Source organism: Magnolia sinica, chromosome 6 (genome assembly GCF_029962835.1).
Source record: "Magnolia sinica isolate HGM2019 chromosome 6, MsV1, whole genome shotgun sequence".
Lineage (NCBI taxonomy): Eukaryota > Viridiplantae > Streptophyta > Magnoliopsida > Magnoliales > Magnoliaceae > Magnolia > Magnolia sinica.
In genome coordinates this window covers 69,054,176-69,126,264 of record NC_080578.1, presented here as the reverse complement: position 1 = coordinate 69,126,264, position 72,089 = coordinate 69,054,176, and the positions used below count along the sequence as shown (strand labels likewise).

The following is a 72,089-nucleotide window of genomic DNA, read 5'->3' as shown; positions in this document are numbered from 1 at the left end:
TGCGCAAACGTCGATTACAAGTCATGGGTTGCCGGAATTCGACAGGGAGGATTGCGGAAGTCTACAGAATGGTAGGACTAGGATACGGACCTTACAGATTGATTATACATTATTATGTTCTTAAAACCAAGGTATAACTAAGGGAAAATATGCAATATTTCACACTCAACACACATGCACCATAACCCATATGGGTGAGAGAAGTTCTACCCATGTGCATGACCTCATCCCCCCATACCACCCCTCTTCTCATGTTAAGCAAAGTCAAAGCAACCACTCTCTTTTCATACCACACCCTACCCATGACCTCATCAGCCATATCTTCCATACTCCCCTTGATCATTTGTTAGGCCTTAATCATCAATTAGCTACCTCAATACTAACATAATCTCAACCACAGTTAAATTTGTAACCTTAACCTTAACCTAACTTACCCATTTATTCACCATTTTCACCGTAAGTATGAGAGAGACTGAGTGGTGATCTTGGTGGGCCACCATCAATCCCTTCTATCCCAACCATCCATCTAGGATATCAATGTGAGTACACCCCCTTCACATATTCTTTGTTTGTTTTCCTTATGTTTATAGATAATGAGGATGAATTATTGATGGTGGAGATGGTATAGATGATGAAGATAATGTTGAAAGGATGGTGACGATGAAGATGATGCTATTTATGGTGTGGATATTTGGGAAAACACAAAAATTAGCTTGATTTAGAGCTTGCATGGGACACGCTGACCGTGGGCTCCATCATGATGTTTATTACCCATCTAACTTGTTTATAGGTCACAAAGGCCTAGATGAAGAGACCGTACAAATATCATCTTAATCAGGCCTAACTAGACCATGATATATTTGTTTTAATAGAAACTATCCAGATCGTGGACCCCATTAGAGTGCTCAACCCTGCACACACTACACTACCATATAGGGCTGTACATGAGTCAAGCTAGCTCAAAAAGCTTGCTTGACTCGACTCGACTCAGCTCAGATTGACTCGGCTTGAAAGGCCGATTCAAGACGAGTCAAGCTTGTTTACTAAAGCTCGAGTTGAGTTCAGGCCAAGTTCGACCATGGTGTATTTCAACTCGACTCGACTCGAACTCGACTCGAAGCTCAAGCTTGAGCTCGACTCGGCTAGAGTAATATATTTTAATAATATATATTATATATATTATATTAATATTAAATATATATAATATATATATTTAAGTTTAAAAAAAAAAAAAAAAAGCTAAAACTTAAAAGTTTTTACTGAAAAACCCTACCCGACCATACCCGTCCCATTCCCTCGTTTTCTTTCCCTTACCCTACCGAGGTAAACTCGACTCGACTCGAACCACTAGCTCGACTCGAACTCGACTTAAAAGCTTTGGCAAACAAGCCAAGCTTCAATGTTGAGCTCAAGGGCGAGCTCGAGCTCGAGCTTGAACTCAAGTATAGCATGGACGAGTCAAGCCGAGCTTGGCCCACCTCGACTCGACTCGGCTCGATGTGCAGCCCTACTACCATATGTGTGTGTGCATGTAAATAATAAAAAAGGAGAGGGCCAGCTACTAACGTTGTTTCAGACATCATCCTCTAAACGTTGTTGCTCAGCGTCAGTAGCTGGGACTTTTAAGGGGCCACCAGGTGGGGCTTACTACTGGCCCCACCGTGATATTTGTGTTCTATCCAAGCCGTCCATTCATTTCTCCAAAACCATTTAGGGTGGATGCCAAAATTCAAAGGTCAATCCAAAGCTCAGATGGGCCACACCTTTTAAAACAGTAAGGGTAGTGACAACTGCCGTTGAAAACTTCATGGGGCCAACATACTCCCCCTTTTTGTTAACATTCATAGCATAAGAAGGAAACAAAAAACAAAAAGCACTCAAAAATTTTCCTTGTGGTGCGTTGAACTCAGGACTTGGTGTATGGGAGCTGAGTGTTGGATTCAAGGTACTATGAAAGTTGTCCATACCTGGATTTTGGGGGTGACCGAAGGGGTACGGACAACTTCCGCAATACCCTGAATCTGACACCACATATGCTGAGTCCCGGATTCTTTGTATTATGAAGTTGTCCGTACATGAATTTGGGGAGTGACAACTTGTATGTTACAATGATTAAATCATATTAAAGCAATTTATAGGTAATAGATCCCTACACATGGCTACAATTTTCGTTGTAAAGTACAAAATACTAGGCATATATTGCGTTTATAATATACAAGTCATCATACATGAGGTATGACTCATCTCATATCCTCATGACCTAGCTTTAATCAAGATAGAATGTTAATTGCAAAAAGATTAATGGAACGATTATATTATTTCGATTTTGATCGGTCTCATCTTCAGTCCTTTAGGGATGAAGACGAATACAATATATCATTACTCATTTCCTAGCCCTTTATTCTTCATAATAAAGGGCAGTTCACACCTCGATAGATTAATATCTTCCCAATTGTACCTCTTTCATACATTCAAGGTTAGTCTACCCATGCGAATGAGTAACTAACCAACTAATAAAGGTAGAGATACCATAAGATCTCAAATAAAATGCTGATGAACTACACGCCCAGCCAATAATAGTGTCCAATATTGAATAGTAATTCATCAATGAAAGATAAAAGATATATTATATAATCACATCAATCAAGTTGTACTCAATCCCACTTACTTGACATAAGCTTAAAATAGGTCTCTAGCAATAGTCTTAGTCATGAGATTCGCCAACATCTCTTTAGTAAGAATGTAGCTGAGGATGACTATTTTTATCTCTTAATCATAGACATAATGGTAATTGATCTCAATGTGCTTAGACTTTTAATGGTACTTGGCTCATTGCCAAATCAATGGTAGACATGTTGTTTATCCCCAATGATATAAGCTCACAGATGTCCGATACAATATCTAAACCATATAAGAATCTAAATCCATACACACTCCTGCACAGTAGCATAACATGCAATACTTAACCTCCATAAATGACAAGTATTATGAATGTCTATTTCTTTCTTAACCATGAGATAGCTCCCCCTTTGAGCAAAAATAAATAACTTAAAGTTGACTTTCCCTCTTCGGCATTCCTACCTCATGCAATATTAGAATATCATTTAAGCTTAAGATTTGTCATTCATAATACAACATCAAATACTTAATCCCTCTAAAATAACGGAATATGCATTTGAGGGCATACTAATAAGATTGTCTCGAGTTACTCTAGTAATGATTGATTCTACTAATTGCATAATAAACAAGCATGGTATACATTAAGATGCCTACTGCGCTTCTCAGCTTTAGTTTAAGGACATAACTTTGTGTTTAGCTTGGTGATTTTTTCCATAGGGGTTTTAATAGCTTTTGAATTTTCCATCGTAAACCACTTCAAGATTTTTTATTTTTTATTTAATATATATGTAGCTTGACACAAGCTCAAGAATCTCCTAGGACAATCCATGATGATCTTTAACCAAAAAATAAAGTTGGCTTCACTAAGATCTTACATCCCAAAGTTTTAAAAAAATAATTTTTAGTCATCATTAATAGGTGCATATCATTACTAGCTAGCGGGATATTGTCTATATATACAGAATATCAGAAAATATCTTCAAAATCACTTCATATGTATACAATGATCTTCTTGACTCACTCATTAACCTAAAGGTGGTGATGGCTAAATGGAACCTATCTACCACTGCCTTGAAAATTACTTCAGCCTATAGATAAATTTAATCAATTTGTAGACTTTCTTCAAGTTTTTTTTATCCACATATCCCATGGGCTATTACATGTATATTTCTTCATCTAGGTCACAATTTAAGATGCAGTCTTTATATCTATTTGAAACAACTTTAAGAGCCCATTTAGCATCTCTTATCTAATCTAATAAGAGCTAGAGAATTAATATATTTTTTGGTTCTAGCACGTATTTTACAATAAGCCCATTCTGTTTTACAATAAGCTCATTTGGTAAAATCACCTTTCACAACCCAAAAAAGCTCTTATTTGAAATAAGTACCACTCACCTTGGATGTAGATCATCCATCATATAGGACATTAGATGTGAATCATCCATCATGTGGAGCCCACCTTTGATGTGGATTGTTCATCACGTGTGTAAACCTTTAAAGTGAGCTATTATCATGCAGTGCTCACCTTAGTTGTGGAACATCAATCATTAGGGGCTAACCTTTTATGGATACCACATATTATATGGGGCCCAACTTGATGTAGGTTATCATCATGTGGGGTCCTTCAATGTCCTAGTACCCATCATGAGGAGCCCACATTTGATGTGTCCATCTATGGGCCCCACCTTCGAATTGGATTGTCCATCATACAGGAGCCTGAATTGGATGTGGGTCATTCATCATTAAGATGTGGGCCCATCTTAATGTGGACGATTCATCATGTGGGTCCCCACCAGTTAATGTGTCTTCATCATGTGAGTCCACCTTTGATATCAATTGTCCATCATGTGGGCCCACCTTGATATGGATGATTCATCATGTGGAGCCCCACCTTCAATATGGGTCGTTCATCGTGTGGGCTCACCTTTGATACCAATTGTTCATCATGTGAACCCACCTTCAATGTCCACCATCCATCATGTGAGTCCCACCTTTGATATGGATCATCCATCATGTGGTCTCACTTGATTGGGATAGTCCATCATTTGGGGTTACGCTTTGATGTGGGCCATCCATCATGTAGGGCCCACCTTTGAAGTGAACCATGCATATCATGAGCCTACCTTGACGTGGACCATTCATCATGTGGGGGCCCACCTTCAAGTGGAAAAGAGAGATTCCAAAGAAGTTTTATGAGGGCACTCTTGGTATTTAAAAAAATACTTAAAACCTTAAACCTCTACCCACTCAAGCCAATTCAGCTCTTTAAAAAGAAAAAAACATGCAATCTCTCAATTACTTAAAATTTAAGAGCTTATTTCTTAGTTTCTAAAAAAAGGTACAATTAGAGCTTTACCGAACAATTTATTTTCAAATTAAGATATTTTTATAAATAAGTAAATAAAGTCTTATTAGTAGAAATGTCAGTGTTGGGGATTGGACGGTAGAATCAATATAGGATAGCAATCCAAGAGCACCAAGAAAACACAAGAGAGTACAAAGATTTGACGTGGAAAACCCTTTCGGAAAAAAACCACGGCGCAAAACGACAGATCTTCACTATGAAAGCAGAAATTACAAAGAGAGAAGGCTTACCCGATTCGAACAACCTTGAATCTCAACTTTGCTCCACCCCTTTAAAACGCTAGAACCCTTTTAGAAACCCTTGGAATAGTTTTGAAAGCCTTAGAATTCCTCCCAATCCTGTTTACACCCCTTTATATAGCTTTAGAAAAAAACCAAAACGAATTAGGAAGCAAATTTCGCAAATCCCACGGATCTGCAAAAAATCTGGGTTTATCGTCCGATTTCATTGAACGACCTTTAATGACATCGAACACATGCCAAAAGAGTCCGGCGATGAAACATGGAATTTGCGGAAATTCTCGATTACTCGACCCAGATTCGATGGTATCGTACAAGTCTTCGATGTCATCGAAAGCTCTTCGATGTCATTGAAAATAGCAACAATATGTCCAGCAACCAATAGAGGAAATCCAGAAAATATTCGATGGATCAAGCACTGTTCGATGTCATCGAATGTGACATCGAACAGACAGTCGATGGCATCGACAGACCCTGTATCTGACTAGATTTAAGACATCAAATACAATAATCTCCACTATGTATTCAATCTTCAAAAGTGTAGCTTCTTGTCCTCTTCTCTTATCTTCACATCGCATAATAGCTTTAATCAATGCTTCTCGTGCACAATTTGTCTTCCTTTTACGTCATCGCCAAGCCCAAAGAAGTTGTACAAAACTTGAACTTCTCTGTAGGAACGACCTCGGTGAGGATGTCTGGTGGATTCACGCTGTTGTGAATCTTCTCCAGAGTTACACCTCCTTCTTCAAGCACCTGTCGGATAAAGTGGTGACGAACATCAATGTATTTAGTACGAGAGTGATAAACCGAATTTTTAGTCAAATTTATTACGATTTCACTGTCACAATTGACCGGCATGGCCTTCTGCTGAAATCTCAACTAATTTATCATGTCTTTTAACCAAACACCTTCCTTAAACACTTCCGTCACTACATTATACTTCGCTTATGTTGTGGAAAGAGCCACCACAGATTGAAGTTTCGACATCCAACTAATTGCTCCACCTGCTAATACAAACGAGTAAGTCGACTTTCTGAAATCCATACTGCCTGCATAGTCTGAATCCACATACCCTACCAACTTTATCTGTCTTCTCAAAAGTTAAGACGTAGTTTTCCGTACCTCGAATGTATCGAAGTAGTCATTTCACCGCTTTCCAATGTTGCTTACCAGGGTTTAACATGTATCTGCTCATAATACCGACTGCCTATGAAATATTTAGTCTCGTACAGACCATGGCATACATTAAACTGTCAATCACATTCGAATAAGGCACATGAGAGATAACCTTCTTTTCCTCGTTTGATTTAGGATATTGTTTTGAGGAAAGCTTGAAGTGAATCGGAACGCTCACCGGCTTTGTCTGGTTCATCCCATACTTGATCAGCACTTTTTCAAGGTATTCTGCCTGTGATAACCAATATCTGTTCATCTTCTTGTCTCTATAAATATCTATGCAGATAACCCTCTTTGCAGCCCCCGGATCTTTCATCTTGAATGTCCCTGATAACTGAGTCTTTAGTATGTTGATTACACATATCATGACAAGCGATCAACATATCATCAACATACAATACTAGGATGATGAATTTATCATCACTCAGTGTCTTGTAATAGACACAGTGATCGTATTCGCTCCGAGTAAATTTATGACTCAACATGAAAGAATCAAATTTTTTATACCACTATCTAGGCGATTGTTTCAAGCCGTACAATGACATCATTAATCTGTAAACTTTTTTCTCTGCCCCTTTAATTTCATAGCCTCTGGTTGCTTCATGTAGATTTGCTCTTCCAACTCTCCGTGCAGGAATGCAATTTTGACATCCATCTGTTCCAGCTCGAGATCGTATTGGGCAACCAGCGCCAACACGAATCTGATAGATGTTTGCTTAACCACTGGTGCAAATATCTTTGTAAAGTCGATTCCTTCTCTTTGAGCATACCCCTTCGTTACCAACCTAGCTTTGTATCTGTAATGTTTCCTTTTCAATAACCATTTGCATCCAATTGTTTTTCGGCCTAGTGGAAGCTCCACCAGCTCCCATGTGTGGTTTTTGTGCAACGACTTCATCTCATCGTCCATAGCCGCCTTCCACTTTTCTACATCAGGTGCATTAGGAGCCTCCTGAAAAATAGATGGGTCCCCCCTCATATGTAATAAGGGCATATGCAATATTAAAGTCATCTTTGTATCTTGCCGGTAACCTACGATCACGAGGTGGGTTTCTTCTCATGGGTGACTACTCCACCTGCTCTTGTACCTCTGTCCGTGCATCTGTCTCTACCTGAGTATCATCTGTGTCAATCTGAACGTATACGATCAACCTTTCAAGTTCATCTAGCTCTTCCTGATCATTCTTGTGGAATAGGGAGCTTTCATCGAATCTGACATCACGGCTAGTGATGACCTTGCATGTGACCTTGTCGAATAACCCGTAACCTTTCACACCAATGTCATAGCCAACAAAGATGTACTTTTTGGCTCTATGGTCTAATTTATCTCTCTCAACTGACAGTACATGAGAATAAGCCTCACAGCCAAATATGCACAAATCTAAGTAGTCCAGCTTATGACTACTCCATACTTCATCTGGAATTTTACATTCAATTATCGTAGACAGGGATCGGTTCACCAAGTAGGAAGTCGTGTTAACGGCCTCAGTCCATAAGTTTTTGCCCAATGCAGCATTAGTTAACATGTATCGGGCCCTCTCCAAGAGAGTTCGATTCATCCGCTCAGCCATACCATTTTATTCAGGCGTGTGGCGCAGTCTTGTGCCTAATGATTCATTTATCCTTGCAATATTCATTAAACTCAGTGGAAGTGAATTCTCCACCATTGTCAGTCCTCAAAACTTTTATTTTTTGTCCTGACTGTTTTTTCACCATTGCCTTCCATTATTTGAATATGGCAAAAACTTTGGATTTACGTTTCATGAAGTAAACCCAAACTTTCCTAGAGTAGTCGTCAATAAATGAAATAAACCGTGACCCCCCAATGGAAACTTCTAGCGATGGCCCCCATACATCAGAGTGCACATAATCAAGCACTCCCTTACATACATATTTTTCAAATTTAAAAGATAATCTAGATTGTTTACCATATATACAATGCCCGCATATATCTAAATCAGATTTTTTAAAAGCTAGAATCAAACAACGATCAGATAGTACCTTTATGCCCCGCTCGCTCATGTGGCCCAGACGAGCATGCCACATACGTACAAACGTAGAATCTACAACAGCCGCTGCCGCTCCACCTGCTGAAGTGTTCTTGATCAACCTGTAAAGGTTTCCATACCTTTGCGCTCTCATAACCATGAGTGCACCTTTTGAAACTTTAAGGACACTATCAATACCAGTGAACTTGCACCCTATAGCCTCGAGTGCACCGAGAGAAATTGAAATTTTTTTCATATCAGGAACGTGTCTGACATCAGTCAAGATACAATCCATCCCATCAAACATTTTGATGCTCACAGTACCAATAGCCACAACATTACAAGCATTATCATTGCCCACAAAGACCTGTCCACCATCGCATTCTCTGTAATTGGCAAACCAACTCCGATGAGAAGTCATGTGATACAACGCTCATGTGTCAAGGATCCACTCATCTCTAAGATTCTTGTGCAAGTTTCCGATCATAGACACGGACAGAACATCACCTACACTTGTTTCTTTATCAGATGTGACAACATTGGCCTCCCTGGAAGAAGCTTCTGAGTTTTCTTTCTTCGCTTTAGGATTTGTGCAATCCTTCTTCGTGTATCCATTCATTCCACAGTTCCACTTCCAACACTTTAGTTTTCTTTTGCCCTTACCTTTAGATTTGGATCTAAGTCTTAAAGATCTTGTACATCGCTCAGTATTTCTACTCCTTATAAACAGTGCATTAGAAGATGACCCCAAGCCACCGTTCATCTTTCCCATGACCTTCCCTTGAAGGGCTGAGATAATGGTGTCCACACTTAGGGTTTTATTTTCGGTGCACAATAAGTCCCTGAATGACTCATACGATAGCGGTACAGTATTCAACAATATACATGTCTGATCTTCATCTTTAATCACCACCTCCATGTCCAACAATTTGCAAATCAGTTTATTAAAATTACTAATGTGGGCCTCCACATCTCCACCCTCTGCCAATTTGAAGGTGAACAACTGTAGCTTCAATTGTATGCGATTCTCAGTGAATTTTTTAACATAAATATCATCTAACTTCGACCATAAACTAACTGCAGTTTTCTCCCTCAAAATATTATTGAGGACCTCATCCGTGAAACATAAACAGATCGACGATAAGACTTTCTTATTAAGAGTATTCCATTCTTCATCAATCATAGTAGACTTTCTCTCCTCAAGAGCATCATCCTCACCTTGCTTGGTTAAGAAACTTATCATCTTAAACTTCCATAACTCAAAGTTATTTTTCCCTGAGTACTTCTCAATATCATACATAGTACTTCCCATTGATGTTAATCCTGCAGATTCAAATATATGTCCCAACAATGCTCTGATACCACTTGTTGGGAATTGGATGGCGAAATCACACAGATATACATCTAGGATAACAATCTAAGAGCACTAAGCAAACACAAGAGAACACAAAGATTTAACGTGGAAAACCCTTTCGAAAAAAAATCATGGCACAAAGAGAGATTTTCACTATGAAAGTAGAAATTACAAAGAGAGAAGGCTTACTCGATTCGAACAACTTTAAATCTCAACCTTGCTCCACCCCTTTGAAACCCTAAAACCCTTTTAGAAACCCTTGAAATAGTTTTGGAAGCCTTAGAATTCCTCTCATTCTCGTTTATACCCCTCCATATAGCTTTAGAAATAAACCAAAACGAATTAGGAAGCAAATTTCGCAAATCCCACGGATCCGCAAAAAATCTACGTAAATCATTCGATGTCATCGAATGACCTTCGATGACATCGAACACACACCAAAAGAGTCCAGCGACGAAACATGGAACTTACGGAAATTCTCGATTGCTCGGCCCAGATTTAATAGTATCGAACAAGTCTTCGATGTCATCGAAAGCTCTTCAATGTCAACGAAAATAGCAACAATATGTCTAACAACCAACAAAGGAAATCTGGAAAATGTTCGATGGATCGAGCACTATTCGATGTCATCGAAGGTGACATTGAACAGAAAGTCGATGGCATCGACAAACCCTGTATCTGACTTGATTTAAGACATCAAATACAACAGTCAAATGGCCCCTACGTCTAAACTTGCAATAATGGATAAGATTATGCGAATTGAGGATAACTTTACAATATGTTAAAAAGTCTTCTTTTTGTATGAAAACCTTTAGCAACCAACCATGCTTTGTACTTATCCAATGTATCATCAACATCTTTTTCTTTTTTTTTTAAATCTTGAGTACCCACTTGTTGCTTATCACTTTGTGATTGGAAGATCAATCTACAAGTTCTCAAGTTTAGTTTTTTTTTTTTTTTGAGGTTATTTGGAAGTTATCTTGCGGCCATATGGAAAATTTCCTTTTCTTTATTCTTTGGCGGTTAATCGGCTAACCTCTTAAGTTTCGATCCCTAATCTAGATTTAAAGGTAATCAGGTTATAATTAAAAAAGAGGCTCATGAGATCATGGACATATTTGCCAAATAAAAAGCATGAATTAAAATACTAAATTTTGGAGAAAAAGGGCACTTATCTCTGTCATAAACATGGTTAATCGGATATCTGTCTATGTCACTCTGATACCACTGAAAGATGGGTTAATCAGATATCCAACTATGTCACTCTAATAGCACTGAAAGATGGGCCCAGTGGGTGGGCCCATAGGATTTGATGGTATCTATGCAATTTAGAACTTCATACGAAGTCAAAAATAAATGGTGCACATCCAGTGGTCTATCTAACCACTATAAGAGCAAAGAGATTCTGATCACTCTTATTATATGGTTGAAATGGCCCCCGAATTACATCAATGGTTTAGATCATCCAAAGAAAAGCCAAGTGAACATAAACTGGGTATGCGCTCTTTTACCTCTGTTCTGTTTCAGGGATCCCTCTTGGTTATTGTAGTTTTACATGAGAATACCTCTCCAAATTTATAAAGAGAATGATTGAGAGATTAGAGAGATGTTTGGATGAGGTAAGAGTTATTCCCATCGCATCCAATCTCTTTCCCGTATCTCTTACTCTTTCAAAATCAAATTTTAAATTTGGTTTTCAAATAGTCGAGTCCAAAAGGAAGTTAGAGGAAAACATGTAGGACCTATCTACTAGTAGTTGCCAACGAGTAAGCCCAACGCACCCATGTCCAACAAAACTTACACAGTAAGCAGCAATGGTTGTTTAAATTGACTTGGGAAAGTTAGGGTCACAAGGCCTACTTTTAAGAAGGGTGTCAACAGACCAAATGCACCCAATGGCTACTCAAACCTGGCCTGAAATGAGCTGGGTATGGGTATAGCCAAATGGGAATGGGTATCATTTTGAGCTCGATTAATAAATGAGCCAAATGTGGGTGTACCTAAACCCCGACTATATGTATTAAAATAGTAGACTTTCTAAATTAAACCTATTGACTATCTACTTTGAAGTAAACATATGGCTCACTGGAGGTGTGAAATAGCCTGTGGTTCAAGAATCAGCGTACAGGACCCACATATAACTTACATACCAAATCAAAAGTCTGAAAGTAGAATTTAAATACCAAATTAAGAGTAGTAATAAAATGGAGAATTATTTGACATTTGGACAGTGTATGACACTTAACCCACAGGCTCTTAGAAATTGTACACAATGTAAAGTATATCTCACATTAAACTGAGTTAATTGTGTAAATCACTATTGCTAAGTAATGGTCCTAAAATCAGATTGGTTCAAACAAAAAAAAAAAAAAACACTAACCTTCAATTCATATATACTTGTTTGCAGTTGAAATAGGATGATATTTTTCACTTTTAAACAGTCAATTCATATATACTTGTGGGGGTTTTTTTTTTTTTTTAATCTCAAATCGTAAATGGGTGTCTGATACCTAATGGGTATAAAAACACCCTAAACAGTATGGGGATGGGTGCCCAAGGGGTATTGCACCCATACCCGACTCGAACCTGAGCCATTGACACCCAAACATTTAAGACTAGGATGAATCCTGTGCATCTTGTCCAACTTGACTTGGACTTGATCGAACCCAAACACATTCAACACCATGAATCAGCACTCACTAGCTAAGCAGGCCGATTCACCTGACTTGAACGAGTCCAGACTCAAACTTAAACAGGATGGTCAGTCCGAGTCGCCGAGTCTTTTAACCATGCTATTTATGCAAGGCCACACAAATGAACTGGACATGGTTATTTTGATGATTAAAAACCTTTTGAGAAAGCATATGATAGTCTAGTATTGTAAAGTTTGATGGTTTGCAGACCATGGTTCCATATAACCTGAAGACTCAAACAAGTCCTTACTTTAGTTGACACAATATGTAATAATTAATTTAATAATTTTTATAATATTTTACATGATAAAGATAAAGTAATAAGAATTGAAGAAATACTAGACAGGTAGTGCATTTGGCATGCTAGTCAGAGGTGTTAGTACCTCTGAGAGAAATCTTGGTTCAACCCTTCCTTTTTTATTAAAAAGCTTTTCAAGTAGGCAACTCACTTCGAGTTGTGGCGGCTCTCATCGAGTCGACTCAACAAATCATGCCGAGTTGACACAATTGAGTTTCATGGCTGCTCGACTGAGTTCTGAGTCGAATCACTAAATTTAAGAACTATGTTGCAAATTAGCGGTGTAATGCCCTAGTTTATATATCCTTTCTAGCGTAGTTCAAAAACCAGAAAACTTGACACAATTTGATGTTTAGTCGGGTTGGGTTGACTCGAAAACTCGATCCAGCTTCACTCAATATTTCATTATTATAAATTGAAATTATTTTAACAAATTTATAAATTATCTCTCATAAGTAATATAGACATGAAATAAATTAATATGATTTTCCCTTCCTTGGTGGTTAAAGGTGTTGGTTAGCCTGGATGAGGTGTGGGGTTTGAATTTCACTGCTAACATATTATTTTTAAAATAGAATCCTGGTTTTCATAAACCGAGTGACTTGTTTTAAATCGACCGAGCCAAGCCTACGAGTCTCTGAGTCAGCAGCTCGGTACAAATTCCTGTCAAATCGAGTTGACTCAGCCAAGTCTCAAGTTGGGTCAACGAGTTTCAGAGCTATGCTAACTATGCTTTCTAATGGTGTGCTGTTTTATAAGCCTTCTTCATAAATCCTCTCAAGGATAGGATCTATTTATATAAGGATTCAGCGTTTATATAGAGTAACACCATATGATTGTCCTCACCTTGTGATCATGCCTATCAGTGTATCCAAATTAATCCAAATCCTTTTACTAACTGTGCTATCCATCCTTGGCCTAAAACCATATCAAAACACGAGGCATACCTCAAAAGGATTTAACCATTCAATACCCAACAAGTCCAAGCAAAGCACTCTAATGGTGAAATCAAAAGATGTAAAAATCTTTTCAAAATATTTGAGAGAGTTAGTCAGCTATAAAACACTTGATAGATGGTCCAATCAACTATGCACCACAACTAACTCATGGGAAGACTAGTGGATCCCATTTTGTATCATGTAAGGCTTCAATTGCATCCTAATGTGTGCCCTCAACAACCAACTCATGGGGAGACTAGCAGATCCCATGTAAGGCTTCAATTGCATCCTAATGTGTGCTTTCAGCAACACCCGAAAGTCGGCCACTAATGAAACCTCAAAAAAATGTATTAAGGCACACTGCATAAGGACCATAAAGTATTTCCATAATCTTAAGCTTAAGAATTAATTAAAGCTAGCACACAACAAGTCAATCCAATACGAGAATGATAGGCCTCGTAGTTAGGAGAGTTGATGTGATCCCACAACGTGAATGTCCAATCAAACCTTATACAAGTACTTGTGAACAAGTGAATTCACACTCCATGTGATGAAAGGCATAGAGAACAAGATGTTTGATGGTGGAGAATGGAGATCAATTCATCTCAACTCATCATCTTAACTATGGTGGTGTTGGGTAAATGTGCTCTGAAAAGCCAATTGTTCATATGTTGATGACGCTTGTTTATTGATGATAACCTAGTCGAATGGATTGTTCTTTCACTCTTCATCATTAATTGTGTGTGGAATTCTTAGATTAATACGTTTAGTGGTTACAAGGGTTCCTTACGGAATCTCTATTATGGGTCCATAGGGAAATAATGAAGTGGACATAACAGCTACTATGGCTAATGGAGAGTTGTGGTTCTACTATTCTCAACTACCATAAACTCCATATCCTTTTCATCAGGTTTGGGTAGCCAGAGATTAGTTCTCCTCTTTGTATAATCAATAATGAGTTGGCATCAATTAATCTCTATCATTGGGCATCCAGTTCACACGGCCCTTCTCCACACAAGAGTGTGATTGTTCACTCATTTTATGAGCATGTGGTTGTTCACTTATTTTATGAGAATCTGTGTTGGGTTCGATTGGACGGTTCGATCGGACAGTGTTCAATTGGACATTTGCAGTGATGGATCGCATCAAGTTTCCAAACAGAGATGGTCATCATCCTCGGCTTGGATTAACTTGATTGTGTGATAGTTTCCTAATCCTTAGACTTGAGGTCATAGAAAGACTTCATTGTCGTAATGATGTGTTCTTGACACACTTTTTAAGGTTACATGGGTGACTAACACATAGGTGTTGTTGGGTGCACATATTAGGATATGGTAGAAGCCTACATGCACCAAAATGGGATCCACTATTCTTCTCGAGACTTGGTAGTGGATAGATCTTGCGGATCGGACTATCCATTAAGTGTTTTAAAGCTAGTTAGCATTCTCAAATATTTTCAAAATATAAAATTCAGATGTTTTTAACAATTAGATATTTTGATTTAACTGTTGAAGTGTTTTGACCAAACTTGATGAATATCCAACTGTTAGATCTTTTATTTCAGTCCACCACTAGAGGTTGCATGGGATCTAGGCCAAGTATGGACACGACAAATATAGAAGGCACATGGATAGGTAGGATCACAGACTTTTGCTAATAAGGGCATACAGAGGAAGCCCTAAGAGGGTTGGATGTCCACCCATGCTTGGACGTTTTTTAGAGAGAATGAGAGGGAAAAAAAATGAGAAAAGAGGAGAGAATTATCTCCATACCCTTTTCCACTCTACCATCACACGTGGTCCATCCCATGGATAGTTCTCACCATTCCCATGCCCAAGCCCTACAGTGTGGGCATGTGGAAGCTTCAAGGCATACAGTTCTTGGAGATAAATCAAGAAGAGACCTTTTACATTGAAGAATCTAAATTGGGCTTGTACACACTCACAAAGGATACAATCATATGTATGATCTCGTCCATTGGTTTGTATATTTTGGAAATTCGATATTATCTAGATGGGATAGAGGTCCTAATCACATAAAATTTGATTTTGAAAAAGTTTTATGCTATCCCCTTCATAAAACCTTAATAGGTGGTCATTGTGTCCACTTCATTCATTTCCCATGGACCATGAGAAATTCTGTGAACTCCAGTAACCTTCTAAACACAATTCATGAGTTCCACACACAACAATGAAAAGAAAACATATTCTCTTTAGCTTAAGTGGACTCAATTGACTTTTCAAGGCAGCTACATTCAGTGTTAACATTATCGATATTACCATCCAATAATATAGGCATCACGTGGCCCGATACAAAACACTAACCCAAAAGTCCAATGATTTCTGGGCATCCCATAAATTTTGGCAAAATATCCCATTGCATTGCTACAATGCGATATTTAACTCTAATTCTATAAGCAACATCTTCACTTCATCCACCTAACTCTAATTCTATAAGCAACATCCTTCGCAATCTTTCTGCTCTTCTTAATTATGTATTCTCACTTCACTAGTTGGATATCATGATTTAATGTTGCTTGCCAAAGGAAATGCTTTTGCAACTTTTCAACCTCTTGAGAACAATGACTGTCAGTTAGAACACCAGCATAAAATAGATCAGCATGTTCACCAAGGTTGCTTTAGCAGGTGTAATTCAACATCCGAGAGATAGGTGTTAGCTTTTCCAAGCCAATGTAGTTTGCTCTCTGCACTTCCCAACATCTCCTAGCTGCTATGCACAACAAAGGCCAAAATAGTTATATGACATCTTTCGTGCTTTACACCCAAAAATCTCTGCCATCCTCCAAGCTCCTCTCCTAGCTGAACCCTTAAAATTTCACTATCTTACAACTTGATTTTTGGCCCAACACTTCTTCAAAGCATCACATAACATAAGAGTACCATTTCAGACTATAAATTAGACAAATGGAGACTTGCCCTTTCAACCTTGAAACTACTTACAGGTCCCTCCTCAGCTCACTTCTCAAGCATTTTAGAAAGTCTTGAGATAGGTGAGAGTGCTAGGAGCTGTAATTGCTATTGGTTGATTCCGAGCAAAATCAGGTTGGTGGATACCCATCCGCCAAATCTGATCAGACCCAGATCAAGGATGTTTATGGAGATGCTCAGAGCATCTTCTCCTCCTATGATTGAGAAGATAAAAAATCCAATATGTGTTGTGGAATTCATGAATAAAGTTCTGGAGGTGGTTTTCTTGAGGAGGTGATTAGATCTGCCAACCCCTTGGAGACTCGCATTGGCTGCAACTTATATGACTGTCAACCCCAGTCTTTCATGCTCACAACATACCAAGGTTACATGGACTACAGATCACTTTGGTACATGGTATTCAAATGGGTACATGGTACACTACTTCCTCCAATACATGGTACGCTGGGGGTAGGATCATGTGGGTTGCTCCAATACATGCACTAAGTATATGCAATATAATTTTATATATGAATTAATATGGAACTTTATATATGATATAAATGTTTTTATTATAGACCCCACATGCATAGTAGTATATTGCATGCATGATGCTGAATAAAACAAACCACATATATCTCTGCTGTAAATTTAAATTTGAATTACAACTTAATCAACAGTAAGTGCAGAGAACATTAGAACCACAATTTCAGGTCACTAAAAATAGCGATCCAGATCACAAATGAGCCATTGTGCTATTCGGAACCAGAAACGTGGGGATTTTGTGATTTAGGTAACATTGCACCAAACAATATTTAAATAGACTCACTTTGTGAACAGGAAGTCTCCATGGGCAGAATCAAAGCTCCCAATCTCACCACCAAACAACTGGTTGATTATTCTCACTGGGTCAAGAGCAAGTTGACTGTCGCCTCTCCTAAGACCATAATTGCAAGCATTATTACCAAAGCTTGGAGTGCACCCATTATTACAGACTAAAGACATCACCGAGTAAATGTTAACCAATGCTATTTCCTATTAAGGAAATGGAACATTGGATATCATGAGCTGGTAAGGTTGCTTAGTGACAATAGATGCCTATATACCAGCTTAACAAAGAGCTTTGTTGGTGCATATTGTGTAAACTGGGACCAGCATCGTAATGGGTGGATTAGGATTTATGCACGATTAATTAGTCTTGAAGGGCATTGAAGTCATTCTGGTTTAACAAGACCGGTGTGAGTTCACTACACCATAAGCAAACATTAGCAACACTAACAGACACCCTCAGTAAAGAAAAAGAAAGAAAAGAAAAACATGTACCTCACCCAAAAAGCAACTGGAGTTGGATTTTGAGACCCCTTTTTTGCCTTATAGAATCACTAATTCTTCATTGCAGTGTGTCGCAAGCCCATGTCAAGCTTGAGTCTTTCTGCAATAAATATTTTAGAAAATAAATTGCACTTCCCCAACCCCTCCTACAACATAACTGAGGTGAAGATGTGATGCGGACACAAGCGCATTCAAGGTGTACTAACGAAGAAAGCGCCAATGATTTTTGATGGTGTGGTGCGTCTCCATGGGTTACCTAAAACCATAGTGTCTGATCGTGATGTTCGATTTACTAGCTATTTTTGGAAGACACTGTGGTACATTATGGGAACTCGTTTGCAATTTTCTACTGCTTACCACCCACAAACAGATGGTCAAACTGAAGTAGTAAACCGTAGCCTTGGAAATCTTCTACATTGTCTAGTGGGTGAACATATTAAGACTTGGGACCTAATTTTACCAACTGCTGAACTTGCTTATAATGGGTCAGTTAATAGATCTACAGGGTTGAGTCCTTTTGAAATTGTAAGTGGTTATAAACCTAGAATGCCCATAGATCTCTTACCTATGTCTGTTACCCAAAGGTCTTTTGAGTCAGCCGATGCATTCGCACGCCATATTCTTGATTTGCATACACATATTAGACAGCGGTTAAATAAGAGCAATGATGATTATAAAGTTTCAGCTGATTCTCATCGTAGAGTGCAAGAATTTCAAGAAGGAGACTATGTAATGGTGCGAATAAGGCCAGAGCGATTCTCTCAAGGATCTGCAAAGAAATTACAAGCGCGTAGTGCTGGACCATTCAAGATATTACAAAAGGTTGGGTCCAACGCGTATCGGGTTGACCTTCCACCCTGTACACGGGCTCATACTCTCTTGGATGAAACCCTTTTGCAGAAGCTCATCAACTTGCTTCTTCAACTCTGCATGCGCTGCAGGGTTCATCCTGTAGTGAGGAAGGTTCGGTAGAGTAGACCCTGGGACAAGATCAATGGCATGCTGTATGTCCCTCATAGGTGGCAACTCATTCGGTAAGTCTTCAGGAAATACATCACTGTATTCCTTCAGGACCGAGGTCACCTCACAGGGCAACTCTGATGGAACCTCAGGTGTAATTTCTCTAGCCACAAGGGCATACACCATAGAATCCTCCTTAGCCTCTTTTTCAAACTCTCTTGCGCTGATTATATGTAAAGACTTAGGTTTGGATTTCCCCATTTCTCTAGGCTCACTTGCCTTCTCATCCTTCTTCTTCCTTAGTGTATTCTCAGGTGGCATGGGATTAAGTTTGATCTTTTTACCATTATACATAAAAGTACACACATTCGAACGGCCAAAGATCGGTGCGAATAAGGCCAGAGCGATTCTCTCAAGGATCTACAAAGAAATTACAAGCGCGTAGTGCTGGACCATTCAAGATATTACAAAAGGTTGGGTCCAACGCGTATCGGGTTGACCTTCCACCTGAAATGAGCATTAATCCAACTTTTAATGTGGAAGATCTAGTCCGTGCCCATACTCCCATTGTTGATACATCGTCCCTTTCATGGCCTTTTTCTGAGTTTGCTACCCAACCCATTCCACCCCCTCCTCCACCCATTACCAATAACGAAGCAATTGAGGAAATCTTGGATGACGAGATAGTATCCACGAGAGATGGGGGTTTCCAAAGATATCTTGTCAAGTGGAAGAACAAACCATCGTCTGAATCTACGTGGCTGTCGGGCGACGCATTGCAGGGTATTGATCCAGATCTACTCGAGCGCTACAAAAGTTTCAACTCGTCGGAGTCGAGTTTTTCTCACCCGAGGGGAATTGATGCGGACACAAGCGCATTCAAGGTGTACCAACGAAGAAAGTGACAACCACAAGTGCCGTCCTTGTGGATAGGCGACTATTGAGGAGCTGAAGACCTTTCACATGTGATGGGACATATAGAAGACCCCACTCAGGGAAGACACGTGTGAAGGAAGATTGCAGAAAGAAGACCAAGCGTCCAAACTTTCCCGTACTTATGTTATTTGCACGTTTTTGACTTAGTTAGGGGTCTTTTAGTAATTTTATATCTTTATTTGCTTATTCTAGGGGTATTTTAGTAATTTTATGTCTTTATTTGCTTATTTAAGTGGATTAAAGCCCTAAACTCGAATTTTTAACTATTGATTAATGAAAAGCAAACCCTTTGGTTGCCTCCTTCCTCTCTTCTCTCTAATGGTACTTCTTCTCTCCCCTTGATCTTCTTCTTCTAATTTCTTCTTGTGCCCCTCCAACTTCTTCAAGGTAATAATTTTCTTCCTTTTATTTTCCAGTTTTGGCTAATCCTTCTTCGATCAAAATCTTGAGAACCGATCTAAACCCTAAATCCCCAAATTCTCAAATCCCTAATTCGAGAAACTTCTTGGTTCTTCGGACTAGTGATCTTCATTGATCGAATGGGTGTGACCATGCAAGATCGGGAGGTCTCATCCCTCGCCGGATCCAACCTAAGTAGTAATTGAATTCCATAATCCATGGTTGTAGTGATGGCCCGCTCCATTGCATGTTTCCTTTATGATTTTCTCAGTTATGATGATTACTGTTACAATTTTAAATCATTTATTCCTTTTATTTCCGCTGTTTAATTATCTCCATGAGCATGCATCATAATTAGGGTTGTCCTGCGTCAAGATGTTTGCTTTGTATGGTACTAGAGCAAGAATCTTAGACCCAAGCAGCCACTCCCATTCCAGCAATCCACTCCTGCTTTGAAACCACCCCTTGTCCCAACCCAGGTACTTTCTTTTGAGGCATTATACTATGCATGAGCCTTGAGGCTATACAGTGCCATTTGGGTTTTCAATTTGTAATGTGTGGTCCATCGTTTTGGGGTCCAAACCATCAATATCACAATCTCCACTATGAGAGGTCCATGCACAGATTATAAACCTGATGGAAAAATCATAAGCAAGGAAGACAAATAAACAGTTCCCAGTCAACCAATAAAGGGACAAGTGCTCTATGACTACGATCTTCCAATCCACGTATCAACATTTAGATCACCGAATCATGGGCCCCACTCGTATAAAACTAAAGTTCCAAACAAATTGTACAACCTCTCAATTTGAGCAGTCTTCTCTTTTGGATTGACCTTTTGTCTTAAAAATGACAACCAAACGTTGACCCCACTTCATGGACAATATACATGATTATACCTCTATTATAATCAATGTGGACCATTTGTTTTTCTGGCTATTGGTCGAATGGCTAAAATCATCCAAACGGAAGAGATGGGCAACCAAAGGGGGGACCCACCATCAATGCAGGTAGTCCATCATGCAGGATCCACCTTCGATGCCTTTGATGCGAGCTATCCATCATGCGGGGCCCGCTTTGGATGTAGACCGGCCATCACACCTTCAATGTGATATGTCCACTATGTAGGGGCTAGCCTTTGATGTGGACCATCCAATGTTGTCAAATCGCTTAAGCAGTTGTATGCGACCACCACTGTGCGATCACTTATGCAATCATACAACATTTTTTTTTTTTTTTGAATTTTTTTTTAGAATTTTTTTTATTTAAAAACAAATCATTAAAAAAAACGAAAAAAGTGGATATTTCTGGGAAAAATCTGTTCCCCCCACAAAGGCTTCACTACTCCCATCAATTTTCAAACTAATTTGTGAATGTTAGTATTTAGTAAGTACATTACCTATACTATCTAAGCTATTAATAACTAAAAATTAACAACTAATTAATAAAAAGTAAAAACTTAATACTTTTATTGATAAATAAAATCTACAATGTACGAACTACTAATCTACTAACTATAATGCTATATACATTGTTCCTTGTCCTATTGTGACACATCACCATCATCATCATTATCGTCAGAGTCATCTCCTTCCTCAACGTATACTTCATCTTCCTCGGTTTCTTCATCATCTGTCCGCACTAGTTACTCATCCACGTCTAATGGTCGAGCATCTTCTTCTACGACTTCTTCAATCTCAATATCATCATCATCTTCTCCTTGACTGCTATGCGCAGCCACAGGCCTTGTGCTACTACTCACCCCTCCAGCTCCTCTTCTCCGTCATTAAGATTGAGAACCTTCGACAAGTGCTAATCCATAAGTGGTGTCATTGACTTGGGCCCATGTAAGGGACTCGTCGGCAAAGACTAAATCCTCTGTCTCCACAAGCCACTCACTATCTGCCTCCAAATCATCTTGGCTTATAGGATCATAGAATCCAGGCTTTTCTTGCCTAGTCTGGAATCTTCCTCGTAACTTCTAGTTATACGAACGAGGAACAGGTCGTTAAGTTTCTCTTGTTCGAGGTGATTTCTTTTTTTCTTTTTTGTGAATTTGCATGCCATTAACATTTAGAATATGTATTATTAGCAATTTAGCATTGAAATTTGAAACTAAAAGTAAATTATAAAACTTTAAGTTGTAATTTGTAATACTTACCGACTCAAATGTACTCCAGTTGCACTCACAACTGCTCGAAGAACATGTAAGGCCAAGAATTCTCATGGCCAGCTTCTGTAGTGTCGGATCCATCCTAGTCAGGTCAACTCCATATGTAGACCACCAGTCAGTTGTGCAAATAAGTTTAAGTTAGACACTTTCTCACTTACACTTCTTACATTTTAAGTTGTAGAACTTCATAGAATTGCATACTTGGCAACTTCATACTTCTATGCCTGATAACAATCTCTCTTGACCAAATCCATACACTCTTCAGGTAGAAGTCTAGCTCCCGATAAATTTTATCATGTTCTTCTTTGTCTGGAACCATTCTTTCTAAAGTGTCTAAAAATCCGACCATATGACAATTCGATCAGCGGACACAAAGAATACGGCTAGATTAAGGATTTAGGCAGCCGAATACAAAGGGGATAACATTTAGATGCCCTATCTAGCATCTATAATATTTAGGATGGGCTAGTATTAGTAATCACATTCTTTATAGTTGAAGTGTTCCATTACTTTATTTCAAGCCCTTCTCGCATCATAGATATAACCCATGGGTGGTTTTTCATTCTATCCATCAATCGCAACACACTTACTAAGGATTCAGATGATTTTAAGGTTTTTACCACTTGAGCCCAAATTTGAGTGGAAAGAATGGTTTGTTGGACTTTCCTTTAGCCTTCTTTGACGATGGTCCATTATTCCAATCGGCTGACACTACCAATGACCTAAGTTCAGCTTTCTTTTAATGTGATCTTTGTAGTGTTAAGAAAGTTGTTGCGAATCCAGTGACGGCTAGATGAAGCAAGTTGCACCCAATGTGGTTTCTCATGTGATTGAGAAGAAGGGCATGCTTGTACATAAAAACAGTGATTCTCCAAGCCTTAACAATTACTTTAAGATATAACCTACTTATATCTTCTAACATTAAATCGACACAAGGTGTCGCACATGGTGTCCAAAATAAATGTCGCCTCTTCTCTGAGTTGGCGACTAGTAGCTGCATAATTAATTGCATTGTCCGTGATAATTTGAACAACATATTCCTCTCCTACCTCTTCAACTGTATTATCTAACAATTTAAATAAATAATCGGCCGTATGGGAATGGGCCAATGCATCCGCGGACTTTAAAAACATTGTCTCAGTTGGACAATTTACAAGAAAGTTTATTAATGTCTGACTGGATCTATCCGTCCATCCATCGGCCATTAACGAACAGCCATATATTTTCCAACTTTCTTTATATTTGGAGATAAAGTTTCTAGTAAACTCCACCTTTTTTAGGCAACTCTCCCTCAATTCATGATAGGAAGGGGGTTTCAAGCCAGGTCCAAATTGACCTATAGCTTCAACCATAATTTTAAAACTCTTCATTTTGACAATGTTAAAAGCTACACTAGCTTGGTACAACCACTTCGCAATGTACTGAATCGTGGTTTTTTTATCATACTTCTTATACCGATTTTCTAAAGTGGTTTCGGCGGGTCCTATACCCCTTTGATCAAACACATCTTCCGGATGTGGTTTACACCACCTATCCATTGGCTCATGCCCACGAGCTCTTTTGGTAGGCGGTCTAGATCACCATGTGGACGTAGGTGGTGCAGTTTCATCTAAATCTACTACATTGATGTCCTCATAAGCTTCTCTCTCCATAAATTATTCCTGCATAGCCGTTGTGTCATGTCTTTTCTGAGCATGCTTATCCATGTTTCCCTACGGATCTCCGAAGTAACATTGAGACATGCTCTTGCATTTGCTCCCAATGTGTGCACAAGGTGTTGTTCATGCTAGGCCAATACCACTAGAACTTACGAATCCGCATAGGTCACACACTACTTGGGACTTTTTATTGGCACTTCGATAGTGCCCGTACTTCTAACCCAAGTCATTTGACTTTAGCTTCAAAGTAGAAGATTGGGAAGAAGATGTGATGACACTATGTAGCAGCCTAGTACGGTAGAGTAGTTGACCGTAGTGTGTGTATGAGACTGAATGTGTAGTAGAATTAAGAGTCTATTGGTCTAAGTAGTAAGTACTAAAATAAATGAGTAGCAAGTAGCACATACTACTAAATAAGTATTATTTAGTATAATAAGCAAGTGCTAACTACTAAGTAATAAGTAAATACCACTTTCTAACTACTAAGTAATAAGTAAATACCACTAAGTACTATATAAAGTAAATAGTTTAAAATACTAAAAGAGAGAGAGGGAGGGAGAGTGTCACTAGTATGGTTGTGGAGTTACAAATACAATTGTAACAAAGAGAAAGAGAGAGTCTTGACTCTTGAGTCCTTGGAAGTTGGAAATTGGAAGTTGAAACTTGTTGTTGAAACTTGAAAATCTTGAAAATGAGTCTTGAATTGATTCTTCAAAGTTGAAAACCTTGTCTCATGAATTGATTCTTGAAAGTAGAAAGTCTTTAAGTCTTGAATATAGATTCTAGATTCTTGAAAGTTGTAAATGATCGCACTTCTTAAATCTTTCTTGAATCCTAGAAACTACAAACTAAAAATAAACAAGATTACAAGAAACTAGAAACTTCAAACTTGAAATAAACTAGAAAGTTGAAATAAAGTAGAACTAGAAGTCTAAAATCTAAAAACTAGAAACTACAAAGTACAAAGTAGAAACTAGAAACTGGAAACTACAAGTCAACAAATTACAATGAAAAGTATGAAACAAAATAGAAAAATTTGTTCACTTTGTTGGGACTTGAGTGTGTGATTGCCACTTGAGAGTTGAGACTTGACCCTTGACTCTTGAGTCTTGAGTTGTTAAGACTTGAGAGTCTCTTGAGTTGAGTCTTAGCACTTGATAAATGAGAATTCTAAAAATAAATCAAGATTAGATCACACAAACACAAGTCAGAAAATAGAAACTTAGAATAGAGATTAGAAAGGAAAAAGTTACAAACTTAGAATAAGATATTAGAATGGAGATTAAAAATTACAATAATAAGAGAATAGAATTATAGAAGAGATAAGAGAGAGAGAGAGAGAGAGAGAGAGAGAGAGAGCGAGAGAAAATCGGATGGAGTGATTAAATCCTTGATTCTTCTTCTTGCTTATTTTCTTGACTAGATCTTGACTTTGATTCTTGCTTCTTGATAGAGTGAATAGTATGAAAGAGATTAAGACTAAGAGAGAGAATGAGAGCTTTAGAATGATGTATGAGAGAGCAAGAGTGTTTTAGGATGTATATGTTGCAAATAGAGGGGGAAGTGCTTTTTTATACGCAAAACTTCCACAAAAATAATAATAATAATATATAATGCTCCAACGGTCAAATTTCTGACCATTGGAGGGTATGCGATCACATATGCCATTATGCGATCGCATAATCGCATATGTGATCACTTTATGTGATATGCAATCGCATACCATCCATATGACATATGCAACCATCACATTTGCCATATTATGTGATTATGTGATCGCTTTTGACAACATTGGGGTTTTAGTAGTGTTAATTTGCAATCCAACTTGTTGATAATGTAAAAAAGATCTAGATGAAGGGAAACTACAAAGATCAAATTAATCCAAAACTTTTGTGGCCTTCAAAAGGTTTTTAATGGTTATTCATCACTGTTATGATTGGTATGGTTATTCAAAAGACACTGAGATTTTGACAAAAATTTAACATTTTGAAAAAGAAAATTAATAAGTTTAAAAAAAAATTGTGAGTTTGAAAGACAAGAAAAAAGTTCAGAAGTATGGAAAAAAATGACAACGTTTGAGAAAATTTGAGATTTTGAAAATTTTTGAATGAAAAAAAAAAAATTATATATATATATATGAGATTTTGAAAGGAATCTAAAAAGTTTTAAAAATTTTGTGATTTTGAAAAACAAAGTTACAAAGTTTGGAAGAAAAAAAAAAAAAAAACAATGTTTGAGAAAAATTGAGATTTTGAAAAGAATTGAGATTTTAAAAAAAGAAAACTAAGATGTTGAAAAACAGATATTATAGCCCAAGTACAATAGAAGTGTAATTATAAGAATAACTTATAATGATGAGATTGATCAAAATTTATGATCAAGCCATCCTAAAGTTGATTTGAATGGCCGAATATGTTTGGAATGTGCTAATTAGGATAGAGAACAAAATTGAGCCCAATCTAACATGAAACCAATCTGATCCATCCAAAACACTTTTTAAATGGGTATGATTAGTTTGTCTAAATATAAATGGATTTTAGGAACAGATAAACGGGATTGATATACAACCATTGATGTGGTCCGTCCATCCTGTGGGGCACGCCACTCATGCAGACCATCATTATGTTGGACCCATCTTGGATGTGTACCATCCATCAAGTGGGGCCCACCTGCCCAAATGGGGCCACCCACCTTGATGTTAATCATCCATCATGCGGTCCCACCATCAATATGTTATCATTTGGGTCCAAATGGACCCACCTTGATGTTGATCATCTAACATGGGCCCACCTTTGATGTCCACCATCCATCATGGAGGGCCCATCTTGATGCTCTGTCCTCATGTTTTTCCCACATTTGCCGTGGGCCGTCCATCATGTGGGGCCCACCTTTGATGTGGGTTGTCCATTACGCAGTGCCCACCTATTATGTGGGTCGTCCATCATGCAGTGCCCACCTTTGATATCCCTAGTCCATGTGGCGTTCAAATTTTTTTCTAAAAAATAACCCCCCTATTGTTTTTCTCCCTCAACTGAATTTAAGGCTTTTTTTAAGCTTTGAAGAATGCATTTAGTATGAAAAGTGTCTACCAAACATGTCTCTCGAATACTCAGTTGGCGAGAGCCCCAAGTGTTTCTTAAGACAATTGGAAAATGAGTTAGTTTTCCATATTTTGTTAGATGGACAGTTTTTAAACATTTCACATCAGTCTATACAGATGCTTCCATCCGTGATGCCCCTGCTTCCAATTTTTTGGAACACTTTGTAGGCCCTCTATGCATATTTAGTGGAAAAGAAATATTCAAATGAAATTTCAGTAACACGTTATACTGCAAGAGACTTTACTAAGGAACTGCAAAAGCCTTGCAAAGAACCAGTAACATTTATGAAATCAAATCCTAGCTTCCACAGCTGCAGTGATATTTACAAATATGTATAATATTTTACATTCAATACAGTTATATAGTTTCAGTTGGAGATTAAAAGGAGAAACAACACCTGAACATCATGGACACCAACTATGCGCGCCTCTTATGGAACATGTGGACGATGGTGGATGGGTTTCCCTTTTAATGCACAGCCCAAACAGGTTACATGCTTCTAAATATTCCTTCTTCCAACCCTCCCTCAGCTCAGCAGAGTCTCTGTACCACTGCCTGTGAAGTGTCTTTGAAAAATTTTAATGCATGAATTCTTGAATAAAAAGGCTCTCAAAGAATATTCTCAGATGAAAGATAATGGAGATCAGAAATTGACTCCTAGAACAAGCAAATTTACTAGTTTATATTTCCAAACATTCTACTTGAGCAAACGATATTGTAGATTGCATAGGTCCTAATAACCAAGTCACTATCTTTATTATCACATTTTGCAATTTGCAGAAAATCATCCATGGCATAAACCCACAACTTTAAGTGCCCATGCATAAGCATTTCTAAATATTAACGGCTGATAAAATAAAACAGTGCAAACCAGTGTAGTCAAAGGCATTCTGGGCAACTTGCTTGGGCCCTACGCAAGGCGCTATCCCCAGGCGTAGGTGTGCCCAGCTGTCACCCGCATAATGTTATCACTTATCACATTTTACCTTGTGGATACCTCAAAAAAAAAAAAAAAAAAAATGTTATTTTTGGTATGTTGACACCCATTAAGAGTGGAAGGACGTCTTATTTGGAGCATATTTTCCCAATGTTTATTATATAAAATATTTGATTTAAGAAAAATGCCTCCTTTCCCAAATTTCTTAGATTTTTTTATGAGCTCATAAGATATTCTTGACTTCTTTCTTCTATTGGTGTTTCAAGCACTACATGTCTCTTGCTCGTCAAATGAGCTGGTAGAGACAGTGGTGTGTGTCCTTGGTAGTGTTACCATTAAATTATTTATTTATAATAATAATAATAATAATAATAATAATAATAAGCACTACATTTGGCTTCTTAAAAGCAATATGAGTTTCCTTTTGTGCCATACAAGTGATCGACAAAGGATTGAATTTTAGGGGAATTGAAAGTTTTAGGTTACAAGATTTGAGGATAATGAAAGTTTGGGATTTTAGGTTTCAAAAATTTAGGAATTTGAGCAAAATTATGATATTGGGTTCGGTAATTTGGGGGGAGTAGAGGAAATAAGGAAATTTAGGACTAGGATTTAGGGAAATTGGAACATTATGGTTTAAAATTAGGAGAACTAATGAAAAATTGCGGTATGGAGTTTTGAGCTAAGAGGAATAGGGATTTTTCTAGGTTTGGGAAATTGGGAATTCGAAAATTTAGGGTTTTCTAGATCCATTTGAATATTTGATTAGATATAAGTTTTTAGAGGTGGGGTCCAACTGATGCAGCAAATGGTATAACCTAAGATGAAGCAATAAAATCAAATAGCGGATTAATTAAAGAAATCAAAGCACAAAATAAAACTAATCTATCACAAATTTAAAGAATTCAAGTATTAATTATGCTCGAGTTCAAACCAAACAACGATCCCATAATGAAAGATTAGTTTGGGCCTCAAGAGCCACAAGATAGTTACTCATAGCATTGATGACCTCGATAAGTTGTTCTAAACTCATTAAGGGGAATAGATCAAAACTACGCCCAGTGCAAGTGGACATAAACTAAGAATCTAATGGGGAACCTAAAAATGAAAAACTCTAGATGCAATGTGATTAGAATGGGAGAGACTGCTAACCCTAGATGTAAGACCCTATCCCGAGTATCCATTTCATTCCCCTAAGTCCCGCGGTCCTACCGGTCAAATTCCGGAGACCCGCGACCTATGGATAGCGTTTGCGGTCATCCTTAAGTCGCGTTATGTAGACCCAACCCGGATCGACTCGAAACATATGTCATTGCGACCGCATCGGCGTCGCGGTTCCAACGCCGCGTCTCATGTACAAATCCGGCGTGTGCATCTTGACTTATCAATCTGAGCATTTCTTAGCCATGCATCATGTAGTGGGACCCACTTGCTAGCTTGCACGTTTTTCAAGGTGGGCCCCACCTAGCAACATTTTCCTAGAAAGCCTATGCCTAGCCTACTCTACCTAGTTACTAACCGATCATAGCCTAGCCTAGGCTACCTTTCCTAGAGAGGCAATCATGTGCCTTGGGCTTTACCCCCAATGCACCATCATTTGGTTGTTCTTCCCTATCTTAGAGAGAAATGATTAACTAGATATACGCCTCTCTCTCTCTCTCTCTCTCTCTCTCTCTCTCTCTCTTTCTCTCATTCTTCCATTCCTCCTTTCCTCCATAGCCAAAAGGTCCAAGCTTCCCTCTCTACTCTAGCCCCTTCTTCCTCATTTTCCCCTCCATCCGCCCTCTAAGCTTTCTATAAGCTTATGCACAATTGATGCGTGCAGGTGATTCTAGGCAGCCGCAGTAGCTGAGGAGCTTTCAGAGCGTGCCGAGGACTTGTTGGAGTTTCCCTTATTCTGCTAATGTATTTCCCCTTTGAGCCATATACCTGTATAAAGTTTTAATTCCTAGTGGATTTGTGATATGTTCCTATGGTTTCTATCTGTGGTTACTATGTTATGATCTTAGGGATGCTCTTATTGGATTCAGACTTATGTTATAAATCCTCATTGTAGGATCCCAGGATCGGAACATGGTGAATGGGTGCTAGGAGCCGAGAATGGGGCACCACGGAGGCTGTCACGGCCGGTACCGGCTATCGGGTTCCTTGTGAGTCCGGTCATCGAGTCTGGGGCGTGACACTAGATACGACAATATGAAAACCTACCCTAAAAGTGATATGAAAACCTTATGCTAATTTGAGGACCACACTAACCATATGCTAAATCCTAGGCTCTGATAGCAAAATTTGATAGCGAACAATCGACCAATGCACCAAAAGCTTCAGAGCTTATGAAGGATTAGTTTATTCCTATAGGCAAGCCCTCCCTAGCAAACCCAGGTGAGACCTCCCCATGGCCAACCCCCGCTTCGCGCGGGTCTGAATCGCATGGTCCCACAATAGGTCCCACAATAGGCCCCACCTCGTGGCCATTCTACGTCTCATTGGCACCACCTCATGGGCCACCCCACCCCAGTGTGGAGATACGGTGCATCCTTGGAATCACACCAAGATACCCCCACATCATCCACAGTTAATGAGGACATCCGAGCACCTTTTAGAATTTATAAGAGGAGAAGGAGAGTTACCCCAGTTTCTTTATGGCTGGGTGATCATTACATGGAGCCTAGCGGGCCCAATTCAAGTTCATAACCACGTTGAAGACCCCACATACATGATTATGCATCTTTGAAGACCCCACATTGAGAAGATGCATATGGCCTGCTTTGTTGAGAGTACTGGACCGTTGGATTGATTGGATACATTTATCGAACCATTGGATTTCGCATGATGGGCCATCTTGACCATTGGACCATTTTGATCGTTGGGTTGTCTTGATCGTGGACTCATATTGGACACTAGTTTTAGTTATTTTGTTCAATAAGTTTGATTATTTTGGTTTATTTTATGATTTGGTTGATATTATGAGTGTTTTGGACATTTTATAGTATTAAGGGTGTTTTTGTAAAAACTCCCCAATACTCCAATGGAGCATGTAAGGCTTGGATGTGTGAAGCCTAGAGCATTATTGGCTATTGAATGAAATTGTTTTCTTGCTTTGTTTTGGAGCAAAATTCCTCTTGTGATTGGAGTGTGGTGTGAAGCCGTGGAGTGATTCCAACGATTTTCTCTTCAAGATATTCTTTTCATCTTTCTCCTTCCTTCCCTCTATTTTCTTTCTTTTTCTGTTGTTTCCTCTCAAATCTCATCCTCATCATCCCCAAAACCCTATAGGCCTAAACCCTACCCAGCCATACAACCGTACGAACCACCCCTTATATCCATATGACCGTCCGTACGGCCAGCCCCATCCCCCTTCTTTCCCTATTTTTGTCTTTGATCCATCCCCTTTAAAACCCCATAACCCAAAACATAAAGCCTAAAAACCCTAATCCTAAAGCCTAGATTTTCAAACCCTAATCTCCCAAATTCCGTAAACCTTAAATCTCCAAACCCTAATTCTTTCAAACCCTAACAAAGTGCAAGTGAATCCTCAGATTTAGATCGAATCCTATGCTAGGTGGAAGTTCTATCTTCCATTGGGTCATTTCCGATCGATAATCTTAAGATCCATCCACGGAATTGTGATGTGGCCTTGAATTTGAGCATAATTAACTACTTAATTTCTTTATATTTGCCATAAATTGGCAATATTTTATATTTTGATTTACTCTAATAATCCGTTTATTAATTCATTCGCATCATTAGAGCTTAGGATATCCGTCCTACATCAAATTTTGGTATCAGAGCCTAGGGTTTAGCACATAGGGTTTTCATATCGCATGTAGGGTAGGTTTTCATATTGTCGTGTTTAAGGTTAGCAGTCTATCCATTCTCATCACATTGCATCTGGAGTCTTTAGTTCTTAGTGTCACGCCCCAAACTCAGTGAACAGGCTCACAGAATTCTCGAACTCCAAATCCGGTGGTGACAAACTCCGCAGTACCCCATTATCAGTTCCCAGCTCCCATATGCTAGGTTCCGATCCTGTGATCCTAGAAGGAAGATTTTCAGGGTGAATTTTTTTTGTACATAAGCATAACCACGAGTGTACCCAAGTCACAAAATATCACCACATATCTACTAATATAATCTTTGAATACAATGTTGAAAGGGAAATACATGATATAACAAAACTTCAAAAGATCAGGCACATGCTCCTGCCTCAATGTTGTTGCGGTTTAGCATAACCCGCGTGTAAACAACGTGCGTAAGCTTACTACGAAGCTTAGAGAGTGCTTGCGTGTGTGCACAATACATGTGTCAAGCATACAAATATCAGAGTAAACAGAAATGATGGAGGGCTAAACTGGCAAGTCCATAAATGCTATCAGCCATACCCAAGCTATGCGATGCGAAGGCCTACATGGCCAAATGTCATATGTTAAAGATGTAATGCAACGTGCCAATCCTCCACTAGTCCACATGTTAAAATAGTTCACAATTGGATCATCACCGGGGTTCAGTACATTTCCAACACTGGTTGCCGCCCATTGCGCAGAAGACCAAGCAAGTGCAAAAGACCTCACTATCCGCCTCAGTAGTGGTACACAGAAAACCACCCAGCCCATCGATAGCGAAGCCATTTCACAAGCTGGTCAAACTCAACCTAGCATATAGCCCTCTGCACCCAGGTGGGTAAGGTTAAACCTCCATCCAACCGACCCCAACACAGTGGGAGACACGGCTTACTGGTATACAGCCATCGTGCACTCATGAATCTACTCTGTCTATACGTTGGAGCATCCTACTGTTACCACGGGGTTTAGGGACCTTTCACCCAGGGATGTCTGTGATGCCTTATAACCTCAATAGTTTCTGGTGTCCATAAAATCATCCGCCAACCACAACAAGGCTATAGGACCACCTCAATGGTGTCGCTAGGTTTTAGATGTAACGTGTTATACATAGTGCACAATGCATGAATCACACTATCCAAGACATGCATCAAACATGTGTGTACCATACGAATTATGCGGGGCGACCCTATCTCAAATAGAGTCCCCTAAGTGCCTCAAGCCGAAGGGTATACGCTATGAGCAATCGTCATCCACAACAGGCATACAAATGATGCGTATAGGCATATAACGGGCATGATATCCATTACACTAAGCATGTTATTAGTGTGTCCTATCAAGCCAAGCACACTAGCATGTTATCAAACATATCATGATATAATTGCCCCTAATTGGCACATCATACACAAAGAGTAGGAACTGAATGACAGGCCCCGCTAGAAATATAAAGGTCTATGTGGTGTGGCCCATGTTAGACTATCATTGGCTCCTCATGTAGCCTGTACATAAAAATCAAGTAACTGGATGTAAGGCATGGATAATATACATATGCCAAGGCAGAGTCCACTAGGAATGACCCGGATGGACACCCACATGTGCAACATGCATGATGGGGACATCATGCGCACACGCACGCCCCCCTACGCACGTACGCAAGGAGGGCCCCACCATCGATCTGGATCGATGACGACGTATAGGGAGGGCCTCCTAGTTAGAAGATTGCGTTTTGGTTCATTGGAGTGGACCCGATAGTCATGTGAATGCCACCATGGGTTCTCATGATCATGGCCCACTATTCTAATTAATCTAGTACTTTAGGTTTTGCTTATTATTGTTATTAGTAATATCATAAACGGTTTAGATTGTTTTGATTAGTTGTTATTTTTTATTACTTCGTCTTCAAGTAATAGGTTGCGCACATGGCGCGAGTTTTGGAGTATAGGGTTTTATTATAAATAGGCACCCCTTATAGTCTTTTTTTCTCAATGAAGATTAATAAAATTTCTACGTTTTTTTGCTCCTCTAAATTTCTGAGTTGTGGAGATTTAATTGAGTGTGAAACCCTCCCTTCCTCAAAGGGCTGACTACCGTGGTGCGAAGCCACACCTATCCCGATTCGCTCCCACCTTCTTTTATCCATATTTCTCCTCCCACAAGCATTCCATTTGAAAATCCATCAATATTTGCAGGCGTTTTTCTCTTTACAGCAAATTTCTAGAATCTGACCCTGCAGGAGGGCTGAAACTTCGGCGGAACACCACGCACAAACCGTGCATCAGATCGAGCTGAGATTTGGGGGTTTTTGAGTCAATCCCTGGCCGACCAGGGTCATTTTTCTGAATAGTGGGCCCCACACACGTGCGGCCGGGATTACACGCACATGCGTCCGGGCCATTGTTGTTGTCCACACATGCGGTACTTTTCTGGTTTGTCTCTCCTCTCTTTCACCCCAAATCCCTAACCCTAACCCGAAATTACTCAAATCCCCAATTTTATGCCCTTTCTTCAACCTTGGGGTTTCCTGAATTGAAATTTGTGAACCCCTTGGATTGGGGAATTATTATTGTGCATGTGTGGATGAATTTACCCTCTTTTGATTCTTGTTTGGTCTATAATTTTAATTGATCCGACCCTAACATGTGTAGGCCTAGATCCAAATAAGATTCCCCTTGATTTGAGTGTTTGAACTTTTATGTGGGATATGGAATTTTGTGTAATTGTTTCTGAACTAGTGTGATCTAAAGCTTGAAAATCTTGCACATCACACTTGAATTTCATGTCCTGTATCAATGTGTGTCACTAGGCTATCAATCTATTAGGCAACTGATCCTCTGATGATATCCTAAAACAATCAGATTATTATTGGCATCACTATAATTACTCTAATAGGATAATCAGCACCGTTAGAACATTGCCAATGTAATTGACGATTATAAATCGTTGGTTAGTCACTAGGATGTGTTCCTGTGCTTGTAGCCCATCTGAGTATTGGAATTTCATCATTTCAAGCAAAGTACATGCCTCAACGGATTTAATATAACCATAGTCTCAACATTACATACACACTAATTTTAAATTGATTTAATAATTAATTTCAAATCTTGTAAATACACCTAACTTTTAACTTGGGATCATAGGGATTCTGACTCCAGGGTGTCAAACATATCCAAGGGATTCCAGAAATCTAGGAATCCCAAGTCCAAGAGAGCCCCAAATCCAAGGAATCCCGAATTCAGGGAATCCCAAGTCCATGGGATTCCAAATCTAGGAAATCCTAAGTCCAATGGATTCCAAAGTCAGGATTTCCAAGTATAAGGGGTTTCCACCCCCACACTTCCTTGTGGTGCGGCCCACCAAAGATCTAGATCAGCCTGAAATTTGGGCACCTAGCCCAACATGGCCAGAATGAAATGATGGACGGCTTGGATGGCACATAAACATCAAGGTGGCTCCCACGAGTGGGACCCAAGTCTTCGAAAAAGGGGCAGCCACCCCTTGCCCATGTTTCCCTAAGTGCGATCCACCTAATATTTGGATCTACCTTATATTTGGGCTTCTAGCCAAAATGATGAATGGAGCAGATGGCACATAAACACCACAGTGTATCCCACATGCGGGCCCCACTTCCATGCCCCACGGTGGGCATCCGCCCGCCCGCTGGGTACTAGTAGCAGCGCCAACTAGAGGTGGGCACGAGACGACTTGATCCGACTAACTCAACTCGTTCAACTCGTTCCAATCTGATTCGACCCGAACCGAATGGGTGAATCAGTCCGAACCGAGTAAGCTTATCCCAATCCGAACTCAAATCGAGTCGAGTTCGAGTTACCCAGTAACTCGACCCGACTCGATCCGAAACTCGACTCGACCCGACTCTCTAACCCTACCCCAACCCAATCCCAACCTCTCTCCCCCTCCCTCATCTTCCTCCTCTTCCAAGCCCGGCAACCACCCACCACCGTCACCCTCCTCCTCTCTTTTCCCTCCCTCCCTCCCTCCCTCTTCCAAGCCCGGCAACCACCCACCACCATCACCCTCCTCCTCTCTCCTCTCCACTCCCTCCCTCATCTCTCAATCCGACTCAATGCCGACTCGACCCGACTTGATACTTCTGACCGGATTGGACTCGGTCCGGATCAGTGGAGGCCAGACCGAGCTCGGATCGAGTCAAGCATGCTGGACTCGGTATTGAGTCGGATCGAGTTCGGGTCAGGCCTATTTCAAAACCGGATTGAGTCGAGTCAGCCTTAACTCGGTCCGACTCGACTCTATGCCCAACTCTAGCGTCAGCTGTTAGGCTTAATGTTGTAATTTTTGTGTTTTTTTATACACTATCAGTGCGGGCCCCACATGGATGATCTACTCTGTTCACCGCGTAGGACAACTCGAGTGAGTCTAAGGGACCCAGATTTGGACTGGTTTGGACGAATAGGGACTCCACAGCAAGCCTATGAAGGTTTCAACAGATGGGCATTGTTTCCCTTAGTGCGGTCCACTCAAGACTCAAATCTGCCTCATATTTTGGCCCATAGCTTAAAATGATTTTGAGAAACAAGCGGACGGCGTGGATCCACCGAATACATGCAGGTGCTTCCCACGAGTGGGGGACACCCCGGCCACATCCTTGCATGGATGTTGACGTGAGGGTGGCGGCCAGCCCACCGTTCCCTATAGCTTGGTCCATTTGATGGTTGGATCAGCTTGGTTTCTGGGCTCAACGCCTACAATGAGCCAAGAAAATAGATGGGCGATGTGGATCCAAGAAATACATCACGTTGGGTCCCACGAGTGGGAACTCACTCCAACGCTGCTAGTGCATGAACAACATCAGAGACGTTAAGGATGTTGGGGCTTTCCAGCCCCTTGCACCTTACAGTGTGGCCCACTCGAGAGCTGGATCAGCTTCAGTTTTGGGCCCAATGCCTAAAATGATATGTCAAAGTAGATGGGCGGAATGGATGAAACATATACATCATGATGGACCCCACGAATTTGGGCACTTGTCACGCCCAAAAAGGCTTCCGCCTTTGGTCGCTGGACAATCAGCGTCCATACGCTGGTGACCATTTTTTGTTCTCCTCTTTTCTCCATTTTTTCCATCCAAGTGGGCCCACGAGTAGACAATCCACTCCATCCATCTACTAGGCCATCTCGGGGTGGGCCCAAGGAGTTTGGATCAAGTTAATCTCTATATTTTTCCTTCATTTAGATCTAAGTGATCTAATCATTAGGTTAGATCGAAAACAAACATCACGATGGGCCACATAAGGTGGTCCATGTTGTGATAGCGTACAGGACACTCTCAAATAGCGTGGCCTACTTGTGGGCCCCACAAAACCATAAACTTAAAAGAAAATAAGGAGAAATGAAGGAGAAAAGAAAGGAAAAGAAAGAAAAGCAAGGGAAGAGATCTAACCATCAAGGTGCGCCCCCGCCACTATAGGGTTCACCATACACTCTATACATGATCAAAGTGGGTCCCACCCTTATGGGCTCACCAAAATTAGAATAACACAAAGAAAGTGAGGGTTTTGACCCTCCCATGCACTCACAATGAAGGATGAACAGTTGGATCGGCGATCGAACGGTCCACCAAGCTCCTCTCCACTCTTAATCTCCTCTAATCTCTCTTTTCTCTACTCTCTTCCCCTTAAACTCTTAATCCCTCCTAGTTCTCTCTGAAGCTCCCTCTTTTCTCTTAAACTATCTCCTAATCTTTCTTTCTTTCCTCCCTCTCTCTTAATCTCTCCATAATTCTTTCCAATCTTTTCCTTTCTCTCAATCTCTTTCTACTCTCTTGCTAGCAAATGGTAGATATGAGAGGGAGTTAGGGAATTTGTTGGTAGAACTTTTAGGATAGGGAGGGAATTATAAGAAGATGGAGGGCTAGAATGGGGAGAGAGAAGGAGAGAGGGATGGCTAGGCATGGGTTGCTTTGACTAATGGGGAGAGAGAAGTGATGGCTTGATTGATGGGTTGATTGATGGATTGATTGATTGATTGATTGGACAACCTTCGAATTTGTGCAAGTGGAGTCTGCGTGCATTGTGCAGCCCACCTTGGATTGTGCCAAAACTGCAACTTCTAATCCAGGGATCGCAATGGGGTGTGTCGCGCGGCGTTAGAATCTTAGCGCCCACGCGGTTGCTAGGGTACAAGTCTCGGGGTGTTGCGGTACTGAAATAGGGTCGCGATCAAAACTCGTCGATCTGGTCTGCCGAGAATGTGCCGACACTGAAAACGAAGCATACGATAGGCCTCATAGGGTTACGGGTCTTACACTTAGGTTCCTCATTAGATCCCCAATTTATGCCCACTTGTATTGGTCGTGGTTTTGATCTACAACCCCACAATGAGTTTTAAAAAACTTACAAAGGCTATTGATGCCATGAATAACCATCTTGCAGCCCTTAAGGCCCAAGGTAGGACCACCAACAACCCATTGTCAACGACTAACACTCGAATAACCCAGTTGGAAGTTTCCCTCCAAGCAAACCCCGGCAATGGGGAAGATGACCAAATCTCGAGCGGGAGTTGAAGTTGGTGTGGGAGAGGTCATGGCCGAGGTAATGGTCATGGTGGGGTGTGTACCCAACCATCCCCTGGAGAATATCAAGACCACAATGATCCTGATGAGCGAGTAATGAAAAGCGTGAAATTTGAGGCTCCAAGTTATAACGGTTGCTTAGACCCTAAGGCCTTCCACAATTGGCTTGCGAACACAGACCATTATTTTAAGTGGTACGATACGTCCAATCGCCGTCAGGTGAGGTTCGCCAAAATGAAGTTGGTGGGCCAAGCAAAGTTGTTTTTGAAATATGTCGAGCGGAAGATGGAGAGGTCTGGAGATGACCCAGTCTCACTATGGGCCGAGATGAAAGAGATATTAAAGGAAAAGTACATTCCTCTCTCTTACTGCCAGAAGCTTTTAGATCAATGACAATCCTTTCATCAAGGATCAATGCCCATGACTGATTACATTGCTAAGTTTGATGAATATATAATGTGCGGTAGCATCGAGGAGGACCCGTTAATGACCCTTTTCCCATTTCAAGATGGGCCTCCGACCTGAGCTTCAGCGTGAGCTCATTCCCCATGACATCAGCACTCTAGAGCATGCCTACCAAGTGGTGCAAGACCTTGAGTTGTATCTGAAACCACGATTCGTGCGTTGATTTGACTCTTATGAATCCAATGTCAGGGCCACTCCCCAAGGAGCTAAGCCTAATTTTGAGAATCAATCCAAAGTCATTGCTAGTATTCAATCCAACAATAGAGATGTGAAGGACAAAGGTCTAGCTAGTACCAGCGCGAGGGTAGGTAAGCAAACACGGTGTTGTAACTACCAAGGATATGGTCATTTCGCACACTAGTGCCCCATGAAAGAGCGAAATAAGGCCTCATGATTGGCGAGTTTGATGAAAATGCGGATGACCAAGGCAATTGTGAAGAAGAATATCAGCCCAAAATTGGTGCTAGTGATGAAGAAATTGAAGGAGTTAAGGTCGTGCCACTTGCAGTTGTCAAATGTGCCGTAGTCCAGGCTAAAGAGAGAGAGATGATTGGCGCGGGCAGTGTTCGCATTGTCGACGAAATGTCGATAATATCGCCGATAATATCGGTGTCGCTAGACTAGCGACTTCGAAACCCCCATTTTTCGTTTCTCTCTGGATTATCGGCGAAATATTGGCGATATCTTCGATAATATTGGATTTTTTCCGACAAAATAGGTCAAAGGCGAAAAAAATCGAAAAAAATCCTTTGATTTCGGTAATACCTAGTTGATGGTTGATCGGAACTCGGAAGAAAAGAATCTCGTCGGCAGCAATCGACAACACTCGTCTCGTGTGACTCACAAATACATGATTTCGGCAAAAAATCAGAGATTTCGGGAGATTCTTCGAAACCCTCGGTCGAAAATCGCCCGTCCTCGCCGAAAAGCCCTCTTCACAGACGAAAACCCTTTTTTGTTTTGTTTTGTTTTTTTTTTTTTTTAATGCTTCAGAACTACAGAAGCCAACCAGCGCATGGTGCGCTTCAGCGTACTGAGTAAAGTTTCTGGGCCCACCGTGAATGTATGTGATTTATCCACGCCGTCAATTCATTTTTCTAGTTTATTTTAGGGGTAAATCCCAAAATTAAATCATATCCACAGCTCCAGTGGACCACACCACAAGAAACAATAAGAATAATGACTTTCACCGTTGAAACCTTCTTAGGCCCCACAATGATGTTTATTTGTCATCAAACCTTTTGTAAATATAAAAAGGCATGGATGGAGGGTTAAAATAAATATCAGCTTGATTCAAAATTTATGTGGCCACCAGGAAGTTTTTAATGATATGCGTTCAATTCACACAGTTCCTGTGATGTGGTCCAATGAAGATTTGAATGTGGTTCAATTTTCGGATCACGTACTAAAATAAACCTTCATATATGATGGACGGTGCAGATATAAGGTACATACTTTATAATGGGTCCCACAGTTAGGGATCCACCAGAAGCGGATTGGCTGCTGTACCTCACATCAGCTATATGGCTGCTGTGGGTACGTGTCGTGCGAAGGTGAGCACTGACACTCCACGAGCTCCGAGTTGTACAAATGGTTAAAAGGAGATCAAAGTTACATTGGCCCCACAGTGATGTATTTATTATATCTACACCGTTCATCTGTATTTAGAGTTCATTTTAGAGCATTAACCAAAAAATGAATCATATCCAAAGATTATATGGACCACACCATAGATAGCAGTGGAAATGATGATTTTCACTGTTAAACAATTTGTAGGGCCCACCATAATGTTCATTTTGCATCCAATCTGTTCATAAAAACACAAATATCTAAATGCAGAGGAAAATCAATTTTCATATTAATCCAAAACTTCCCTGACCCCAAAAAGGGTTTCAATGGTAAACCTTCAATCCCCCACTGGTTTTTGCAGTGTGGTCCAGTTGATAGTTATATCTGTCTTATTTTTCGTCTAAAGGCTTAAGACGAGCTCTTCAAATGGATGAACAGTTTGGATATAACACATACCTCAGGATTAGACCCACATAACTTGATGACGTCTACACCAACCAATCCGCTTCCGGACTGCACCAGAACGGAAGTGAACTGCGTACTGAGTTAAACTCAGTGGGCCCATTGTAATTGCGTATTTTATCTACTCAGGCCATCCATTTCATTAGATGATTTTAAGGCATAAGCCAAAAATTGAAGCATATCCAAAGCTTAGGTGGACCACACCACATAAAACTATGTGAATTGAATGTTTACCATTGAAAAATTCTTGGGGCCACAAAAGTTTTGTATCAACTGATATTTTTGTTTTTTATTCATCCATATCTCTATGATCTTATGAACAGTTTGGATGACAAATAAACATCATTGGCCCTGTGAAGATTTCAATGGTGGAAATTATTATTACCATCGTTTCATATGGTGTGGTCAACATGAAACCGAGATAAATTTATTTTGGTTATTATTAGAGTAATTTTTTATGGAAATGTATATTTTTTTGGCCCCATTAAATGAAAACTTATTATTTAATGCATTTTTTTACAAATTTTTAATTTCTAAATATGCAGATATGTGTATTTAGGCATGTCTTAAAGTTTCATTAAAAAATTTCACCGTTATCTCCATGTTTTCGCATTTTTCTCCGAATTTCGGGTTATCGGCGATATTATCAGCGATAACGATATTATATCTTTATCTCTGGCCAGCGAAACTTTTAGCGATACCGACAACTCGAACACTGGGCGCGGGAATTTAATTTTTCACACTTAAGTCAAGTGTGGTAATAAAAATAGCAAAGTGATAATTGATAGTGGTAGTTGCACCAATGCAGTCTCTACTAGCACTATATCTCATTTGGATTTGAAACTTGTCCCTCACCCTCTGCCCGATTGAGATTCTTGGCAGATGCATCCTCGATACCAGTTTCTCAACGGTGTCTTATTCCCATTGAGTTTGCTTCCTACAAAGACACGTTGTGGTACGATGTTTTGCCTATGTACATAGGCCACATCATTTTGGGCAGACCTTGGTTGTATAATCGTGATGTGAGGATAAAGTTAAATCCTCTTCTATCCAAAAGCACCCCGAAGAAGAAATAGGACATCAAGAAGGGTGATCCAAAAGAAGTGAGGAAGTCGTCTCTCCATATAATAAAAGCCAAAGAGTTTGAAAGGGAGACTAAAGCTAACTCGATGATGGCGGCCAATGCTCTTCTTTTTCCCTTAGCCATCAAAATGGGGAAGTAGAAGAACAATTAGGCTCGTTGATGTTGAGGGAACTTTTTAATGACTTTGTTGTTCCACGGACGGCGCTAGACTCCATGAACTACCGAGGTGCTAGGGAAGATGAGCCGAGTAAGAACACTCAATAACCGAGCTGAATCAATCAACCCGGCCCCGAGATAAGGTTCATCGATGGACCTCGACCACGAATGCCAACCTCAATCACCTCGACCACGGATGCCGACCTCGACCTCGGATATCAACTTCGAGCTCGGGATGGAGATACCCGGAGAGAATCTCGCGCCATATATGAGCAGGACTACCCAACGAGATCCTAGCCGAAGATCACATCAATCGAGGCATAATCGGAGACATATTCGAGAGTAGATTCCAACTCCAATACGGGCCCATCCAGTGTATCTCACAGATCTACTCAAATATGCAAGCTGACTGGCAAACCTATAAATACATCACCCCGCTTAAGGGGAAAGGTATGCAAAAAGATCCCGACTCTAGCCATACCTACTTTGAGTTCATGTACCTAACTTGGCATCGAAGGGTCCCCGGTCACAACCAATGCCCCCAACGTCATCCTTTTTTCCATTAAAGTGCAAGTACCCATCAGCTCACAGGAGGTGTTACGAAATCGACCAGATTCGAGCGATAACAAGTATTGTCTCAAAACATATACATTCATGCAAGTAATCAGTCGGATGGTTTTATCTCATTTCTCTTTTATAAGGGATCGTTTGACAGGTGTGAATTGGTGTGAATTGGAAAAAGTAAGGTTGTTTGGTTGGTGTGAATTGGGGATAACTGGAATCAGTGGTAAATGGAAAGTTGCTTTTTGGTGTCTTGAAATCACTCTATCTTGCCGCGAATTAGTGTGAATCGGTGATAAATGGAAGGATGGCTTCCTTTTTAAAAGCAGGAATCGCACAAGTAACAAAGGTATTACTAGTCTACTAATCTGCCGTACACATGGCATGTTGATGGCACCCCCAAACACTAAAATCATATCATAAATTTTCCAATAGAATGATCCAAGTTGTCTGATCTAACTATTGGCCATATCACTAAAATCACACCAATAGAATGATCCAAACTGTCCAGACATCAGTTGGCCATGTAATGAACGGTTAAAAACATTGACGAGTCACATTGTCTGAGATCCTTATGTTTGTGGCCCCCTAAGGCTCGAAATTTCCTCATTTTTGGCCAAAGAATACATTTCAATGGGCTTATTACAATTATTCCATCAAATGTCACATTATGTACACTAATTTAGGGTATTAAAGCTGATTTCCTCAATTAAATTCAGGTTTGTGTGAATATACAACAAAATTCCAATGGATTCCAATTACATGCTGCCAAATACAATTTTTGGATTCCAAATACAAGCTGCCAAACACAACCGAGGACTCCAATTCACATAGATTCCATGTTAATTGTGATTTGGATTCCAATTCACACCTGCCAAATGACCCCTATGAGTATTTTGTAACAGGAAAACTAGACATTATGCTTTCAGTATTTGTGTAGTATAACCATCAAGAATAGACAAAACAAATGATATCCCAAGTCTTTCTAGAAGAGCTGGAGAGGTATATGGTAAGGTGAACCTTTGTCACCGTTCCCTATTTCATTGGTCACTGAAGAACTGAGCATGCTCCTTACCACAGCCTTGAACGCTAAATTTCAAGTGTTTCCAGGTGGATCCATCATATTTGCATTTCTGATTTGCAATTCGCAGATGATACTTTCATTTATTTATTTTTTTTAAATGCTTAACAAGCTTGGTTATTGATGTCTGAGGCAGTGACTGGACTTCGGTAAATTTAAACAAAAGTGCCAATAGACTATTTCATCACTAACAAAGGTTTGATGAACTCAGTAGACAAAGGTTTGTCTGGGTGCCTTGAAAAAAAACCATTCCATAGAGTATTGTCTCACTTTGGAATTCAGTGGTGGAGAAATGAAAGAAGAAACTTTCCGCGTGGAATTGGGAATGCCTCTCCCTAGGTGAGAGGACGATCCGTCCAAGTCGCCCATCCATCAGACGGGTCCCAAATGGTCATCAAGGCCATCCAAGGTTCCTAATCAAAGATCTAACTAATCCAGCAGTCCAAATTCCAGAGTTAAGATCTGGAAAAAGGCCCAAACTGATCCAATCAAGGTTTTAGATGAGATCCACAGTTCGTTGATAGAGCTAGACCAACTCTATGGTCCAAGCAGGCTGTCGGACATGCAGATCCAATTGGGTGGCCTATCCAATAGTCCAATTGACACAGGGCCCATAGAGTCAACCAGATTGCTAGATATACTAACTACCAAGTGGCTCATGTTTTCAGCCCTCTAATATCAACAATGGCCTTTTACTACTATATACATGCAACCGTTAAACAAAGATACAACGCTACCGATGTGTATAAACTTCATATGACTGATATAAAAGTAAACCTAGTTGGGTTTGGGATTCAGTTGCTATAAAAGGGCTATGCACATCCACATAGTTGTAAAAAGGGGCCATACACATTTTATTTTGGGAGAGAGAAAGTTAGTGTGCTCTCTTTTATTCATTTCCTTTTTAGAGCATTCATTTAATAGCAAGATATGTTTCCCAAAATGATCACTTCTGATATCTTGGCTCAATAATACATGAGAGTGGAGAGATTAAGAAGGATGTTGCCCCATAAAATTCAAGCAGGATGGAAGAAATGGAGATGTGCCTCAAGAGTTCTATGTGATTGTCGTGCAGAACTCAAACTAAAGGGGAAATTTTATAGGATAGCTATAGGACCAGCCGTGCTTTATGGGACAGAATGTTGGGCAGTTAAGGAACAAATGCTCATCGGATGAGTGTAGCCAAAATGAGGACATTTAGATGGAAAATTAAAATTAGAAATGAATCCATCCAAGGAAACTTAGAAATAACATCAATAGATAATAAGATGAGGGAAAGTAAACTTAGATGGTTTGATCATGTGCAACAAAGATAAAAAAATGCACTGGTTACGAGTGACTTGGTACAAGTTGAAGGCTCTAAAAGGGCTAGGGGAAGCAAGGTATTATGTATCGGTAACGTTGGCTGTAACGGTCACCACCATTACCAATACGGGTATTGGCCGATACAAAGGCGTAGCGGTTGAAATTTTTCTTTTGCCCAAAAAAATCTGGAAAAAAAAAAATTTTATATATATCTAGAAAATCCAGAATAATATAAATATTCTAAATATATATTCAGTTTTTGTTTTAAACATGTTTATGGTAGTGTAACAGTCCACTCTTTGGTGAGAGTGATGTATTAAGTTGTCTGGTGAATTTATGAACATGATTATATATCTCTAATGTTTACACATCGCAATCAAGCATTAAAACTAGAAATCATAAAAAAGGCATAAATACTACTTTTTCAATTTTTTGAAAAAAAAAAAGGCCCTTATAAGCTTCTATTTGCTCAATTCACTTCAATCTACATTTTTAATCTTAAAAACTATAGTAAGAGTGGTCAAAATCTATTATAAAATTATCTAAGAGAGTTTTTGAAATGAGAAAAGTGAAAAAAAAAAAAAGAAGAGGGGAAAATGGAGTTAAATAGGAAAAAAAAAAAAAAAGAGTTGTTTTTCTACTGTTATAGAGGTAACGGCCATCATGCCCCGTAACGGCTGATATGGTCCAAAAAAACCAACCGCCCTGTTTCACTCCCGTATCCTGTAACAGTCATGGCCGTTACCTATATGTATTGGCCTTTACAGGTGTATCATAACGGATACAAAACACCTTAAGGGGAAGCCCCAAAAGGACGTGGGAGGAGCTAAGAAAAGACTTGATGACCTATGGTCTAACTTTAGTTATGGCCCCTGATAGAATGGAATGGCAGAACAAGATTCATGTAGTTGACCCCGATTAATTGGGATAAGGCTTAGAAGATGATGATTTAATAGCAAGATATATAGTTTAGAAAGATTTGCGTGCTGCCAATTGGCATCAACCCAGGCATTTTCACACTTACATTGGAGAATCTGAAACTTTTTCAAAGGCTATGTATACATACTTACATAGCAATGGTGACATGCATGAGCAATGGATGATTATTTTATGAATATATATATATATATATATATATATAGAGAGAGAGAGAGAGAGAGAGAGAGAGAAATGCTCACACACAACTAGTTGGACCATTTAAATTGGTCCAACTAGCTATGCATTAAATGTCAAAATTCTTATTTTCATCCACATGTGAGGATATGTGACACTGAGTTTTATATTAGTATGTTGGGAATTATGTGTCATAGATCCAACCCATTTATCAAATAGAGCACGTTAATGAAATTTTATGTACTGAAAGTTAGTAAATTGTCATCACCACTAAAGCCACACATGTAACCTGAATCTGGACTGTTGGAGTAGATTTCTAACAGTTCACTTTTCTTGTACATGATATCATGCTATCGATATATATATATATATATATATATATATTCCCATATACTTACAATGGACCCTACCCAATTAACGGACCGGATTTGCAAGATACGTTGCGCATCACCCAAATATATCATGTGTGTACACCTTCTTTAGTGGTCCCATTATTTTCTTTGTAAACATCCCCCCTCCTCCTTTCTCTCTCCACATTTAAACTCTTTTTTCCTTATTTAATGCTCTCTATTCCCTATACGTTTGGAAACGAGTCATAAGCTAAGTGACATGTTGAGTCACTACTCAAATGACGTCACTAAGTTATGTGGGGCCCACCATGATATGTGTTGTATCCATACCGCACATCCATTTGGAGAGATCATTTTAGGGCATGAACAAAAGAATGAGGCAAATCCAAAACTGGAGTGGACCCAACCACAGAAAATAGTGAGGAGAGTGACGCCTACCATTGAAACCTTCCTAAGGTCCACCATGATATTTATTAGTGATCCAACCTGTTCACAATATAACATAAACATTAAAGAAGGGAAAACACAAACAATGGAGAGGGTGACGCCCACCATCACAAGTAGATCACTAAGGGCCACAAAAGTTCTTGATCGAGCTGATATTTGTGTTTTCCCTTCTTTAATGTCTATGTTATATTGTGAACAGGTTAGATCTCAAATAAATATCATGGTGGACTTAGGAAAGTTTCAACGGTAGGCATCACTCTCCCCATTGTTTTCTGTGGTGGGGTCCACTCCAGTTTTGGATCTGCCTCATTCTTTTGATCATGCCCTAAAATGATCTCTCCAAATGGATGTGCGGTATGGATACAACACATATATCATGGTGGGGCCCACATAACTTAGTGACATCATTTGAGTAGCAACTCAACATGTCACTCCGCTTATGACCCGTTTCCAAACGTAGAGGGAATGGAGAGCATTAAATAAGGAAAAAAGAGTAAATGAGGAGAGAGAAAGGAGGGGGAATGTTTACAAAGAAAATAATGGGACCACTAAAGAAGGTGTACACACATGATATATTTGGGTGATGCGCAACGTATCTTGCAAATCCGGTCCGTTAATTGAGTAGGGTCCATTGTAAGTATATAGGAAAAAATATTTTTTTTATCGATAGCATGATATCATCTACAAGAAAAGTGAACTGTTAGAAATCTACTCCAACAGTCCAGATTCAAGTTACATGTGTGGCTCTAGTGGTGATGACAATTTACTAACTTTCAGTACATAAAATTTCATTAGTGTGCTCTATTTGATGAATGGGTTGGATCTATGACACATAATTCCCAACATACTAATGTAAAACTCAGTGTCACATATCCTCACATGTGGTGCATTACATGTGGATGAAAATAAGAATATTGACATTTAATGCACAGCTTGTTGGACCAATTTAAATGGTCCAACTAGTTGTGTGTGAGCATTTCTCATATATATATATATATATATATATATCATAATGTGTTCCTAGACTATTTAGTTCACACTAAGAGTCCCCTAACTTGATTCAATGTCAATCATGTGATAGGTTATGAATGTTTCGACTCAAAACTGGCATTTATAGTTACAGATTTGTGTTGTTTATGAACTGCTCAGTTTGGTATCAAAGCAATTTGTTTTCAAGAAACTTCTCTTTTCTAATTTTTCCTTTTACCCATTCCCAAAATGTGTCCAGTCCTCAAATCTGAAACACAGCCATACCAACTCACCATCCTATCCCTTATATAAGCCCCAAAACCCAAAGCATAACCCATGTATTTGCCCCAATTAAAAACCCTAATCCTATCCAAGCCCCAACTGACAGTCTTTACTCCATATAAATTCCAATCGCAGCCACATAAAATCCCCAAATCATCAACTGTAGATATTCTAACCCCTGTACACCAACCATGGCCCTATAAAAAAACGTTACCCTAGCTAAATTTCTAATCTCTAACTCTTATATAGCCCCTATGAAACAACATGGAGCTTGCTACAGTCCCTATTTCCAGCCCAAAACCCATAAGCAATCTGCAATAAATACCAGAATCTTACCCCAATATGTCCCTTAAGTTTCAACACAATAACCCCAAACCCTACATGTCCAGCTTAATTACCCAGCAATCCCAGACTTACAAACAGCTCCTAAACCAGTCCACAATCTCTATCCCATTCCCACACTAACCTAAACAGTCATCCAAACTTTCCCATTCATCTCATCCTTAAATTGCTCACAAATCTGTCCCCAAATTGTTTTTAGCAGTCCCTGTGATCTACCTATAAACCAACCTCAATGCCAACAGGTCTGAGACATGCGGTGTCCAATCTACAGATCTGAGCATGGATCTTTTACTTTTTAATTGCTTTAAACACGCATTTCCAGAAGAAAGGGCCAGACAATCGACTTTGGGGAGTGACTGAGCTTAGAGTTGAACCATAAGTTAAAGAGGGTGAATGGTCAACATCTAAGGCATGGTTTAGGTTTTAATCCCGTGGATCTACGGATAGGAGAGTAGAATGCTGAGATTTAGTGAGGATGAATGGACTTTCAATTGGGAGTGGATAAGGATTATTGAGATTGAAGTGATCACAAGGGCTGGATTTTGGGTTTCGTCCAGGATCTCAGATCTACTACTCATGCAGTTGAGTCTTAAGTGGGTGACCGGGGCATAATTTTGCCTTGGGGTTCTACATGTAGAAGTTTTGGTGCATAAGGTGATGATGTAGGCAAGATCTAGGGTTTAGGATATGAATCAGAAGCTTTTAGACCGTAAACGGCTAGGAGATAGCCTAGATCTAAGGGTTTACATGCTTGGATTGAAGTTGGAGAGGTAGAAGGTTTGGTGATGAGAAGAGAAGAAAAGGAAAACACAGAGGATGAGGATGAAGAGAGAAGGAGAAAATCAGTAGGTAGTAGTGGGACACCCCAATCCAAGAGCAAACTTGCTCTAGTACCAGCTTTTGGCAAACTGGAAACACTGATTTCTGATTGGCTTCAAATTAAATTCTCTAATCCAATAAGTGAAAAAAAAAAAAAAATAATAATAATAATAATAATAATAATAATAATAAAATTTTTTAAAAAAAAAAATAGTAGGTAGTCGGACACCCCAATCGCAAGAGTGAACCTGCTATGGTACCAACTTTTGGCGAACCGGAAACACTGATTTCTGATTGGCTTCAAATCAAAATTTCTCTGATCCAATTCTCAATCTTGAAACCAAAGACTATATTACAATCAAAACTAGAAATAACAAAAAAGACCGAAATTAGAAGAAAAATTGGTTGTGGTAGAACCCAACAACCCTCTAGTCAAGAACTCAAGACCACTTACATGAGTTGAATATGCCTCTCTTTCTTCTACCAAACAATAGGCACAAAGCTCAAAATTGAATAATTTTTCTCCAATATGTAATAGGTTCATCATCTAATAAAGACCTTATAAAGACTTTAACAAAAAGAAAAACCCTTTAAACTAGTGGAAAGGACTAAAATACCCTTACTGGTCATTCCAATTCTAAAGAGGTGTAACACAAGTTTATATTAAAAACCTAAAATTATCATGGGTAAACATCAGGTCTCACACGAGTTATAGGGCCCACGTGCGTGACATGTATGTCCAGGTGAGTCCACCTGAAACTCTTTCAATTCCCTCTTGCAAAAAGACCTGCTTGCATCTGTGAGATGCTTCTAGGTTCTCTTTGAGATTAGGTGCCACATACATCCCTTATTTCTCTATTTTCAGTTATTTACCATTGCAATTGGAGTAATCAAGGAGTAGAAAGTAGAGGCTTCAAAGATTTAAATTCTTCTTCAAATTGGTAGATATATTATTACTCATAAAAGAACTTTGAGTTCCATCAGGATTGCATCTTCAGTAATCCATCTTGCAGTTGATTTTCTGCATCATCCGGCCAGATCATCATCGTTCTTCAGATTTGCCTTTGGTCACCCAATTCTGTTCCTATCCTTAGTTTGTCCATACTTCTTGTGACACCACCTTAGCATGATCAAATTGAGCTACTTGTCAGTCTGTCTATTAGACCTTTCATCTATCCAGTTATCAGGTCATCTTGAGAGGTGCACAAGCGAAGTGTCACCCTCCACAAAGTAACTTTTCCACCTTTGACTCATCCACCAGCTGAATACACACAATCAGCTAAGCCAACTTTTTTAAATGTTGGATTTAAGGTTTGGAAGCTCCATTCCCTACATCCAATCTTCCACCACTCGCATGCTGATTCCAATGTTGAAAACCACTCGCAAGACGCTTGACTCTAGTCTCAATTTCCTTCCATAGGTTATCCAATTTCCCACTCACACTGATTTTTTACCACATTCTTCCATAACCATACCCCCTTTTTTTGAAGGATAACCATAACCCTTTTTTGCACTCCATTTTTTCTCGCTTATGACCACAGTAAAGGACCTAGGCCCTATCAATTGTCCAAAACCATTTGATGCAGGACATGAAAATTAGATACGATGCGCAAGATTTCAGGCTTTAGATTATAATAATTTAGAAACAATCACAATAATTCCACATCCCACATAAAGTCAAGTATTTAACAAGGGAAATCTACAAGGGTCCAAGCCTACACATGTTAGGGCTGGATCAATTAAAAATTATAGACCAAACAATGCTCAAAGGATAGTAGCTTCATCCACACATGCAAAGGATTATTTCTCAATCCAAGGGATTCTCACGTTTCAATTCTGGAAAACTTAGGGTTTCAAAAGTGGAATAGAACTTGGGGATTTGAGATGATCTAGGGTTAGGGTTATGGAAACAAGATGAAAGAGTAGTGAAATAAAGACGAGAGAGAACCTGTGATCAGCCTGCACATATGGACAGCAAACCGGCCTGACGCACTTGCGTGGATGGCGGTCCGCACATGTGTGAGGCCCACAAATCTAGAATCAGCCAGCTAGGGCCTGGTCGGCCAAGGATGGGCCATTTTCCCTCCAAATTTCAGGTCAAATGGATGATCGGTTTAAACACAGTGTTCTGTAGAAGTTTCAACCCTCCTGCAGGGCCAGATTCTGGAAATCTTTTGTAGGGGAAAGATTAGCTGCAAACATAGGTGGATTTGATGAGGGGATGGCTATAGGAGGTGAGGAATATGGAGGGTAGGAGATGGGGGCAATTTGGGATGGGTGTGACTTCGCACCACAGTAGTTAGCCCTTCGAAGAAGGGAGGGTTTCGCACCCAATTAGGTTTCCACAACTCAAAGAATTAGAGAAGCAGGAAAACGCAGAATTTTATTAATCATCTTCGATAAAATAAAATATAAAAAAAATGGGGGGGTTGCCTATTTATAAGAAAAACCTATACCCCAAAAGGCGCGCCATGTGCGTATACTATTACTTAAAGACGAAGAAATAAAAAATAACAACTAATCAATGCAATCTAAACCGTTCATGATGTTCCTAATAACGGTAATAAGTAAAACTCAAAGTCCTAGGTCACCTAGGGTAGTGGGCCACGATCATGAGATCCGATGATGGGATCCACATGATGATCAGGTCTACCCCAAGGAACCAAAACACAGTCCTCTAACTAGGAGGCCCTCCATGGAAGTCATCATCGATCCAGATCGAAGGTAGAGCCCTCCTTGCGTACGTGCGTAAGGAGGGCGTGCATGTGCGCGAGATGTCCCCATCACCATTTCCTAAGGCTTCTCCAGATCCTAGCATTCTATGCCAAGGTAAATTAGTAATGGTAATTGCCGGTGTAATTGATGTAAGATGATGGAAACTATCCTATGATATAAGATGAGAGATCAATTACACATTAATTTCAGCAATTAACATGTAAAATCAAGCATATCCACATACTTGATTCAGAAATTCATATTTATAACACGCAGATCCTAAGTTATCACATACGCGATGCACGAAAATATAAAATAATTTAAGAGTGGCCAACTTGGAAGTAGGGACTTCCGATTTAGCGTGGGTAGTGCAACAACCACGTGAATAGACAATGATGCAGGAAAAATTCTGGTTTGAGGAAAGTTTCACCAAAAAAAAAAAAAACATATTTTCATTAGGGTTTTGTATTCATGGATGGAGATTTGGGAATAGGGTTTTTAGGGATTCAAATGATCTAGGGTTTAGGGAGTTTTGAAGGGATATCAAAAAGGGAAAACACCAAACGAGGGCCCACACGTGACTGCCTGTATGAACACATGTGCGAGTCCACACATGACTAGGAAAAGGGGAAGAAAGGGAGGGAGGATTGAGTCAAGTTTTGATGGATTTAGAAGGTTATAATGGAAGGGGAATGAGGAAGACAAGAGAATAAGAAGAATATATTTGAAGAAAAGAAAGAGAAAGGATACACCTTGGGTAATCCACCACCAAACAAGGTTCTACCCTTCCACAATTCAATTGGAATGGATGGTTTCTCACAAACCCTAAAACACAAGGATGAAAATTCCTTCACACAAGAGAGTCTCTCTTTTTTCTTATTCTCAATAACTACACTCGAGTTGGACGTCCACCCCCCCTGTGCTTTTATAATTAAAATTTTAGAATAATTGCAACTATGTCACTCACTTAAGTGAAATGGTCCATCATCCAAAATTAGAAACTAAAACACTTATTATCAATCTCATCCATCAAGTAAATCCTATATATATATAGGAATCAAGATCAGTGTCATCCAATAGTCGGATCGACACGAAATAAAAATCCTATGACTAAAATGGTCTTTTAAGGAGCCCACATGCATCATCCCAAAGTGGGGTCTCCCCGATGCACGTCCAATGCATGTGGGGTCTTCAAAATGGCTTGGCGAGCCCCATCTGCAACTCATCTCCCATCCACAAAGAAAGTTGCGCTGATGTGGGTGGTCATCTCCATCTCTAGTATACCCAAGTAGGTCCTCTAATGTCCCCATCAATAATGGTCAGCCATGTGACCATTACAATATGGCCATAACAATCATTATGGCCCTCGTAATAGCCCTTATGGCCATGGAACTGTCAAAATTTTTTTGAAGTAAAAAAAATATATGTATAAAAAGAGATTGGAAAATTTTTAAAAAAAATAAAATAAAATATGTGAGGATTGGAAATATGTATTCTTTTTTTTAACATGTATTTGATGGTGTAACTGGCCATGCGTTGGTAAGAATGTTGTCTCGAGATGCCTAATACTATTAAGTTGAGATTGACTCTAAAACAATAGAACTCCCATATTTGGGCTTCTAAATATCTAATATCAATATATATATATATAAAGATTATAAGTCTATGTATGAGTAATGATGAGTTGATGCACAATTATAAGTCCATTATGTACGCACCATTTAGGCTCCGAACAAAAGTCAAGCATGATTTAGTGGACTTGGGGTTATTATATATAATTACAACAAAACAAAGATGGAATAATGAAAGGGGGGGGGGGGAAGAAGAAGTGATAGTTTACCCTTTTCAATATTTTCCAATATGATCCACTCCACTTCAGTTCATCAAATCCCACTCAATTGTATGTTTTGATCCTTGAAATAATCCTACATCTAGTTTAAACTAATTTTCTAAGCTTCCGTAATGTTTAACATGAATAAAGAAGTGGAAAGAGAGAGCAACTCAAACAAACAAACAAACAAACAAAAAAGTGGAATATATATATATATATATAGAGAGAGAGAGAGAGAGAGAGAGAGAGAGAGAAAATTGAAAATAAAAAATCTCAAAATAAGCCCTTCATGGTCGTATCGGCTTGCAGCAGTGTATCAGCCATAACGATGCCAATACAGGCCTATGCAACCTATTTTTTTCATAAAGGTCTGATTCACCCTCCTATCACGTAATGGGGGTGACCTTTTCCTTTATGTAATAGCCTTTATGGTCATAACATAACTAGTTTTTAATATCATGTTCAACGCCTCCGCCGCAAGTCAAGACCCTCCTGAGATTGGCATGCGGGAAACCTTTCCCCATTTACTAATTGAGCATTTCACCTACAATTTTAAAATCACCTCTTGGCTATAGTTAGAACTTTGAACCCTAAGTAATCTTTCTCCCCAGTTTGCACTATCAATCTATGAGATAAGCTATTTTTGCTTTATCCTCACAGCCAACCCTAACAAACACAAATCCCTAAAGCTTCTTTGACCCTCATTCCAATAGTAAGACTATCTTCTCTGCTAGATCAACAACATTTAAAAAAGTCTTCCAATCCCCTTTTAGAAGCATTCAACAGCAGATTAGAGACAAAGAATATTGTCCAATTCTTCCAAAATTGATCAACCTGTTAAATTTGGGTTTGCCTCCCTGTCATTCTAAATTCTTGAAAACATTTCAAAGTTCTTCAAAGACCGAGCAGTTGTCTAAGTTCCTGCAACCATTATCAAGCTCAAAATATTCTTGAAATGGTTGAAATAGATGTGTGGGAATTTGTGTTTTAGAACCCAAACAACTTAGGGGTTGTTTGGCTTCTGGGATCCAGCCCCTGGGAAATGGATTACATTACTGGGAGGCTGAATTTGTGTTTGGCCCAATGAATTCTCATTAAAATCCAATTCCTAAACTTTGCCCCTTTTATGATTCTCATCTTCTAGAGGGTTGCAAATTTACAGGTCATATTTTTGAAAAGGATAAAAGGTTCTAACAACTTTTCCAGCATCTAAACACCAAAACCGGATTCCTGATGATAGTTTTCCCAGTACCAAAACACCATAGACAAAATCTCTTTCATTGGGAATCTATTTTCCGAAAGTTAATTCACATCCATGATATTAAAAAACCAGTCATGCTACTGCCATAAAGGCCATTATTAATGGGAAAAGGTCACCCTCATGACACAAGACAGGATTGAATCAATGAAAAAAAAAAAAATGGGTTATATTGGCCCTATCAGCTCCAATGTGCCCCATATTAGCACCACTATGAGTTCGATACACCCTTACAGGCCCATACTACCATAAAGGACCAATTATGAAAATTTTTACCTTCAAATTTCCAGTCATTTTTTTCACTTCTTTATTCATTTCAACCATAAAAAGAAGCTTATAAACGAAGTTTAAACTAGATGTACAACTATTTTGAAGATCAAAATATAAAATTTGAGTGGGATTCAATGAATTGACGTAGAGTGGATCATTTTGGGTAATACTTGTAGTAAAGGGTAAACTATCACTTATTTGTATTTTTTTCATCCTTGGTTTGTTGTACGTATACATAATGGACCCTAATCCACCAAAGCATGATTTTGTGCCCAGTTAAGGCCTGATAGGTCCTTCAGCAAATAAAGTTGGCACCACCTCCAAACAGCATTCTTAACGAAGAATGGCATGTTACACCACAAATATATGTCCAAAACAAATACATATAGACGTAGTTGAGATCCTCACAATTTTAGAATTTCACCAATAATTTTTCATATCTTTCCCAAAGAAGAGAGTTTCATCCATTACATGGCCTATTGGCTAATACGACCCATATCGTACCATCCAACAAGTTTGTTGATTCACTAAATGTTACCATCACATAATACAACATTCATGACCCTTTTAAGATTCAAAGGAGCCAAAAGACCGTAATTGGAGTTCCAAGTAACTTAATTAGCATAAAACAAGGAACTTTACTAATTAAGGCTACTAGCAAATAATTGATAATTAAATTAAGAAATTCAAACGTATGAGCAATATGGACACATTAAAAACAGTCTATTGAATCTTGAGCACATGATGATTGAACAATATAATCATCGAGTCATTATTTATATATCTAACAAACATTAAAGGGTTGTTTGGATACAACAAATTTTTTTGTTAAGGTTTTGAAAAGAGACAGGAACTATAGAGCAAAACTAAAAATAATAGTTAATTTTAGGTTTGTACAAATTTTTAAAATAGTTTTACAAACTCATATGTTGGTATGAAACAATTTGAACATTGTTTGAAAAATAGCATACTATTCCAAAAATCGAAATTAAATAAACAAAGCACCCTCTATTAAGCATACATGACTTTGACAATCAAAATATCATTTTACCATTTTATGTGGCTTTATGATGCATCTAAAGTGGGGGCCCATCATTTGGATAGTTTAATTTTAAGCTACATATTTCTCATGTGTGATTGGGGGTGACGGTGGAATGGGTTAGGCAGCCCGTTGGACCGGGCTTGGACCTATTAGCTTGGTCATGTGCGGGCTTAGGCTTGACGTGCATGGTAAGATCAATTTTTTAGCATGGCTTGGGCTCGTGTCATTTTAGTTCGACCCAGCCTAGCCTAGCCCAGCCCAGCCTGATGGGGACATCACGCGCACGCATGCCACCCCCTACGTACGTCAGAAGGAGAGGGAGGGCCCCACCGTCGATCTGGCTCGATGACGACGTCCAGGGAGGGCCTCCTCGTTAGAAGATGGAGTTTTGGTTTATTAGAGTGAGCCCGATAATCAAGTAAAGCCCATCATGGGATCTCATGATCGGGTCCCAGTAGTCGGATTAAGTTCATATTTTAGGTTTTATTTATTTATGTTATTTAGAATATCATGAACACTTTAGATTTCTTTAATTAGTTTTTATTTTGGTTTACTTCATCGCCAAGTAATAGGTTGCGCACAAGGCGCGAGTTTTGGGGTATAGGATTTTCTTATAAATAGGCACTCATTGTAGTTCTTTTGATTCATTGAAGTTTAATAAAAATTTCTACAAGTTTTTTTCTACTCTATGAATTTTTGAGTTGTGAAAAATTTTCAAGTGGGTGTGAAGCCCTCCCTTTTCGAAGGACTAATTACCGTGGTGCGAAGCCACATCTATCCCTATCCACCCCTACTCTCTTCCATCCATATATCTCACCTTCTACAGCCATCATTGCCTCAAATTCATCAGTTTTGCAGCGGATCTTCTCCCTACAGCCAATTTCCAGAATCTGACCCCGCAGGAGGGTTGAAACTTCGGTGGAGCATCGCGCACAGCCCGTAGCTCGGATCGCCCTGAAACTTTGGGGCTTTAGAGCCCACCCCTGGTCGAACAGGGCCAAGGAATCGGTTTCCGGGTGCGAGACCCATTCGCACGTGCGGCCAGGCTAGTACGCACGGGCGTCAGGCCCTGGCCTACTGTCCGCTCATGGGATTTGTCTCCCGGTTCAGGTTTTCTCTTATTTTCCCCTTTTCATACCAATTTTTATAAACCCTAACCCTAGATTGCATTGCCCTTAATTTATCTGTCCTTTTTTTTCACCCTAGGGTTCCTTGAGTTGAAATTAGTGAATCCCTTGGATTAAAGACTGATTACTGTTCATGTGTGGATGATTATTTCTTATCTTTGAGTATCGTTTAGTTCATAATTTTTATTGATCCAGCCCTAACATGTGTAGGCCTGGACCCGTATAGATTCTCCTTAATTGAATGTTTGGACTTTCATGTGGGATATGGAATTTGTGTAATTGTTTCTGAACTAAAGTGATCTTAAGCCTGAAATCTCGCACATCATATTTGAATTTCATGTCCTGCATCACAGCCTGGCCCCATCCAACTTCAGAAGTATGTCTTCCACCTACAAATATGCCATCCTAATCCTCAATTAGGCAACCCATGCATATTGAATATATACCATTGATGTCGCTCCTTAAGTCTCTACTTTTTGTGCATATGTTGCCCTAATGCAATCGCCCTACATTCCACACGTGCATGCTCCGCATATGTGCACGAGAAAGGACCCGCTTTCCATTTTTATGCAAACCTCTACCTTTGGATATATATTTACTTTTCATTTCTAAATCTCTACATTGGGTAGTTTCCTTTGATATCTTTATATTAGGCAAGAAGTAATCTTACATTCTTCTTATTTAAGTACTCTCTTATTTAGGTGGTTTCTTATTTAGGTAGTTTCTTATTTCTCAGATCTTTGCTAGCTAGCAATTCTATTTTTAGATTCCATGACTTTTATTGCATATTGTAAGGACTGATTATAAATAAGGCCTAGGCCTAAGAAATATGATAAGTTGAATGGTATTCTCTTTTATGAAAATTCTCTTGTTTTCTTTATGGTAGTTGGTAAGGGGAGAAGTGATCTCTAGTTAAGACTAGAAGACTATTGAGCTTGCTCACGGTCTTACATTTGTTGTCTCTAGCATTCGGCTAGAGGATTGTTGGGTCTTTTCCCACAATCCCTTTCTTCTTTTCTTTGATCTATTAGCTTCCCCTTTGGGGGTTTGCATTATGCCCACTTGATTAGCAGATATATTAGGAAAATTCAAGTGGGAAATAGGCATTTTTATCGATTTTTGGGTTGGGCCTGGTCAGGCCCTTGTCCAACCAATCTTTTGGCTCGGGCTTGGGCTTATTCTAGGCCCATGCTAGACCTAGGTTAAGTTCTGCAGTAGGGGCTTAACTAGGGCTGGGCTAGGTCCAGTCCAAACCTGACCCATTGCCACTCCTAGTTGTGTGTTTAGGAAGTGGGAGCAACAAATGTAAAAATGGTTAAAAAACACTATTCAGAGATTAAAAAATAACCAATTTTTTATTTTTTTTTCTTTGTCAAAACATTAACCTTGAAAGAACTTTTTCCATTTTCATGTCTTAACCAAACATGGTTAAACAAGAGTTAACCTTTTTTTTTTTTTTTTTACTTATCCAGTTACTGGTGTATCCAAACAGCCCCTAATAGAGGCAAAGAAGTCGATTTTGGGCCTACTACTTTCCGAGCACAAATAATTATCACCCACACACACATACACACACACACACACACACAAGGATCAACAGGGAATTCAGTCAAAATTAACAACTGTGAAGAAGACCTTTGGATGACAATTGACCCTATACACCATTTGGTTTCCTTCTTTTCGTTACATTTTTAAGAGAAAATATAATGCTCAGCAACACTGAAACAGTAGGTTTCTCGGACATGGTGGCTAATTCAAGCTATGTCTAATGTCCCTAGAAAAGCAAGATGCGCATGAGTATGATGCTATCAAGGAATGTAAGTTATGTTCTTGTTAAAGTCCCTTGATATACATTGATACACCATCCCCTAACGGCTTGAGCTTTTAAAGCAACTGGCTGTTTGACATTTCTCGCAAACACTTCAGGAGGAGAAATCACAAGAGTGGTAAACTCCTGCATATTGCAGTTCCATTTCTCTGCACCACCCCAAACACAGGCATTCCGCTTGCAAGTTTGGAAGCGCCAACATTACTGTGACAGAAAGGTTGCACCTTCATACAGCACTCCACACAAGTGGTATACGTGCACCGATCCGGACTGTCCAGTTGTGTGCCCCATCGTAGACAGAGCATAGACCCAAAATGGCACTGATTGGATGATCCCAACCGTCCAACGGGCGACCATCAAGCGGATGGATGAAAAGAAAATGCTCAGCGTTTGGAATTGAACAGGCGAAACTAGATGGCTAAGATCATCAAACTCGTGCGATTTTCGGACTATTATACGTCCACCACGAGGCCCATGATTGAGACGGCCTTGATCAGCAGGCATGCATGCGACATTCTTTAAGAGATCTTTACCCAAATGGGGAAAAATCATGAAGAGAATGGATTGAAATGTTTTTTTCTGAGAGAGGAGAGAGAAAGAGAGAGAGTAGATACTTGCAGACGAGAGAGCAATGGAGGAGATCTTTGCAGTCGAGCTGTGAAAATATGCGGGTTATGAGATCTCTGGGAGGCCCAAGTGCCGGCGGCGGACTCACTGGCGTTGAAACAGCAGTTTCCATGCTCTCCGCACCGAGGAATGCCGAGTTTTTTCTTGCATCAGGCACCGCATTTCTTACAGAAGGGGATTGTATCCTGCCTCCGCTGGACAGAAATTGGTCCAGGCAGGGTTCTGTGGGGCCACCGTGATCCATCGGTTTTATCCACGCCGTTCATCCATTTTCTAGATCATCTTTAAGGAATAAACCAAGCTCAGTTGGACCACACCAAGGGAAGCAGCCGTGATAATGAAAGCCCACCGTTGAAACCTTTCAAGGCCCCACCATGATGTTTATTTGCCATCTAACCAGCTAATAAGGTCACGGAGACCTGGATGAAGGGCAAACAGCTCCCGAGAAACTTTTAATGGTGAGCGATCAATCCCTACGGTATGATTCTTCACTTGAGCCTTGGATGGATCTGCTTTTTTTTTTTTTTTCTTCCACCTTTAAAATGACATGGATGAATAACATTGATAAATTCCATACATCACGGTGGGCCCCACAAAGCCCCTGCCCGACGGAAACGGATTGGCTACTTCCCCTGCCACCAGCCATTGGCTGGTGGTCGGTGCTCTGTGGGCCCCACCATGATATATGTGTTTCATCCATTCTATCCATCTATTTTTATATGTCATTTTACAATATAAAAGAAAAAATGAGTATTTCTCAATCTCAAGTGGACCACGTTATAGGAAACAGTGTTTAATGAATGTTGTCTATTAAAAATGTTCTGGGGCTATAAAAGTTTTGAATCAAGTTGATATTTATTTTTTCCCTTCATCCTGATCAACGAGTTTGGATGTCTGATCAACGAGTTTGGATGTCAAATAAACAGTACATTAGGCCTTCGGAGGATTTTAATTGTGGATATCCAACCATTATTGTTTTTCTATGATGTGGTCCACCTAAAATTTATATCCCTATAATTTTTTGTATAAATTACTAAAATGATCTATAAAATTGGATGAACGGAATGGATGAAACACATACATCATGGTGAGCCCCACAGAGCACCGACCATCAGCCAAGGGGTTGGTGTCAGGGGGAGTAGCCAATCCGTCTCCCTGCCCAACCGACTACCTTGACGGCGGTAGGACGTTATGGGCATGGTCAGGCAGCTGAAATGGACAGCTTTTGCGTTGGATGAATGATAAATAAAAGCTTTTAATTTAGGTTCTTTACTCTTACTCGTGTGGTAGACTTTTAGGAGTTTCAACATGGGGTCAAGGGCTCGGGTACCCATAGGTGGTGAAATTCCACCACGGGGTGTGGGTAGTGACAAACTTTTAGATTGTACTCTTTTTCTTTTTTCTTTTGTTTTGAGAAATGTAGTGGGACCAATTATCAAATGTACGATTCAGACCATCTGTCCTAAATCTGAAAGATTTAGCCATTGGATCTTCGATTGAGACCATCCGTCTTACATTTATGATTATTTGACCATTGAAACTTTGATCTAAGCTATTTAAACTCAAGATTTAACATCAGATCATTAGATGAACTGTTGAAAAGGAAATTCAATTGACAACTCCTAGATCATTAAAGATGAATCTTTGATCCTTCGATCTACCAATATTTTTGCTTATTTTGTTAAATTATCAAGAATTAGTTTCTGAACATACATATTTTCTACTTGAAAATACCGGGATCTATAGCTCTGTGGTAGATTGAGTGGAAGATACCTCGTTGTTTCAACACTGAGGTCTTGGTAATGTTTCCCTAGTGCGGTGGCTAACAGTGATGTGTGAACTAACATTCGGTGTACTAACAAGCTAACAAATAATATATATATATATATATATTCTACTTGAAGTATAAATTACTTGATATTGATCTTGACTTTTCCAATGTTCGATCAGAACTTTTTAATGCACACTAGAAGCTAAGAACTTTGATGTGAACCGTTGAGATGTTCGCAAGACCATTTGGGTGGCCAAAATTAGTGCTGAGTGTGAATACACCCTCGACCCTAATCTATTTCTGTGGTGATTTTGTGAGATTAAAGAGTGAGATGTATAGTTTCTCCTATAAATGTCTTAACATTGATATACATTAAGTGACACCGAAAGACTCCACACCTTTGGATTATTTGGACCATCCTTAGATGGCGCACTATAGGACGGCATGTACACCTTGACTTCCATTTCCCTGAGGCCTGTTTGATTTTTCAATTTTTGTGGCCCACCATAGTGTATATGATATAATCGCATCATCCATCCAAGGAATGAGCTGAAAAATGATACAGATCTAACATTCAAGTAGCCCACACCAAGGTAAACAGTGGCTGCAAGAAATTTTTAACGATGGGTGTTCGATTCCCTTTTTCCTATGGTGTGTTTCACTTGAACTTTGAATCTGCCTCATGTTTTGGCTTATGTCCTAAATTCAGTTGGCATAACACATGAATGGTGTGGATAATCGGCATACATCAACAATGGGCCTCACATATATTTGGGGCATCCTCGCTAGGAAGTCAAATCAACCTGACGAGGTATACAAAGGAAATAATTACTGCCAATTTATGGTGCATTTACATTTACTTTTTAGAAAATCAAACATGCCCTGAACCACCACATGCATCGTATCCATTTCCAAATCGAAAATGGAGGAAGTAAGGGGTGGTTAACCCATTTCAAGCACCCCCAGGCTAGAGAGATATAGAGAGAGAAAGTGTGTAGGTGGGACATTCGATCCAACTGTTAGTCTAGTGGGCCACGTTATTAGTAAGTAGATTGTACTTGTTTTCCCTTTCCTTAGTCATTTTGTGCATTTGTAGTATAAAATTATTAATGCTTAGAGGTTAGTGGACGTAACTATGCAAAAGAGGGAGATTAATCGCGCATCAAGGCGGGCCACACACGCTGCCCATGTGGGAAGCCGTGTGGGCCCCACACTGGCCACGGGCAGCTGGGGTGGGCCCCACGTGTAGATGAGTTGGGTCGGCCCTGTGCACTATGAAAAAAAAAAAAAAAAAGATGCAATGAAGGTGGGGCCCTTGAATGAGATGTTGGTTGCTGAACTTCTGTGTTATATATTGGAATCTTGCTCTCACTAATAATTTAGGTGTTGTGTACTAAAACGGAGAACACACTAATAGTTAGTTTTAATTTTCATTTTCTGCCTTAGTTATGAGATTCATGCTAATGCATGTATAGTGGACTCAATGGTATGACTAATGCTAAAGGTAGTAATATATGAGGTTATTAAACTCATATATTGGACTCAATGGTATGACTAAGGCTGATGTACATACAAGTTCCTCTTAACCCTAGTGTATGTACACAAGCCATGGTTAAAATCATACTTGACAAGTTCTTGTAATATAAGAGGTTATTAAACTAGTGTGTATTTTACTCTATATTTGGGGAAAAATAATAAAATGTTGAAGTTTCTAAAAGGGCCAGTGGCACATTGTCTAATATATTTCCCTGTTTGGTGGAAATTAAGGCTTAGGGCCTGTTTGTTAACTCTGAAAAATAGTACTTTAAGCGGAATTGAGAAAATGCTCCATATCAAGAGTTGTTTGTTAACGCTGAAATTAGAAAGTGACTAAGTGATTTTTCATTAAGTCTTTCTGTAATAGGAGTCTAGCTTATCGGTGAATGCAAAATGCGCTCCATAAATTTTTCTATATATAAAAAATAAATAAAAATAAATTTGTGTGTGTGTGTGTGTGTGTGTGTGTATAATTGCTTCCAAAATTACTCAAGTTATTACGGAATTTTTTTCTCTTTAAATTGTTTGCATAATAAAAAACCAACTTTTAACATGTGAAACTTCTTTATGCCCCACTATGATTTATGTGTTCGATCCACACTGTCCATCAACTTTTTCAGATCATTCTAAAGCATGAACCCAAAAATGAGGTGTATGTAAAACTCACTTAGTGAAGAACAATGCTACTCCCTCCTCATGACAACATCCATATCCATATACATATCCATAACATATCCATACTCCCCCTTTTTGTCACAATAAGACAAAAGAAGCACAGAACAGATGACTGAGGAGAAATAATTAATGAGAAATATGAGAGGTAACTAGTCAAGATATGAGAACATAGCATAAGCAACACACATAATTTCATAAACTGAGTTAAGTTAAAGAGAGTGACAAACTCAAAACTAGTTAAGAGCACTAAAGTTATTACAGACCAGTAATCTTAAAAATATTAATCTGACCCAGATGAAGGAGCAGGAATGGAAGGATCAAGTTGATGCATGCCTTTGTTCAAGCGCCTAAGATATTTGCGTATATATTTGAACTGTAAATCATGGGCAACAGACATGTTTTTCATCTTAACATTTAGATTCTCAACTTTATCTTCCAATGCACGCAGACGTGCATCAAACTCGGAAGGCTCGTAATCTAGATCATTTGTAGAATCGGACTCAAGTTCTTCAAAAATATCATCCATGTTAATATCATCAGGAGGAAGATCACCAGCTTCTTCCTCATGTTCAGCTTCAGCACTGCCAACACCATCACCTTGGCCAGGAAGGAAATCTAACTTCATCTTATTGATATTGGAATTGTTAAATATCAGATGATGGATAGGGGCCTCTCCAACCGGCATGTCGACTGACATATGTGTAGCCAACACAGTCATCAAATATCCAAAAGGAATGTCACTGTGACCAGGATGGAGTCGAAACTGAATGATGAAGTGACAAATCAAGGATGGTAAACAAATGTTAACACCTCTGACAATAGAATGAAGAATACGAACCATAAAGGACGTCAATTCAGATTTATTACCTGACCGAGGATACAAATTAGACACAAAGATTTTGTGAAGAACTCTGTATTTGGGTAACAAATACCTTGAGGGAAGCGCATTCCCTTTATGTGTCCATTGTACATCCAAATTGCATAAGTCCTTAGTTAGTATACGTTTTTCAGCGACAGAGGGTTTATCAGATAAAGTATGAATGAGAATACCCTCATCATTCACTAGAATATGCATAAGGGCTGAAATCAAATGACGATCAACTTCAAATGGCACTTCTCTTGTGGAGATAGAAAAAGTTAAATTTTTCAATGAGAAAGCACATATTCATGCAAACATGGATTGGGCAATGGACCGGTATGCTGGCCCACCCAAAAGCAATAAGTTATTCCAACTTACAAATTGGAGCATAGGAAAAATATCAAAAGGAGCAACATGATTAATATCAACTGAATGCTCAACAATAACATTAAAAAATCTATTTTGTACTTCCTTTGGCCTATTGTGACAAAAAGGGGGAATATGGATATGTTATGGATATGGATGTTGTCATGAGGAGGTGTTTTATGAGTATGTTACTCAGGGGGAGTATGTTACTCAGGGGGAGTATGTACAGAGGTGTGCAGAGGTGGACTATATGTTGAATAATATTGATATACAAGTCTGCAGGATGCCGGTTGATAACAACTGGTGCATGATTCTTTAATCCGATATTCTGTGTTATGTAACATATCTTGAAAGTGTGTTTTGTACTAATTTGACAAAGGGGGAGATTGTAAGTGTCATAGTTTATAGCCCTTTGTGTTGTCAAATTTATAGTGCCAAAGACACTGTTATGAAGCTTGCATCTGTGAAGAACAATGCTCTACTCAAGATCAACTTAGGTTGGCAAGCACTATTCACAAGTCAAGAATCTCAAGAAGCTTTGAAGTTCAACCTCAAGATCTCAAGAAGCTTTCAAGTTCAATCTCAAGATCTCAAAAAGCTCTCAAGTTTAAACGACATCAAGACTTCAAGCTCCATTACTTTCAAAGGTCACTCGTCTCTAAAGTTTCAATGTCCTTACTTCACTATTGAGGTATGACTGACCTTAGGTTGACCTTTAGAGTAGGCCATTTTGGATACATAATTCATATGTTTTATATAAGTGAGTTTGGTCTGTTCTAAGACTAATCCTAGACTTTGATCGACTGGTCCTAGCACTGCTTCGACCTGTCTAAACATTTCCTGGATCAGTCGTAAGTTTGTTATAAAAATCAGAAATTTTCTGTTAGGCTTCGACTAGTCCTGGGGACTGTTCGACTAGTCATAGGAACAGTGTCGACTGCATCTTCGACCAGTCATAGACCTACGACTTAAAGAACAACGTTAAAATTCGGCCACCTACGACCAGTCGAAGGGATCCTACGACAAGTCGAAGGAAACCTACGACCAGTCGTGAAACTGCCAAATCTTATCACGCCCGAATTTTCAAATATCTGTTGGTTCTATGACCAGTCGTAGAGGTCCTTAGACCAATCGAAGGCGTGATTTGCTCACCTATAAATAGAGCACGAATCTCAGAATTATACATGGCAATTAAAGAACTTCAAGCTAAATTAATTCGGCCTTCTCAGAGATAAGTCGGTGCTCCATATAAGCTAAGTGTGCATATTTAATATTCTCTTTCTTTAGCTTTTTTAATTGATTTTATTTCTTGTATTACAATCTAATCTGAAAAGAGAAATTGTTGTTTTCCTTTTTCTGGAATCAAAATCAATTAGAGCTAGCCCTTTTGTTTTAATTTAAAATCTATTAGAACCTATAACCATTATAAAGTGAGTATTGGACATTGAACTTTGACATTGAACTTTGACATTCAAATCTCTACTCCGACTTGGTTCTTCTGGGCTACTACAACGAAGAAGAAAATCAAGTATTTTACAATTTGTGTAATTTACATTGTTTGGTTTTATTTGAGGTTAAGTCAGAAAAATCTCAAAGTTGTTGGTTATCTAAGGAGAGCCAGAAAACTCAGAAGTGAGGGTTTTTGAATTGTGTAAGCCCTTTGAAAAAGACACAATTGTGAAGATTTTAGGTGAACCTGTGAAAACCTATTTGATAGTGAACGTTAATATCCCCTGTGTGAGGATATTAGGAGTGGAGTAGCATTCTGTGTGGCTGTTGTTTAACAGTTGGTGAACACACAGGCGAACCACTATAATTCTTTGTGTTGTGGATGTGTGATTTATTTTTCCTATCTTTTATCATTCAGAATTGTGGAATGTATGTGTGGATGTGAATGTTGTAAATTTTACATTTCAAGCACAGTGGGAATGTTGTAATAATTTAGATTTACATTTCAGTATTATATTTTTGCTATCTCTTTATTACTTTGAGCTTCAGTTTCTCTATTTGTTCTAGTAAGGTTGCCCTACCATTTTTATGGTGCATGGCTGTCCTTAGAACAATCAATATTTTGAGCTAGCATTCAGCAGTGTGAATTGATTTATTTATTCAATTCTATCTTTCTATATTTCTGCTGTATTTATCTTAAAATTTGGCATAGTCCTATTCACCCCCCCCCCCCCAGGACATATAGCTTGGCCATTTCACAGTGGGCCTTAAGAGAATTTTAATGGTGGATATCTAATCACTATTGTTTTCTTGTGGTGTGGTCCACCTGAGATTTATATCCCTCTCATTTTTGGTGTGAAGCCCTACAATTATTTGTAAAAATGGATGAATGGAATGGATTGAACACATACATCATGATGGGGCCCACAGAGCACCAACCACAAGCCACGAGGTTAGTGGCAGGGGAGTAGCCAATCCGTTTCCAGCAATCCCTCTAGATGCGGATTTCGTGCGAAAGCCTTTCACATTAGGTTCCTGCACAAGGATTCTGGGTGGGACCCACTATGATGTTTGTGAGAAATCCAACCTGTCCATCCATTTTTCGAGATCATTTTAAGACATGTGGCCAAAAATTAAGAGGATTTAAAACTCAAATGGGCCATACGAGATGAAACAGTGTGGAAAGGAATGACTACAGTTGAAACCTTCCTAGGCTCCACCCTGATGTTTATATTCCATCCAAACCGTTTATAAGGTCATTTTCACTGAGATGAAGTGAAAACACCAAGAATTTAAACCGATACAAAACTTTTGTGGCCATATAAATGCATCAACGGTGGTCACTAAATCTCCACTGTTTCCTCTCATGTGGTCCAATTAAGTTTTGCATACATCTTATTTTTGGTTGAATTTCCTAAAATAAGCTCGGAAAATAGATGGACGGAGTGGCTTTCTCAAAAACATCGTAGTGGACCGCACACAGAAGCCTTGCACAGGAACTTCTTGCGAAAGCCGTTCGCAGGAAATCCGCATCCCGTCCAGATCAGAAGTGGATTAACTAGTGTACCACACATAAGCTATATAGCTGGTTTAGATACGTGTCGTGTGAAGACGAGCGCCTATGCTCCTCGAGCTCCGAGTTGTACGAATGATTCAAATGAGATCAAAGTTACATGGGGCCCACAATGATGTATTTATTATATCCACACCGTTCATCCATTTTTTGGGATCATTTTAGAGCTTTAGCCAAAAAATGAATCATATCCAAAGTTCAAATGGATCGCACCAAAAATAGCAGTGGGTATAATGATTTTCACCATTAAAAAATTCGTAGGACCCACCATAATGTTTATTTTCCATCCAATCTATTCATAAGGTCATAAATACCTGGATGAAGAGGAAAAACAAATTTAATATTGATCTGAAACTTTTGTGACCCCTAAAATGATTTTAATGGTAGACGTTCAATCCCCCACTACTTTTTACGGTGTGGTACACTTGATCTTTAGATCTACCCTATTTTTTAGCTTAAGCCTTGAGACGAGCTTAAAAAATGTTTGTACAGTTTGGATATAACACATACCTCATGATGTGACCCACAAAACTTGCTGTGTGTGGTACACCAGCTACATACCTGGTGTGTGGTACACCAGCCAATCCGCTTCCGTCCAGATCGGATGCAAATTTCTGTTGAGTGTGAAATATTACATATTTCTCCCTATTTATACCTTGGTTTTATAAACATGATAGTGTTTAATCAATTTAATTATGCATGTTTTCATGCGTGAGGTGATTTAGAGAACTTAACGGTGAAATTGATGCAAAAAAGGAAGATTTATGCTCAAAAAATTACTAAATGAAGATTTAGAGATTTGGAAGTCATTAATGAAGAATTCACTTGTCAAAGATCCAGGAAAACCAAGTGAGGAATGAAGAGAATTAAAGATTTTAAGTGAAGAAAAGGAATCCTAAAATTATCCTGAAAACAAACATATTCCTAAATTTGTCCTAAAAGGGCATATTCTAAAACTCCAAGTTTATTTTTGGAAACTATAGAGAGTGTAAATTTGAGGCGGTTTAAACTCCGAGCATATTTTGGGAAACCGTGCAAAGTGCGTAAATTTGAGGCGGTTTCTAGATTTTTCCAACTTGATACGAAAGTTAGAGTTCCACAACTATAAATAGGACTCCTTAGGATATTCTAAAGCATCTTCTAGGGTTTGAAAATGTCTCAAGGCGAATACACAAGGGTAGAGTAGCCACCAAATAGTTTTTCTTTTTCTTTAGTTTATTTTTCATGCTTTGTTTAAGAGATTTGGTTTCAAACATGTCTATAGCTGGCTAAACCTCTTAACTAGGGCTAAGAGGTGAAGCTTGTACCGTGTTTGGATGATTATCTTGCTTTGATTATTGTTCTTATTGAACCTCATTGATTTCTAGTTTGATATTAAAGGAATATTTTCAGTTTTCTATGATCTATTATGACTCAAATTACAATAGATGTTGTGATAGCTTTGGATATCTTCTTTTCCTGTTTTGAGATTGTGAGATTGGTAAATCCTGTTGTTCACCATCATCTCCTGGGCATGGTAGCGTGATGGAATCCCTTCCAATCATCACAATTCTCCTCTATTGAGAATTAGGTCAATGAAAAGTTTAGATTTGATTTAAATTGCTTTATCTTCCAATTTGATAGGATAGGATTCCAATTCCAATTGTGTTCCTTAAATCAAGTAAGGTAGCATCTTAATAGCTGCAAGTGGATCCTTTGCACCCTAGTTCCCACCTTTAATTAATAGTTTAAACATTATTCACAATTACTCTCTTTTATTTCAAAATTCAGATTTAGATCTTTTTCTAGTTCTAGTTCTAGTTCTTTTCAGAATACATACAAGTTTAGTCCTTATGGATTCGACCTCGTTCTCACGAGTTATTACTACATCATGACCCTACACTTGGGGTTGTGAACAGTTTCCTGCTAAAGCCTTCCATAGGAACTTCTTGCGAAAGATTTTATATGGGGCCCACTGTGATGTTTGTGAGAAAGCCAGCCCGTCCATCCATTTTTCGAGCTCATTTTAGGACATGCGACCAAAAATAAGATGTATCCAAAACTTAAATGGGCCACATGATAAGAAATAGTGGGGATTTTGTGACCACCGTTGAAAGATTTATATGGCCACAAAAGTTTTGTATTGGTTTAGTTCATGGTGTTTTCACTTCTTCTCAGTCAAAATGACCTTATAAATGGTTTGGATGGAATATAAACATCAAGGTGGAGTCTAGGAAGGTTTCAACGGTAAGCATTCCTCTCCCCACTGTTTCATCTCGTATGGCCCACTTGAGTTTTAGATAGTCCTCATTTTTCGTCGAATGTCCTAAAATGAGCTCGAAAAATAGATGGACGTGTTGGATTTCTCATAAACATCACAGTGGGCCCCACCCAACATCCTTCCGCAGGAACTTCATGCAAAAGGCTTTCATCAAGAAATCTGCGTCCGTTCAGATGCAGGTAATGTTTAATATATTTTTTCATATAACTTGGTAAAATTATAACTTGAAATTTTGCTAAAATGTCATTTATTTTTATGCAGATAAATATTATCTGGTTGATGCTGCTTACACTCACACAAGAAGATTTATGGCACCATACCGTAATGTTCGGTATTAGTTAGGTGACTTTTGTAGTGGTGGGTGGCTTACTATTAAAGAAGAGGTTTTTAATCATATGCATGCAAAGTTACAAAATGTAATCGAAAGGGCTTTTGGTGTGTTGAAGGTGGGTTTTGCAATTTCGAAGCGGATGGCACTATATTCCTTCCCGACGCAAAGAGACATTGTTATTGTATGCATGACACTACACAACTACATAAGAAAAGAATCTATCTCTGATCCACTCTTCCAACAATACAATGATGAAAATGTTCTTTTGGAGATGAATATCGAATTGGAAAATGATGTGCCTGAAGTGGAAGGAGTATTTGAAGACTTTAAACAAACTATTATATCCAATATGCGAGAAGAAATTGCCGCCACACTTATACATATAAATCATAATTTTTTTTCTATTTTTTATGAATAATGATATTTTAATTTTCTATTATGTACTTTAGTTTATTTGAATTAAATAGAATAATTTTATTTTCATATAATAAAAAATATTTTCTTTAAAATGTAAAACATTTCCAAACAGGAGATGGGGGAAAATGTGTCAAATTAACATATTTCAAACATTTCAGATGTTTGTTAACAAACTGGTTGTTTCAAATTCAGTACTTAATTTTCAGACTTCAGCCATAATTACCAAACAAGTTTTTTTTTTACATCAGATTTCAGATTCAGCTTTCAGATTTCATATTCAAGCTTCAGGTTTTAGATTCAGGCTTTAGACTTCAGATTTAACAAATGGGGCCTTAGTCATTATTTTCTTAATTTGGGTTTCAACCCACGTCTATAAGCTAGTCCAATTGGGCCATGCATCTTAAATGCAAAATTTGATGAAGTGGGTTAAATGCTCAACTTAGGAATGAATGGAAAAGGTTAAAAGAAGTGCGTTGGAATAATAAACTCCACATTCTTCATGTATTACCAAACCCCTTTGTATCCCTATATGGCTAAAAGACAAGCACATTAGACCAAAAAGCCCTCTGCGAAAGCACTATTAAGACGACACCAAATAAATATAAAGAAGAAGCACATTTAACATGCTGAGTATTTCATTTGGGTAAGTAATATAAAATATTTAGGTA

At 39.1% G+C, this 72,089-nt stretch overlaps 1 protein-coding gene across 3 annotated transcripts; it reads right to left on the bottom strand.

The window, feature by feature from the left end:
- Positions 1–24,844: 24,844 nt before the first annotated feature.
- On the bottom strand, positions 24,845–60,462 carry LOC131248837 (uncharacterized). Of its 3 annotated transcripts, XR_009172483.1 has the most exons (3): positions 60,172–60,398; positions 27,556–27,713; positions 24,845–25,227 (listed from the first exon to the last, which is right to left on the bottom strand). XR_009172483.1 is itself a non-coding variant. In XM_058249315.1 (2 exons), exons 1-2 carry the CDS (start codon positions 60,426–60,428, stop codon positions 27,685–27,687), a joined length of 297 nt encoding a protein of 98 aa, XP_058105298.1. In that variant the 5' UTR covers positions 60,429–60,462; the 3' UTR covers positions 27,421–27,684. The 3 variants fall into 3 exon arrangements, 2 of the variants coding, with proteins under 2 accessions (XP_058105298.1, XP_058105297.1); XM_058249315.1 differs by lacking the exon at positions 24,845–25,227 and having other exon boundaries at positions 27,421–27,724; positions 60,172–60,462; XM_058249314.1 differs by lacking the exon at positions 24,845–25,227 and having other exon boundaries at positions 27,421–27,713; positions 60,172–60,462.
- Between the last annotated feature and the right edge of the window lie 11,627 nt (positions 60,463–72,089).

Bases quoted from the DNA above. Each gene is read 5' to 3' on its own strand.
- LOC131248837 (XM_058249314.1), bottom strand. From the start codon at position 60,428: ATGGATCACGGTGGCCCCACAGAACCCTGCCTGGACCAATTTCTGTCC. The intron at 27,714-60,171 runs GTATCTACTCTC...GACACTTCACAG, and splicing joins CATTGCTCTCTCGTCTGCAA to GCAGTGGTACAGAGACTCTG.